The 71,313-nt window shown below is 43.9% G+C and overlaps 4 protein-coding genes across 6 annotated transcripts in view; 1 reads left to right on the forward strand and 3 right to left on the reverse strand.

Annotated features, from left to right (window-relative positions):
• Positions 1-386: 386 nt before the first annotated feature.
• On the forward strand, positions 387-25,003 carry LOC106602941 (serine/threonine-protein kinase 26). 2 transcript variants are annotated; one of them, XM_014195968.3, is made up of 11 exons: positions 387-855; positions 11,084-11,314; positions 21,481-21,537; positions 21,638-21,746; positions 21,912-22,069; positions 22,221-22,406; positions 22,534-22,682; positions 22,809-22,905; positions 23,043-23,105; positions 23,203-23,330; positions 23,479-25,003. In XM_014195968.3, exons 1-11 carry the CDS (start codon positions 805-807, stop codon positions 23,492-23,494), a joined length of 1,245 nt encoding a protein of 414 aa, XP_014051443.1. In that variant the 5' UTR covers positions 387-804; the 3' UTR covers positions 23,495-25,003. The 2 variants fall into 2 exon arrangements, with proteins under 2 accessions (XP_014051443.1, XP_014051444.1); XM_014195969.3 differs by lacking the exon at positions 23,479-25,003 and having other exon boundaries at positions 23,203-23,334.
• Positions 24,997-31,392, reverse strand: LOC145850515 (FERM domain-containing protein 7). Its single transcript, XM_082974409.1, has 2 exons — positions 30,490-31,392; positions 24,997-26,775 (listed from the first exon to the last, which is right to left on the reverse strand). The coding sequence occupies exon 2, from the start codon at positions 26,683-26,685 to the stop codon at positions 25,687-25,689; it is 999 nt and encodes a 332-aa protein (XP_082830535.1). The 5' UTR covers positions 26,686-26,775; positions 30,490-31,392; the 3' UTR covers positions 24,997-25,686.
• A 3,719-nt stretch (positions 31,393-35,111) lies between these two features.
• On the reverse strand, positions 35,112-41,569 carry LOC106602813 (FERM domain-containing protein 7). The gene is made up of 12 exons (XM_082973802.1): positions 41,418-41,569; positions 40,605-40,709; positions 39,423-39,465; positions 37,589-37,667; positions 37,325-37,422; positions 37,069-37,183; positions 36,687-36,834; positions 36,332-36,427; positions 35,989-36,152; positions 35,824-35,892; positions 35,566-35,641; positions 35,112-35,138 (listed from the first exon to the last, which is right to left on the reverse strand). Exons 1-12 carry the CDS (start codon positions 41,556-41,558, stop codon positions 35,112-35,114), a joined length of 1,161 nt encoding a protein of 386 aa, XP_082829928.1. The 5' UTR covers positions 41,559-41,569.
• Positions 41,570-43,640: 2,071 nt separating this feature from the next.
• chm (CHM Rab escort protein) overlaps positions 43,641-71,313 on the reverse strand; it is a 33,925-nt gene continuing 6,252 nt past the window's right edge. Inside the window, exons 2-15 of one of the 2 annotated variants that reach the window (XM_014195971.3) lie at positions 70,151-70,217; positions 69,817-69,889; positions 69,403-69,527; positions 68,751-69,114; positions 68,447-68,563; positions 67,937-68,057; positions 63,087-63,309; positions 58,746-58,823; positions 53,259-53,363; positions 52,581-52,644; positions 51,238-51,334; positions 49,149-49,262; positions 45,031-45,188; positions 43,641-44,822 (exon numbers count right to left, since the gene is read on the reverse strand). In XM_014195971.3, the coding sequence (XP_014051446.1) occupies positions 44,550-44,822; positions 45,031-45,188; positions 49,149-49,262; positions 51,238-51,334; positions 52,581-52,644; positions 53,259-53,363; positions 58,746-58,823; positions 63,087-63,309; positions 67,937-68,057; positions 68,447-68,563; positions 68,751-69,114; positions 69,403-69,527; positions 69,817-69,889; positions 70,151-70,217 (1,979 nt within the window). In that variant the 3' untranslated portion in view covers positions 43,641-44,549. Of the gene's footprint in view, positions 44,823-45,030; positions 45,189-49,148; positions 49,263-51,237; positions 51,335-52,580; positions 52,645-53,258; positions 53,364-58,745; positions 58,824-63,086; positions 63,310-67,936; positions 68,058-68,446; positions 68,564-68,750; positions 69,115-69,402; positions 69,531-69,816; positions 69,890-70,150; positions 70,218-71,313 lie in introns of both variants that reach the window. The other variant, XM_014195970.3, reaches the window with a different exon arrangement.

The following is a 71,313-nucleotide window of genomic DNA, read 5'->3' on the forward strand; positions in this document are numbered from 1 at the left end:
ATTTTGGAGCAAATTGGCAAAAGCAAAAGGGTGCAATTGCGGCCAGCAATTTGGGGCGTTCCTGCATGTGGGCATTCCTGCATATGCAGGAGCCCTTCTTTACTTTATACCAGTTTTAAACTAGAACTACAGCAGACGTAGGAATGCCCACACGCAGGAACGCCCCAAATTGGGGGCCGCAATCACACAATTGGAGAGAAAGCAGTGACGCAAATGTCTCTGTACAGTTTTCGGCTCCACCCAACTGCTGAGCGCTAATAACGTTTGCTGCGTTCAACTACTAGTCAGATCTAGGAAACTTTGAAATGTTCGACTTGCTGACTGATTGAACGCAGCACGTGTATAACGATAATCAGTTTGCAAGTTGAAAATTTCCGAGTTCCCACTTGCATATGAACGCGCCATAAAGCCAGCCAGCCACATCAACGTAGTTCTGACAACAAGTCGTCGACTGCTTGCACTTTTGGATTGTATTTTTTACTAGCTTAATACACAGATGAATAGCCTGTCGTAACATCAAAGACATTGTTTTACAACTATAAATTAATGTTGAAACATCAAGATCGATGTCATGGAATAGTCAGTCGCCTGTTGTTTTGAAGTAGCTAGCCTAGCGTTAAGGCTGGGTGTGTAATGTCAGCTAGCTACGACGACTTTAGCAGTTAGCTACGTTTTTCAAAGGAAAATAGGTTGCTACCGTTAACTAGCGAATAATAAACCGCAAACTGGGTTGCCTGACGTTAGTTCGCTAGGCTAGTTATCTAAAACAAACGTTAATCGGTTGGTTTTCTGTTATTCCTTTGGATGCGGAAGATGGCCCAGTCACCGGTTGCGGTGCAAGTGCCTGGGATGCAGGTAAGTGGAGGCCTCCCAACTTTTTCAACAACAACCATTTCACGTTAAATAGCTTTCTTGCATTTAGTTGAGTAACGTCAGTTAGCAAGATTGCAGGACGTTGTTAGTGTGTAACTTCATAACTAGCTAGTTTACTAACGTTAGCGGCTGTAGTTAAGTTACTTAGCTAACTTAGCTAGTTTTGTATCCAATTGGTGTATTGTTGCTAGACCGTTTTGCGGGCATGACACAAATCAGTTAGCTAACCAGCTTTATGAGCACTCAGGTATATGTCGGCAGTTCACAGGAAGGAATGACACGTCTGTCAACGTACGTTTAGCTACACGTACACTAATAATTTGATATTAAACTGATTATGGCAGTACAAGACCGAGTAACGTATGGAAATAGTCATGTACACACTTTACTCCGCTTATCTTAATCGGCGTAATGTCAAAATCAAAGTAAGCATACGCCGATTAAAACACCTGGTTTTCTGAACAATCTTTAGACTTATTAGGACACGTAACTAAACTCAACAGTTTAATCAGCGTTCCAGCGGTGTATTTGATCTGCACAAGACTTCGTAACCTATGCGTCCCAGTCGAAACAGTTCGCGCATATATTATCACGACGGTTTGGTGTTCGGCAGGGTTCAAGGACTTTTTTGTTGTTGTTGAGGCTTGCCGAAGTCAACTCCCCTTCGTCGGTGATTGGTTGACAGTAGGGATTCTTAAATGAAGTGTTTGTAGTTCAATGACAGATGACTCTTCCGTTCACGTTTGATCACGTGAGAAATACATAACCAAACGTCATAGTTAGACGTAAAATTGAACATGCGAAAATAAACTGATGACACTGACATGCCACCACTGCCAATGGCAGATCTGGGTTAATTGTGTGAATTATTAATTCGTTTCTCTGCCTTTTTTTGATATTTTTTTTAACGTTTGCAATGCATCAGTGCAGCAAGGTATGAATTTAGCCAATGTGATCATATCACACCAGAGCTAGGCTACATGTCACTCTCGCCATTCAAACTTCCCCTCCAGTTCATTGCCAATTTATAGTACAATATTTACATGTGTTGGGGGAAAGTGTATTCATCACCCCCATTGCTTCACTAAAATTGATCAATGGCTGATCATTAGGCTATGGACAGGTTGCGTGCATGTTTCTATTTTCTAATAGTTGTCAATTGTCTCTCTATCCTCGTCAGTGGCGTAAAGTCGTTTTTTTGGGGGTATCTGTACTTTACTTTACTATTTATATTTTTGCCAACTTTTTGTTCACTACATTCCTAAAGAAAATAATGTACTTTTTACTCCCTAAATTCTCATTGACACCCAAAAGTACTCGTTACATTTTGAATGCTTAGCAGGACAGGAAAATGGTCGAATTCACGCACTTATCAAGAAAATACGTGGTCATCCCTACTGCCGCTGATATGGTGGACTCACTAAACACAAATGCATCATTTGTAAATTGTCTGAGCTGTGCCTGTGGCAAGCCGTACATTTAAAATAAGAAAATGGTGCCGTCTGCTTTGCTTAATATAAGGAATTTGAAATGATTTTTACTTTTGATACTTAAGTATATTTAGAACCAAATACTTTTACTTGAGTAACTTTCTATTAAGGTATCTACAGTGCGTTCGGAAAGTATTCAGACCCCTTGACTTTTTCCACATTTTGTTATGTTACAGCCTTATTAAAAAATGTATTATTTTTTTTTAAATGCCCTCATCAATCTACACACTACCCCATAATGACAAAGAGAAAACAGGCTTTTAGAAATGTGTGTGTATGTGTGTATATAAGTATTCAGACACTTTACTATGAGACTTGAAATTGAGCTCTGGTGCATCCTGTTACCATAGATCATCCTTGATGTTTATATAAATTGGGAGTCCACCTGTGGTAAATTCAATTGATTGGACATGATTTAGAAAGGCACACACCTGTTTATATAAGGTCCCACAGTTGACAATGTAAAAACCAAGCCATGAGGTCGAAGGACTTGTCCGTAGAGCTCCGAGACAGGATTGTGTCAAGGAACAGATTTGAGAAGGGTACCATAACATTTCTGCAGCATTTGAAGGTCCCCAACAACACAGTGGCCTCCATCATTCTTAAATGGGAGAAGTTTGGAACCAAGACTCTTCCTAGAGCTGGCTGCCCGGCCAAACTGAGCAATCGGGGGAGAAGAGCCTTGGTCAGGGAGGTGACCAATAATCCGATGGTCACTCTGACAGAGCTCCCGAGTTCCTCTGTGGAGATGGGGGAACCTTCCAGAAGGACCACCATCTCCGCAGCACTCCACCAATCAGGCCTTTTATGTTAGAGTGGCCAGACGGAAGCCACTCCTCAGTAAAAGGCAGATGACAGCCCACTTGGAGTTTGCCAAAAGGCACCTAAATGATACTGACCATGCGAAACAAGATTCTCTGGTCTGATGAGACCAAGATTGAACTCTTTGGCCTGAATGCCAAATGTCACGTCTGGAGGAAACCTGGCACCATCCCTACAGTGAAGCATGGTGGTGGCAGCATCATGCTGTCGGGATGTTTTTCAGCGGCAGGGACTGGGAGATTAGTTAGCATCGGGAAAGATTAACGGAGCATAGTATCGAGAGATCCTTGATGAAAACCTGCTCCAGAGCGCTCAGGACCTCAGACTGGGGCGAAGGTTCACCTTCCAACAGGACAACGACCCTTATCACACAGCCAAGACAATGCAGGAGTGGCTTCGCGACAAGTCTCTGAATGTTCTTGAGTGGCCCAGCCAGAGCTCGGACTTGAACCTGGTCGAACATCTCTGGAGAGACCTGAAAAAAGCTGTGCAGCGACGCACCCCATCCAACTTGACAGAGTTTGAGAAGATCTGCAGAGAAGAACGGGAGAAACTCCCCAAATACAGATGTGCCAAGCTTGTAGCGTCATACCCAAGAAGACTCGAGGCTGTAATTGCTGCCAGAGGTGCTTCAACAAAGTACTGAGTAACAGGTCTGAATACTTATATAAATGTAATATTTCATTATTATTATTTTTTTTATGCAAATGTATTACAATCATTATGGTGTGTGTGTGTAGATTGAATCAATTTTAGAGTGAGGCTGCAACGTAACAAAATGTGGAAAAAGTCAAGGGGTCTAAATACTTTCTGAATGTACTGTATACTTTCACTGAAGTATGACAATTGGGTACTTTTTCCACCACTGGTCCTCGTCAATTTATATGATGGGCTACATTGATTTAGCATTAATTTTGATATTCTACAGAAAGGATTTGAAGGCCAGGTTTTTAATGTTTTTGGGAAAGGACAAACAGGATTTGCTTATGTGTTTGAGTTAGATGTGCTGCAGGCAGCTTGGTTGATGGGTCCTTTTAGGTGGGTGGTGTGCATGTATGAGTTCACTAATTCCTTATGTCCATTCATACAGTTTACTAAAATAGGCCTAGCCTGTCTGGACTTCATCTCTTTAATCAGATAGGTTGTTGTTTTCTATGTCTTGTTGCAGAGTCAGCATATGTGCGAGGAATGACGACAGGTGCCAGTTTTGCGTTTTTTCTCATATTAAATGTGGTGCAACTGAATGAAACGTAGCCTAGCTCTCTTCATGATTCATCCGATAGGATGCATAGCCTATATCATATTTTCAGTAGTGTATTATTTTTCCAGTAATATATTATTTTTCTCTCATTACTGCGTCCTCTAGCCACTTTGAACAACATATTTCCATAGAGAATGACCACAGTAGCATTGGTGACGTTATGCGACTCGATCGGGGAAGTGGAGGGGAAACGCATCGGACTTGGTGGGAATGGTTTAGTGCGTCAAAATTGGAATCTGCATTTTCCCAGAATTCCTCTCCAATCTGACATTATTTAATTTGTATACTAGACTAATATTTAGAGGTAAAAACTTGAATAATAATAATAATAAAGTACTACTGATAATAACAAAGTGTAATAGCGAAGTTGCAGAGAAGCCCCTCCATGGCTTTGCCCACAGGATGATAAAGCCCCCATCCACAGGGCACGAGCGGTCACTGAATGGTTTGATGAGCATGCAAATGATATAAACCATATGCCATGGCCATCTCAGTCACCAGATCTCAACCCAATGGAAGGAACACTTATGGGAGATTCTGGAGCGGTGCCTGAGACGGCGTTTTCCACCACCATCAACTAAACACCAAATGATGGAATTTCTCGTGGAAGAATGGTGTTGCATCCCAGCAATAGAGTTTCAGACACTTGTAGAATCTATGCCAAAGTGCATTGAAGCTGTTCTGGCTCAGCCTGTTAAAGAGATTCACAAAGTCGTATTAAAGAGCATCTGTACTTTTTGTATACTTTTTAGCCAGAAGTTCTGAAAGTAGCGCTCATAAGCCAAAAGTGGTCCCAGAAAGTTGCGTACTACGTCACATATGTGCACCATGTCATTGCTCTTGCTCTGCTGTGTGTATCTTGCTCGCTGTCACTCAGATGGCGAGGGCCGGAAGCTCATTGGCTAGTACTTGAATTGCTAGGGGGCTGGCCCACGTGGGGGAAATGGCACAGCTTCCAGAAAAACGGTCTCTTTCAAACAAGGTATTTCTGTTTTTATTTTTAATACATTTCCCAAAATGTCTAAACCTTTTTTCGCTTTGTCATTATGGGGTATTGTGTGTAGATTGACGAGGGGGAAAAAATAATTTAATACATTTAGGAAAAGGCTGTAATGTGGAAAAGACAAGGGGTCTGAATACTTTCCGTGTGTGTGTGTGTGTATATATATATATATATATATATACATACTGACCAAAGACAGGGAATTTTTACTAGGATTTAATCCTAGTAAAAATTCCCTGTCTTTGGTCAGTTAGGATCACCACTTTATTTTAAGAATGTGAAATGTCAGAATAATAGTAGAGAATTATTTATTTCAGCTTTTATTGCTTTCATCACATTCCCAGTGGGTCAGAAGTTTACATGCACTCAATTAGTATTTGGTAGCATTTAAATTGTTTAACTTGGGTCAAACGTTTCAGGTAGCCTTCCACAAGCTTCCCACAATAAGTTGGGTGAATTGTGGCCCATTCCTCCTGGCAGAGCTGGTGTAACTGAGTCAGACTTGTAGGCCTCCTTGCTCGCACATGGTTTTTCAGTTCTGCCCACAAATGTTCTATAGGATTGAGGTCAGGGCTTTGTGATGGCCACTCCAATACCTTGACTTTGTTGTCCTTAAGCCATTTTGCCACAATTTTGGAAGTATATTGGGGTCATTGTCCTTTTGGAAGACCCATTTGTGACCAAATTTAACTTCCTGACTGATGTCGCTTCAATATATCCACATAATTGTCCTTTCTCATGATGCCATCTATTTTGTGAAGTGCACCAGTCCCTCCTGCAGCAAAGCACCCCCACAACATGATGCTGCCACCCTCGTGCTTCACGATTGGGATGGTGTTCTTCCGCTTGCAAGCGTCCCCCTTTTTCCTCCAAACATATTGATGGTCATTATGGCCAAACAGTTCTATTTTTGTTTCATCAGACCAGAGGACGATCTTTGTCCCCTGTGCAGTTGCAAACCGTAGTCTGGCTTTTTTATGGCAGTTTTGGAGCAGTGGCTTCTTCCTTGCTTAGCGGCCTTTCAGGTTATGTCGATATAGGACTCGTTTTACTGTGGATGTAGATACTTTTGTACCCGTTTCCTCCAGCATCTTCACAAGGTCCTTTGCTGTTGTTCTGGGATTGATTTGCACCTTTCGCACCAAAGTACGTTCATCTCTAGGAGACAGAACGTGTCTCCTTCTTGAGCGGTATGACGGCTGCGTGGTCCCATGGCGTTTATACTTGCATACTATTGTTGCTCCTGATGTACGTGGTACCTTCGGGTGTTTGGAAATTGCTCCCAAGGATGAACCAGACTTGTGGAGGTCTACAATTTCTTTTCTGAGGTCTTGGCAGATTTTTTTGATTTTCCGGTTATGTCAAGCAAAGAGGCAGTAAGTTTGAAGGTAGGCCTTGAAAAACATCCACAGGTACACCTCCAATTGACTCAAATGATGTCAATTAGCCTATCAGAAGCTTCTAAAGCCATGACATCATTTTCTGGAATTTTCCAAGGCACAGTCAACTCAGTGTATGTAAACTTCTGACCCAGTGGAATTGTGATACAGTGAATTATAAATGAAATAATCTGTCTGTAAACAATTGTTGGAAACATTACTTGAGTCATGCATAAAGTAGATGTCCTAACCGACTTGCCAAAACTATAGTTTGTTAACAAGTCATTTGTGGAGTGGTTGATACGCTTAGGTTGGAGTCATTAAAACGAGTTTATGTAAACGTCCGACTTCAACTGTATATAGAAAGGCACAGGTGTTTGCCTCTGGTCTACTGAAAGCATCTTTTGTGTATCCCTTGCCTTGGCAAATTATACATTGTTTGGGCTGCCATATGGTCACCGTTCATTAGATTTGGGACTTGAAATAGGCCTAAGCCACTAGCTACAACTGCTGTTCTGCATTTACAGCCTGTAATCTGATATGGATGAGAACATTTCAGTGCAATAACGTTACATCATTAGGTCTAGTCTCTGTCGTTGATGATTTGAACATTAGAGGGAAGATTGCTCCATGAGAAGAACCCTTGTGGGCGGAACTATGACATTACTTTACCAAAGTGAGATGTTGAAAGATTCCATGCTTTTTCAGTTATATTTTGTATACCAATTTATTAAATTGGGGATTAGGCTTTAGGTGTTTTCTATTTCAGTTTAGCCACACTTATCTAACACGTCTGAAATGTAACATATTATAAGGCAAGGAAAGTCAATTGTGACAAATATGAACATTCTCTCATTGTCCTATCTGCAGATTATTCTCTCCCTGCGAAGTTCTACTATGGTCATTGCAAAACATAGGCATTAAGGCTACTTTGCAGAACTCCAGTACTCAAGCTGCCTTGTGCAACAGCAGGAAGGCTGCATTGATAAGAGGTGGTTGATATTAGTAATTTCCCTGGGGCTTTAGTAATGACGTTTGTTCACCATGCTTCATTGCTCTGGCAAATGAATTCCTAACTGCAGGATACCCACCTGTCTCTCTCCCTCCAGGGAGATCAGCAACTCCCTTGTGATTTCCTCTGTTTTCTCGTTTAGGCATTAGGCCTACCTGCAGTCCAAAGTCTGATGCTAAATCAGGTGGCAAGCCTTACTGTTTTGTGAGACTGGTATGATACTGGCAACAATGACCAGTAGCATTGGCCACATTGAAGTGTTCTGTCATCTTGAAGAGGGTGTAGCCTGAGAGGAAGTTTTCCTTACTCTTGTTTGCTGTGGGCAACACCCGAGTCTGCGCTAGGTTAGTTGTCAACACTGCATTGGAAACGGGTCCATGCACACGACGTGTGTATGTTAAATGTTGAGCATGCTGCCTGCATGTTCTTTCCAAAATATGCACAGGGGCCTATTCTCTTCAGCTTTTAGTTTTGAATCAGAATAGGCCTGTTGAATTTAGACAGCTAGCTTCCTCCCAACAAATTCTGTTGACTGAAGTTATTTCCAGCCAAACATGTTCTGCCATGTGGTGGTAACAAACTGATTAAGGTCCTGGCCTGGCCAGTCTCCAGATTAGTCTAGTGCTCACAGCTTTATCTGAGACAGAACGGTCTAGATGCATGAGACTTGGTGAAGGAGACCCTCTGTGAGACCTGGTGAAGGAGACCCTCTGTGAGACCCTCTGGCCCTCTGTGACGCCATGAGCCAGGCTCTGCCCAGACACTGACGCTGCTGCCATTCTAGGCAGTCCTGTCACACTGAAGCCCCACACACCCAAAGGTGACCAAAGACAAAGTCCTCTATTCCTGCCTCTGTGCCAACCTGCCAGACAGGGCTAGCGGAACGCCTCACCAATATCCAATGGTAGAGCGTGGCGCGAAATACAAATACCTTTTAAAAATGCTATAACTTCAATTTCTCAAACATATGACTATTTTACACCATTTTAAAGACAAGACTGTTGTTAATCTAACCACATTGTCCGATTTCAAAAATGCTTTACAGCGAAAGCAAAACATTAGATTGTCAGGAGAGTACCCTTCCAAAAATAATCACACAGCCATTTTCAAAGCAAGCATATATGTCACAAAAACCAAAACCACAGCTAAATGCAGCACTAACCTTTGATGATCTTCATCAGATGACACTCCTAGGACATTGTGTTATACAATACATGCATGTTTTGTTCAATCAAGTTCATATTTATATCAAAAAACAGCTTTTTACATTAGCATGTGATGTTCAGAACTAGCATACCCACCGCAAACTTCCGGTGAATTTACTAAATTACTCACGATAAACGTTTACAAAAAACATAATTATTTTAAGAATTATAGATTCAGAACTCCTTTATGCAATCGCGGTATCAGATTTTTAAATAGCTTTTCGGTGAAAGCACATTTTGCAATATTCTGAGTAGATAGCTCGGCCATCACAGGCTAGCTAATTTGACACTCACCAAGTTTGGTGCTCACTAAACTCAGATTTACTATAAGAAATTGGATTACCTTTGCTGTTCTTCGTCAGAATGCACTCCCAGGACTTCTACTTCAACAACAAATGTTGTTTTGGTTCGAAATAATCCATAATTATATTGAAATAGCTCTGTTTTGTTCGTGCGTTGAGGTCACTATCCGAAGGGTGCATTTCGTGACAAAAAATTTCAAAATATTCAATTACCGTACTTCGCAACATGTGAAACGCTGTTTAAAATCAATTTTTATGCTATTTTTCTCGTAAAATAGCGATAATATTCCAACCGGGCGACGTTATATTCATTCAAAGACTGAAAGAAAAACATGGAGTCGTCTCGTGGACGTGCATCTCCAGTGTCATTGTTCCCTGCCTGACCACTCACAAAAACTCCTGCTGTTTTTTGCCCAGAGACTGCAGAGACGTCATTCCACTTTCTGGCGCCTTCTGAGAGCCAATGGAAGCCTTAAATGTCACGTTACAGCAGAGATGCTGTATTTTTGATAGAGATGTCCCAGAAGGAGAATAAATTGTCAGACAGGGCACTTCCTGTCTGGAATCTTCTCAGGTTTTGGCCTGCCATATGAGTTCTGTTACACTCACAGACACCATTCAAACAGTTTTAGAAACTTTAGAGTGTTTTCTATCCAAATCTACTAATTATATGCATTTTCTAGTTTCTGGGCAGGAGTAGTAACCAGATTAAATCGGGTACGTTTTTTATCCGTCCGTGAAAATACTGCCCCCTATCCCAAACAGGTTAATAGTCAGGGCAGGGAGAGATCAAGGCTGGTGCCACTGACTTCCACCACTCTCTGTGCAGATTAATAAATTGGTGTTTCCCCTAGTATTTTTTTTCAGCAGCGGTGGCTACCAGTTTGCTGTTTTTAAAGCAAATTTCTTGCAATTCTACACATTTTTCCATGGGGCTGAGAAAAATAGCAGTTTTAAAGCAAATTTCCTGTAATTCTACAAATTTATCCATGATGTTCTTATGCCATCTGAGTGACTCAAACATTATAACCATATCAACGGGGGCCCCATGCCATGACATTTTTTGAATTTTAGATTCTTCCTGACTGTCTAGTTTTTATTTAGTTGGTTGTTAGTTCTCAAAGTTGATCTTTTTTCAAAAATGTATAGCTCCATTATCTTTTCCACGTACTTAGTTTTTTGGAGTGGAGGACATGATTTAGCAGCGGCGGACCACCGCTGCTAAATTAAAATATCGGAAACACTGAGAAATGCACTAGGGCATAAGTCTGTCTGTTGAACCTCATTTTCAGGTCAAAACACGTCTGCTTCCAAGTGAACTCAATGCCACACCCTTTCACCTTTGCTGTATTTGAAATGTCCCACATTTCGAACGAGGTTTGGCAATAATCTTCTCTTAAGCTTATCATTTATTTGGATCCAACAGGCTCTCTTTGCAAACATGCTTGTGGTTATCTAGTGATAGGTTACATTGCAACAACAGTGCAGATTAGGCTATATGGATTTTTCAAATTGGGTAGGCTATTCTTTTATAAAACAGTTGATCATCGGTTTTATATAGCCGGCCTATCAATAAACTATGTAGCCACACCGTTCAACGTTAAAGAAATGGCAACTTCCTGTTTGACTCATTCAGCAGTACAAACTAGTATCGTCGCCTGTTGAGGTGTCCTGGGGTAAGGAATGTTTTATTTTTTTGCCACATAACTGCTATGTCTCTGTCTCTGAATCTTCAGAACAGCCGGACAGACCCTGAGGAGCTGTTCACCAAGCTGGAGCGTATTGGGAAGGGCTCCTTCGGTGAGGTGTTCAAGGGCATAGACAACCGCACTCAGAATGTGGTTGCCATCAAGACCATAGACCTGGAGGAGGCTGAGGATGAGATCGAGGACATCCAGCAGGAGATCACCGTGCTCAGCCAGTGTGACAGCCCCTACGTCACAAAGTACTACGGCTCCTACCTCAAGGTAACACACACGCACACTGCAGTCGTCCCACCTCAAAAAAGCACCAGAAAGAGGATTTGACACCCACCGTCTCGGATTGTTCTGAAGTCGTTAATTGTTAGAAACATCAAATGAATATTCCTGAAAGATTTGGTTGAAATATAATTTGATATCTGAGAAATTAAGATAATTGATTGCACCCAAATTGGCTTTTTATTTATTTATTGGTTTCATATAATCGTCCACAAATATAGAACCTTACATCCGATTTGGATCATAAGTTTTCCTAACAATGAGTAAGACATGAGGAATCCAATAAAAATGATCAAAAGCCCTCCATGGACCCCCCCACCCCCCCCCACCCCCCATCCCACCCCAACAACCAGTATACAGTATCAGTTCTCTGTCTGATAAGTAGTATGGAGCTGTGGCTTGGAGTATTGCTTTTTTATCCTATGTGTTTTCTGTAAGTATATGGCATAGCCAGCCAAGTAGAAAATGTAGCCAGCCAGGGAGTTCCGGGCTGGGGGGGCCATGCCCGTGCAACATTTTTTAAATAAAGATAATACATAAAAAAATTAATTAAAAAAAGTCTGATTGCGCTCTATTTTGGTGGCCTCTGGTAAATTCTAATGCCTTGATTCTGTCCGAAATACACAGCTAAATTATTGAATACTTTAGCGACTTTACATCCTAGATTGGTAAAATGAGTTGTGGTATTGAGTAGAAAACATGACTTTACAAAATTACTGAAAATGTATGAATTCAGTGTGTTAGTTGTTTTGGATATCATCCTATATGATCAGAACTATTTTCTCAAGTAAAATGACCTTTTTAACATTAAACCTGTCACCTCTTGAGGCTATGTGGGACGCTAGCGTGCCACCCGTGGTGCACCCTATCAACAGCAGGTGCATTTCAAGAGCGGCAAATTTGAAACCAAATAAATGTCAAAATTCACATTTTTCAAACATACAACTATCTTACACCCTTTGAAAGATAAACATCTCCTTAATCTAACCACGTTGTCCGATTTCAAAAAGGTTTTACGGCGAAAGCATAAAGTTAGATTATGTTAGGAGAGTACATTGACAATAGCTGTGTGTAATGTTTTGTCAATTCAAAGACAGGCGTCACCAAAACCATAAAACCAGCTAAAATGATGCACTAACCTTTGACAATCTCCATCAGATGACACTCCTAGGACATTATGTTAGACAATGCATGCATTTTTAGTTCTATCAAGTTCATATTTATATCCAAAAACAGCGTTTTACTATGGCGTTGATGTTCAGGAAATCGTTTCCCTTCAATAACCGGCAGTCAAGTCAGCACCACAAATTAAATAATTAAAATTAGAAAACATTGGTAAAATATTATATTGTCATTTAAAGAATTATAGATTTACATCTCTTGAACGCAATCGACTTGCCAGATTTAAAAATAACCTTACTGGGAAATCACACTTTGCAATAATCTGAGCACTGCGCCCAGAAAAATACGCTTTGCGATACAGACTAACCGCCATGTTGGAGAGATCTAAAATCGAAAATACTATGTAAATAATCCATTACCTTTGATTCTCTTCATCAGATGTCACTTCCAGGAATCCCAGGTCCATAACGAATGCAGTTTTGTTCAAAAAAGCTCATCATTTATGTCCAAAAAGCTCCGTGTTGTTAGCACATGATCTAAGCCCGCCGGACTTCACTTCATGAACGAGGGGAAAAAATATATTTACGTTCGTTCAAACATGTCAAACGTTGTATAGCATAAATCATTAGTGCCTTTTTAAACCAGAACATGAATAATATTCAAGGTGGACGAATGCATTCTCTTTTAAAACGTATTGGAACGAGGGTACCCAACATGACCTCGCGCGCCAGAGTCTAATCGGCCATCACCGTTCCAAGGCTCTTGTTCGGTCAGATCTCACAGTAGAAGACTCAAAACACTTTGTAAAGGCTGGTGACATCTAGTGGAAGCAATAGGAAGTGCCAAAACATTAATCAGCCCCTGTGTGTTTCAATGGCATAGGCTTAAAGGTAATTCAACACATCAGGTATCCACTTCCTGTCAGAATCTGTCTCAGGGTTTTGCCTGCCAAATGAGTTCTGTTATACTCACAGACACCATTCAAACAGTTTTAGAAACTTTAGGGTGTTTTCTATCCATATATAATAAGTATATGCATATTCTAGTTACTGGGTAGGATTAGTAACCAGATTAAATTGGGTACGTTTTTTTATCCAGCCGTGAAAATACTGCCCCCTAGCCCCAACAGGTTAATCATATTTACAGTTTTACCTTAAAATATGAATAAATTGCCACAATGATGTTTGTTCTTCAAATTATGTATTTTATATGCTCTGTTGCTGTGGACACTTAGGGTAAGGAAACAAATGTAATTTGGGTGAACTATCCCTTTAACAGTTCGGCCTATCAATCACTGTGGGTGGGATTGTCAGGGAGGGGGCAGGATGTTTGAGTCACAGTTGGTAGGGTTTTAGACCTGTCAATCAATCACTGTGGGTTTGACTTTGAGGGAAGGCAGTAGATTAGTAATCTACTCAGAAAAAGGAGTCTACTCTTTCAATTTGATTTGTGGCAAAAAGCTAAAAAAGGTTGTGTTCTGTCAAGTAAACATGGATTCCCTGTTGAGAAACAATATAGAATGGCATATTGTAGCACACAATTTCAGGGGGAGGAAGTAGGGCTGTGGTCGTGAAATTTTGTCAGCCGGTGATTGTCAAGCAAATAACTGCCAGTCTCACGGTAATTAACATAAACACATTTAGCATCTCCTGGTCTACAAGCCGCTGATGCAGACCTTTGGAACATCTCCATTTAAATCCATGTTGCCTACACCATCACAATAAATCCATTATTTTAGACCGGGCTAAAGAAACATGATATGATGAAAATGTAGTCTATTTCAGAACAGAATAGTATACTCTGAGTTGGCCTTATGTTAGGTCCTGATCTGGCTATGTCATATGGCTGATGGCTACAATAGATCATTTAGCTGACAAGATTAGCTTAGAATTCCGTGGCATTTTTTTGATATTATGAAGATTACAATTGAACATAGCTGAATAAAATATAAATAATATTTTCTCCAAGCGATTTGAGGGAGTGCGCACATGCAGCTATTCTGTGTTGAGCGGTTAACAAAGAAACAGGAACTCCTATATGCTTAATTTTAGAGTTATTTATGTTACTTTAGTTGTGATACAAACGTTGGGCTATATGTTTTGATTTTTAGTACATTCTATGGCTACATGATGCGACTAATGATGATTTGAAAAAAGTCACATGAAAGGCATGAGCTCTGCTTAGTTTTTTTGCTCAGGCTGTACACACTTCATCAGTCTCTCATTCACAATTAGACAAGCACTTGATAATGCCTCGAATTTCCCGGAGGCATCCCCTTTTTGTGGCCGTAATGCCCCCTAAAAGAATCCATGCCTTTTGCTGCCAGTGGCCGTTGTGCCCATGGGTTGAATACAATAATTAATTATAATTCCCTTCTCCCGGCTGCGTGCTCCAAAGCACCTCTCACTCACATGGCTCTCTGTCACGTGATCGGGTCTTTCTCACAGGCTACAAGTGAAGGATGCAACTGCGCGCGTCCTTATCCAAATCCGTGGCGCATATTTAAGATATGGAAAGAACTGTCTACATTTACTTTTCGTCAGCTAACAAGATGAGTATGCCTAATGAACAGCAAAAATCTACTATCCCCAATAGTCCAAAAGTTGACCTATTCTGTGCAAGGAATAAATATTCCAAACAGTTGTGGGATGCGATGCATTAGCATCAAAAACTTTTTTAAGCAATGAGACTGACACAACAGATGAGAACATTTAGCTTAAAACTTTGGTAAACTATTCTGGTATTTCTTCACATTATAAGCGCAGCAATGCACACACGGCAGTAGGCTATATGCGTGAGTATACCATTAGTGGGAAAACGGCATTCTCAAAGTGACCGCAAATGCGATTATACATGTAATGCAGTTATTATCAAGGTGCATTTTTCTGGTGAAAATAATCTTCTCCCAACTTGAAACTCGCGATGCGTATGTTTGCCAGTTAGGCTCTACACCCATTGTAAAGCGGATTAGGGTGCTTAATTTTAAGACGTTATTTGGCCTCTTCAGTTGTGATACAAACCTCATCAAAACATATAGCACTATGGGCTAGGCTACATGAGGTCACAAAAAAAGGCATGGACTGTTTTTTGCCTTAATCCACACAAGCTGGGCATCATTCACAAGTGGTAATAATACAGCGCGTTCGGAAAGTATTCAGACCCCTTGACTTTTTCCACATTTTGCTACGTTACAGCCTTATTCTTAATTTTTTACCTTGTCAATCTACACACAATACCACAATGACAAAGCAAAACGTTTTTTTTTTACACTTTTGCAAATTTATAATAAAAAAATAAAACTCAGTCAAAAGTTTGGACGCATAGTAGAATAATAGTGAAGACATCAGAACTATGAAATGACACACGTTTTATATTTGAGATTCTTCAAAGTAGTCCCCCTTTGCCTTGATGACAACTTTGCACACTCTTGGCATTCCCTCAACCAGCTTCATGAGGTAGTCACCTGGAATGCATTTCAATTAAGTCTATTACTTTAAGACATGAAGTCCAGTCACTTTGAAAGTTTCTTCAAGTGCAGTCACAAAAACCACCAAGCGCTATGAGGAAACTGGCTCTCATGAGGACCGCCACAGAAAAGGAAGCCCCAGAGTTACCTCTGCTGCCAGGGACGGACTGGGGATGAAAAAGTCAGAATAAAATAAACATTTTCTACCTCAAATTAGACATTTCTGCAGCTCACTTCTCTCAGCAATGCCATCTATAACCAGGTCACTGTCCAGGGCCATTTAAACATCTCGCTCGGTAACCACGAGCATAAAAGCCTCCAGGTGCTGTTGAGTGCTCCTGAGCATACTCTTGATGAATTTCAGAGTAGAGAAGCTCCGCTTGCAAGCTACCTGGGTTATTGACAGGGTAAGTAGGAACTTGTAAGCAAGGCCCAGAATGTGGTACGCGTCAGTCAATAGGTTGTACTGACAAAAAATACGGTAGCAACACACTGGACAGTCCTTGCAAGATGAACAGCTCTTGTTCACCATCTCCACCTCGTCTTAATTTCCTTCAGGTCCATGATCCTCCATAGTCCAGGTTGTGTATTCTTCAAATCCATATTGTTTAAACCTAGACTCATGAGCTCACTCTGTAAATTGGCCACCGTTGCTCTGCTGTCAAAATTTGATCAAACATTTGCTTAGTTCTTGAAGGGCTGTCTGTGGAAGGCCACTGGCACTGGATGTTATCTGACTAAAGTTTTTAGGGTCCAGAAGAGCCATGTCCGCATACAAAGTGCCATTACTCAGAAATCGCCGATGGATGCTATCTATAACTATATATCCAGAATTTGAGTATGGACACCAATCCTGTATGCGCACTCTGCCCCAGTAAAAGTCTCATCTTGTGCCATCTCTCCAGGAATGTTTTTCTTCTTTCGAGCCCTTTTCATTTAACTCCAGCTCTGTTTCCTCATCCTGTTCCTGCAACTTCCTGTTGGCCCACTGAACAAATGTGTCTGCAGTTGCCTTGACTTTTTCAAAATCTCCTGCCATTCCTTTCAGCTGCTCCTCTGTAGACACAACCATACGCAGACGGAATGTCCATTCCACTTGTTTGAAGATATTTTGGGACTGGTGAGGTGACCTGAAATATTCTGAGGAATATCTGAGCTGTAAGTATTGTTTCATACTTCAGCAACCCCTCAATGTATCCTTGTGCCTTGACCCGTGCAGTAGTGTTGATGTTTTTCTGAACTTGTATGGTTGAAAGAGTGAGAAGGACATCAACATACAGACCCTCATCTGGATTTCCAAAAGCTCCAAAGACCTTCTTTAAGGTACTGTCTTTATCCCACCAGCGTGTCTCTCCAATTGGAGCAAGACTTCTGTGTCTTGGGTCCTTGCTCTCCTTTTCCCAAATGTTCATCCTCTGGTAGGATTCACGGAAGAACAGAGCAATGTTGTTAATGAGAGAGAAAAAAGTGACCCACTTACCAAGACACGCTCTGTTGTCTGCCAAAACGAGGTTCAAAATGTGTTCATAGCACCACACATGCACTTAATTGTTGGCATTTGCAGAGAGCAGGGCAGAGAAGCCTTTATACTGGCCTTACTGGAGGCTGCATCAGTGGAATTGCCAATGCACTTGCTGATGTCAAGCATGTTTTCCAGCACTTCACACAGTACCTGGACAAAGTATTGTCCAGTGGATGCCTCGCATTTCACCACAGCCACAAGCCTCTCATGGATGATGTTCGACATATATCTGACTATGACAGAGCATTGATCTTGTTTTGTAATGTCCTGCGTAGTGTCAATCTGGATTGAAGACATACCAGCTTCCTGGATTTCACTTGCTATGGTGGCCTGTATTGTGTGTTGGATGGCGATAATGACGTTATTGATGGTAGTCTTTGATAAGAGTGATTAGAGAGCCTCCGCCCCCTCTTGACCCAGACTCATGCAGTTTTTTTGCTTTTCTCTATGCAGGCAGAGAGATGCTCTTTCATACACAGGTCGTACTTTCCCAGCAGAAAGTTGCCATGGTCAATGCTGCTGTCATTTAGCGTATAAGCTGCTTCAGACTGCATGCCTCTGTAGCTCAGACCCCTCTTGCCTATGACTTTAAAACAACGTCTATAATGCGCTCTAGCACTTGCCTTCTTCTGCGCACTTGCTCTCTATGAGCAGACATCTGACTGCCGATGAGCAGGCTCTCAATGTTACCGTCGGAGGACCTTAGAAAGTATGCCTCTGCATAACCTCTATGCATAACGCTCTTCTCATGTTCTCCCACTGTCTGATGGATCTGCTTCCAGTCTGCCATTCCATTCATGAAAGGGCTGTTCTCTGTGGGCTTTGCAAATGCCGTACAAAGGAAGCAGAATAAAGCATGGTTCTTTTCGCTGTATGACAGCCACTTCCTGTTGGTCCCATTTTTTTTACAAAAGAAAACCTTCTGCAACACAGACTTTTCACACTTTTGTTGGGGGTGGAAACTAAAAAAAAAACATCTAGGTCACCTGACTTCAGCCTCTTTAAAATAATCAAAATTTAGAGTGGCATTGGTATCCTGACTCCGGTCCAGTCCACATCTGTCCACTGCAGATGCACTATCCTCAACCTGGATGAGTAATTAGTATAATATTATAACATTAAATGAAAAGTATAATGTTAATATAATAGTATAATGTTAGTATATTCATATAATTTCATATAATATTAATTCCAATTGGATAATACAGCAGTTTAAGAAATGGACAACCAACATTTTATAATTTTTGTAGCTTTTGTTCCGTCCTTAAATCCTTGTCTCTAATTGGTTAATGCTAAGTACTAACAATGAGTTCAACATTTCCAAAGTTTGCTGTAGCACGTCAACCTTTTTTTAATGTCCCGCCCCATCCAGGCTGTGATTGGTTGGTTCACGAAAAGTGACATTGACGAGAGCTTGTTTCAACAAAAGGCACCCGATATAGCTGAATAACCAGCTAGCCAAACCCAAACATTGCTTGTTCTATCCCTATTGTCTTCTGTCTTACCGCTTCAGCTGCAAAACCTTGGCTAACAGTTGAACTGGTATCGCTGGGCTCAATGGGCTGCTCTCTCTCCTCTCTGCTGCCAGTGCCTTCGGGCTCATTAGGGTGAGTGACTGGTAACGGCGCCAAATTAATCATTTATTTTAAAACATTTGGCTGCATCAGCCTCAAGGGACGTCAACCTCTTCTCTCTCTACTTTTCAGCACCACCTTTACATTATTTCTCTTTTTGTTTGTCCGTCTTGCTCCACTCGACTATTAATCCAAATGTCACCACTTAACAGAGATGGGGAAAGGGGCGGGGCCCAGGTAAAGTTAGAATGGACTGGACCAAAAGTAATTGGCTGGGGGAGAGAGGCTGACAGATGTAATACCCAACCAGAGTGGCAGAGGGCTGGCAGCCCACTCGCCTGGGCCAGTCAGACATACAGCACTTGGTTATTTTTATTTAAGCGGGGGGTGGGGTTATTTATATTTTGCTTTGCTCAGGCCCAAATTGTCAAGCGGCCCACCGGGAAAACTCCCGGCGCGCCAGATGGCCAGTCCGTTATTGTCTGCTGCAGAGGATAAGTTCATTAGAGTAAATAAGAATTTGTTCTTAACTGACTTTCCTGGTTAAAATAAATATAAAACATTTTAAAAAGTAACACATCTCAGCATCAACTGTTCAGAGGAGACTGCGTGAATCAGGCCTTCATGGTCGAATTGCTGCAAAGAAACCACTACTAAAGGACACCAATAAGAGGAAGAGACTTGCTTGGGCCAAGAAACACGAGAAGCATGGTGGTGCTTTGCTGGTGACACTGAATTCAAGGCACACTTAACCAGCATGGCTACCACAGCATTCTGCAGTGATACGACATCCCATTTGGTTGCGCATAGTGGGACTCATTTGTTTTTCAACAGGACAATGACCCACCACACCTCCAGGCTGTGTAAGGGCTATTTGACCAAGGAGAGTGATGGAGTGCCGCATCACCCGACCTGAACCAAATTGAGATGGTTTGGGATGAGTTGGACCCAGAGTACAGGAAAAGCCACCAACAAGTGCTCAGCATATGTGGGAACTCCTTCAAGACTGTTGGACAAGCATTCCAGGTGAAGCTGATTGAGAGAATGCCAAGAAAGCTGTCATCAAGGCAAAGGGTGACTACTTTGAAGAACCTAAAATATATTTAGATTTAACTTTTTTTTTCTATTTTTTTTGGGGGTTACTACGTCTTCATTATCAATTATTGTTCTACAATGTAGAAAACAGTAAAAAATTAAGAAAAACCCTTGAATGAGCAGGTGTCCAAACCTTTGACTGATACTGTATTTATTGAATATTATGTGAACCCCAAAAATTCAAATGGCCAATTGAGTACAATTAATTTAATTTCTCAGCGATCAAATTACGTTATGTAAAGCTTTGTTTCACAGTTGCGAGTGTAATCGGCTACAATTCAAAAGGTGTTGATTGTCTGTTCCTTAAACGGTAACGACTCAATCCGTACCATTAGAAATACAGTGACGCTAAACAGAAGAACCCTCTTCTGCTATGTTACAATACCTGTATTTCTAGAAGAGAGGGTGAACGTGACCCACCCCTGAAATGTTTGCTGAGAGCGGTGTGGCGTGATGAATGCCAGATTTTCCACCTTTCACTCTAAGTATGCTCTTGTTCTACAGCCCACCTTCTCCCTCGTGCCTCAATCTGGAGCATCGCGTGATTTATATGCATCAGTTAAGGAGTCTTATTGGATGATCTCCCAATATGTTTGAAGTGGACAAATCCCAAGCCTCGCACATGTCGGGACTTGGGTTGAGGGCATTGGTGAGGATCCGCATACAGTAGGTTATTTCTATTTGCGCATAAGACATTCTGCATGGAAAACATGTTCACAGCCACGTGTGGCTCCCGCATGAGGTTGAAATGAAAATCATCGGAGTGGCTGGGGATCTGACTTTTCTGGACCCCTCTTCCCGGAAGTGAAAGGTCCCGAAGCGTCTGCGCATGTGCGGAAGTCTACTTATATACACAGTCTCTGCTTTCCTCGTAGAGGACAGGCTACTCTGGTGAATGGCGCTCGTTTTAATAAAGTTAAATCAAAGATAAAAAATGACTGCAAAGTCATATATAATGATAGTATTGTACATGAGAACCGACTATAATAGTATAGCGTTACTGTAAGACAAAACACCACGTGTATTATGAGATTTTAGAATGATTGTGCGAATGGTGGCATCTTTCTGAACAGCGTGCGCAACTAAGCAAAATATGGGCATAACCTAAAGATTTAAATGCATATTCCCATGAAACCGATCAGATGGAGATCAGATGGTCGGCAATGCAAATGCTGCATGGACGTTTTCACCGGTAAAACAGTGAGAAATGTGAAGGAAGGGTGACAACAGTAGCCTAGAGGTAAAGAAACGGGTACAGAACATGATACAAATCTTTCCCGGGGGGCGGAACTGGGGGGGGGTTTACCTACGACACCTCGGCCTAAAATCATGTCTAATGGTTCCCTCTTTTCTACCTCTCTCTCTCTCTGTACAGGGCAGTAAACTATGGATCATTATGGAGTACCTTGGTGGTGGCTCTGCTCTGGACCTGGTAAGAGTTACAATATGTCAGTGTTTTTTCACCCCCCCCCCCCCCCCCCTGTCTGTTGGTGGGTTTGCGTATGTGTGCTCACAGTATGTCTTGTGTCTAGCTGCGAGCAGGGGCATTTGATGAGTTTCAGATTGCGACCATGCTGAAGGAGATCTTGAAGGGCCTGGACTACCTCCACTCTGAGAGGAAGATTCACAGGGACATCAAAGGTGTGTCTGTGTGTGTGTGTGTGTGTGTGTGGGTGGAATATCTTCCGTAGAGACGAGCTGCAGTATTAGGGTTAATGTAGTCTAGCTCTTGTGCCAGTAGTGTGTCATGTATTGATTTCACTCATTGCTGTTGACATGATCATGGTTGTGTGTGGGGTTTGGCAGCGGCCAACGTGCTCCTGTCCGAGTTTGGCGAAGTGAAGCTGGCAGACTTTGGCGTGGCGGGCCAGCTGACAGACACCCAGATCAAACGGGAGACGTTCGTGGGCACGCCCTTCTGGATGGCCCCCGAGGTCATCCAACAGTCTGCCTACGACTCCAAGGTTAGCAGCTTTCTGTTCTCTTCTGTGTTTAGTGGAGGGTACTTGGAATTGAAGGCGTGTCCTCTTTTCATGACATAGACATGCTGTCAAATCCCGCAAACTTACTTTCACGGAATTCCAGTCCCTCGCTAACACATTCGCCCTCCTCCAGGCTGATATTTGGTCTCTGGGCATTACTGCCATCGAGCTGGCCAAGGGTGAGCCTCCCAACTCAGACATGCACCCAATGCGGGTCCTCTTCCTCATACCAAAGAACACCCCACCCACCCTCAGCGGAGACTTCTCCAAGACCTTCAAAGAGTTTATAGACTCCTGCCTCAACAAAGACCCTTCATTTGTAAGTACAAGGCCTGAGCACTTTGTCTTTTATTTCTCATAGTTCCATTACTTGACGATCTTGCGTTATTTAGGGGTAGTCCATGGTTGGCCTGCCTTTAATTGTGGGCCAATATTCCCCTTTATAGAGGCCAACAGCTAAGGAGCTTCTGAAGCACAAGTTCATAGTGAAGAATGCCAAGAAGACGTCCTACCTCACTGAGCTGATAGACCGGTTGAAACGCTGGAAAGCTGAGGGACACAGTGACGGAGACTCCAGCTCGGAAGACTCTGACTCGTGAGTAGTGAAGGCTCTAAACATTGTACCCTTGACTAAGAGTTGGTAAAGGTTTGATCTGAGACCCTGTCTGAATTACAGTAACATTAAACCTGTGGATAATCCTATCTGTTGTGTGTCTCCCAGGGAGTCCAGCAACAAGGAGAACGACTCCTCCCAGTCAGGCTGGTTCTTTACTACTGTTCGCAAGAAGAAAGACCCGAATAATGTGTCCAATGGAACGGTGAGTTGGCCTGAGTGGGAGGACAAGGAAGTGAATGTAATTACAATGTTAGTTGTGTGATTAGTGGGCTAATGCAAACAATTCGGGAGAGTATCATGGGTCTATATTGTTCTCCTCTGCTTCCCATTTGATGACAGGACCAAGACCTCCTGAAGAAGTCTGCCAGCTTGACCACACTGATCGCCCCGGTATTCACTGAGGTAGAGACTCTACATCGGCGCTCTTTTATAACAGTTGGAAAGATAAGTTGAGTAATCTGTTGTTTTGCCTTTGTCTCTCCATTTCCACCGCTCCTAGCTGCAGCGCAGAGATGGCCAGATGAAGGGAGGGATAGAGGAGCTGGAGAAAAACCTCCACCTGGCTGAGGACATCTGCCCTGGAGTCACAGACAAGATGATCAACCGGATCATCGACAAGTTCCAGAGGTGAGTTAGGGGACAGCAGGGGAGGGGGGACTATAGTTAGTGACGTAGACTAGACTATTGGCTAGATGGTTCTGCTGGAGATTACATGTTACAATTTGGAGCAGGTGGCCTTCAACTGTGTTTTTCTTTCTGTGGACTTTTCCATCAGATTTTCTGTGAGTTAGTGGCATGTGGAGGGCAGGTTTAGACGCTTGATGAGGACCACGCCTCCAGAGTGCATCATCAGCCTCTCTGCCTTTTCCCATCATTCCCCCATTCCTTTTCCCACCATCCTCCATGCCTCTCCTCTGATCAGCTCCCCCAGGACCATTGGATGCAGGGAAAGAGGGAGGACTCCTGCTGTGCACACTCACTGATCTTATAACCAAAAATGTCTTCTATTTTTTTTCTTTTTTTGTATATTTGTTGAAATATGTTTATGCTATTTTATTTAACCCCTGTTAAAAGTAGGCGCCCAAAGCAGAGCGTGTTACTGTTATATTAGTCAATAGTATTTTAGTCTTATAAAAGATTATGGACGTAACATCAATCTTCTGCTGAGCATAAGACGTCTACTTAAGTCGGATATTAAGGATAGTTTAGTTTTCAATTTTGAGTTCATTTTTTTTACTGCTACTAAAAATGTTTTAAGTAGCTATATTGTAGATGTTCAGTGTACTGCACTTGTTTCTGATATCTAGCTTACCATCTTCATGTCACTTGTAGCATTTAGAAACCTGCTGTTTGGAGAATTGCATATCTAGTCAAACCACAGGAGTTCAATACCTCTGCTGAGAGCAGTCCGTGGGTGGGGGAAAGGCTCAGACCAGTGGATGTCCATAAATGGAAACTTTTGTTCGGTGACAATTGGAAAGGGGGTCACTTGTTTGGGCATTAGGAAAGACTGTATAGGAAATGGGAAGACTTTGCTACACAAAAGATGTATCACGCTCTCTCATTCCAAAAGATACAAATCATATCTATCTTATGGGATCTTTGCTCTAGAAGGGCAATCCTATTGGAGGCTTTGGAGATCTACTTCTGAAGGAAATATGCACTGCACACACTTTGATTGGGAGGGTGCAGCATTTTCTAAATATGCTTGCTAGTTATTTCCCTACTTAGACTAGATCTCAAGGGAGACGGGGGGTACTTTTCTGTCTTAAAGACACTACGCTCTCTACCAAAAATACTTGACAAGTGAAATGGCAATGTCGGTATTGTAATGTTGGTCTGAGTCCTTGAGTACTCTACCGGGGAGTCTCGTCCTTTTTGAACAAATCCCAAATGAAGATTTTATCAGCCAAGCTCAGACGCATACAAAAGGGTGCCATCTTTGGTGTGGTGGTGACAGAGCCCCTTTTTGGAAGGGAGGAAGGATGCCAACTTAACATCCAATGGTGCCTAAAACTTAATTGTAGTCATGTATCATCGAATGCATTAAATAGTAATAATACGTTTGTGAAGGCAATAATGCATTTGATCATTGCATATTTTTGTATTTCCTCATCAATTACATGCAGATGGAAAACAAGTTTTTTTTTTTTTTTTTTATATTTCTGTATCTGAACTTTATAAAAGAAACTTGACTTAGCTTTACAGGAAGCTGTCAAATGTATATATTGGATAGTCTGCTTCAATCGTTGCAAAATTCATTTTGGTTTGGTCTTGAAAATAAATATTTAAATTATGAATTCCTGTGTTTTTTTTATTGATTGTGTCAGTATTCCATAAATACATTTAATTGCATCAGTATCTTTCAACGGCAGAAGGGTGGACAAGTCTACAGTATTCCCATTTTGTTTCTGTAGACGGTCCACTTTTCCTGTTATGTGCAGCTAAGTAGTTCATAGAAAAGTCTTATTCTTTCCACAATCCTTGCCGTCTTCGGAACCAGTGTCTATGTGCAGAAACCCCATTTTCAAAAGACTTGTTTCATTAGGAATATTCCAATAACAGTTGACAGTGAGGTGAGACCAGTACAGTAGCCTATAGGGCCCATCAAAATTCAGCTCTCAAATATTAAGACTCAGGGAAGCGGGGCTATTTGTCTTTCATCCAAGTACTCATCTTATGTGGTGCAAGTAATTACATTTGTTAATGTAAAGTCTAATTGTCTGACGGTTTCTTCAAGGCATACTTAAGTCAGGTCCATCAGTTTGGTGTGTCTCTCATGCCTTCATCTTCAAATATGACTAGTGACCGGAACCATCAGGGCCTGTGGGAATGACTCTGTGAAGACTGGGGGTATGGTCACAAAAACCCTTTTTTAGAGATTTATTGGGTCAGGAGGACTTCCCATTGTGACCAAAGAGAATAAGCTGTGATTGACTAGGGATAGCAAGGGGGTTGTCCCAGTACTAACGCTCTGATTGGCTCATGACCGCTTTGTTGCTGCACTGCCTTCAGGGTCACTTAAGTTAAAGGAGTCTTCCTCCCCCTCGTCCAGCTGCAGACTACCAGATGAAATGCGCATCCGAGCCAGGGGGCCAGAGCGCACCAGTTTCCCTAGCCCTGGGCAGTAGTATGGGAACATGACGTCTGAGTCACTGAGGCTGATCTCTCCACTCCCTGTCCTGCTCCCGGCCCCTAGCACGCACACAGAGGCGGGCCGTTCAGGCATGGGGGACAGGTTAAGAGGGAGGTGTGTTGGGCGTGCAGGCGAGTGTCGGCGTGATAGGTGAGGGTAGTGACCTAGAGGGCGGAACTCTGCTGCTGGGGCAGAGGGTCGGAGGACCTTCATATCAGACTGGCTCCAGGAGCGCTTGGGCAGGCCTGCCTGGTAGCTGGAGTCATCACTGAAGTGGCCTGCCGTCTCCTCTCTGCCAAATTCCCTTCGACCAGCCCCACAACCAGCCAGAGTGGCAGCATACAGCCCCGGAGCGATGGCCATTCCTGGAGGCACGTTGTAGCGATGACGCTGGCGCCGCAGACAGGGAGACAATGAGGAGGGGTTGGAGAAACTGGAGGAGCGGATGAAGTCGTCCAGGAGGGCGGCCTGGGGAGCGGGCCTGGGGCCGTAGTGGGACAGAGGCGCTGGAGCGTGGTCCAAGGAGAAAGAGGAGCAGCCGGACATGTAGGCCTGAGCAGAGAGAGGCAGAATGGGGTGCAGTTCCAGGCAGGGGTAGGGGTAAAGGTGGGAGTGAGGGCTGGGGTAGAGCAGGACCAGCTGCTGTGTATTGGCCAGCAGTCGGCCCCTCTGAGGCCCCTCAGCCACACTGCTGCTGCTACGGTTGAAGCTCTGGGTGGCCCTCTCACTGTGGCACCGCAGCCCCTGTAGCGCTGTGGTCCCTGGCTCAGCCCCAGCCCCAGAGAAGGAAGAGGAGCGGGACTGGCCGAAGGCAGAAGTGTGGGGCGGGGGGCCCTCCAGATCCATAGTGGTGAACAGCACCTCCACAGCAGATTGACTGCGCTTCCCACCCGGGGCACAGCCAGCATGGGGGAACCCACAGGTCTGCTCATACACCTGGACACACACACACACACACACACACACACACACACACACACACACACACCCTGATATCACTGACAGCAGGTGTGTAACTTTCACCATTGTACTTGTCCCCCCAAATTGTATTTATCACAGTGTGATACAGGACCATGCAGAAGCCTTAGAGCGTTGGGTAGGCTGTTTTCCGGCACAGCGAGATGAACAGAGGCAGCTGCTTTCTGTTACGCTTTTTCTCTGAGTTTTATAAGAAAGCAGAGCAGAAACTGTCTACTCCTTAGTTGATTGATCTAGCTGGCAAGGTCACTGCTGTTTGAAAACAATTATTTACTCTCAGTGCTGAGCTAGTAGTGTAACTGACATGTTAGCTAATGTTTAATACCCTCTCAACTGAAGTGAATGAACTACTAACAGCTAGTTAGCTTTCTAGTAGCTAGTGCTACCACAGCCAGTTCAGCTTTAGCCATCTGTCAGGTAGCAGTATTTAACAGCTGTTGTGTGTATGGAAATGTTTTGTAGCCTTTGTTTTGTCCCGTTTCAACAGAAGTCAGTTTGATGTTGTACCATTAGCTAGCCAAAAGTTGGCTAACTTTAGCTATTATTTTTGCCTCAATCACACTACACCTGAATCAAACAATGAAACCAGCAGCCAACCAATTGAAGACTAATATTCTGATGTTTTTATTAGTCACTATAGCAATGTAAGATTATTGAACTGTCAGTTGTCCTAGCTAATTCCTTACTTTTTACACTGACATGGTATAACCAGCTCTACAGGCATCATTGTCACAATGCACAGTCAGTACACAACACTATGCTCATCATGTCTTAGCAGAATCCGATGGTGTCCCTGCAGCTTACGTGAATTTTGAGCTATAGTGAATGGATGCAAAGTTCCATCTTGTGTTGATGGGTATACCGGCTACAGTCTGGGATCTGGGAGTAATGGTAATTTCAATGATTGTACTGTTGATTCTATTTTTGGATAATATAATGTAGAAATGTACACCAAGGTAATACTTTGTCATGCCTCATCTGAGCAGGATCAGATGGTGACAGGGGTTTCATCAGGGTCAAGCAGCCAGGGAAGACCAGTCTGTGACAGCGCAGAGGTGAACTTTTCAGATACAACACTTTATTCTCTCAGTGCAGTAAACACTGGACAAGCCAGAAGATTTAAACTATTTTAAGGCAGTCTGACAAACCTTTAAAGTTGATATCCAAACTGTATCAAGGGTTGCTAGAGGCTTTTCCCAATGACACAAAACATGTCAAACAAAAATGTGAGGAAGACGCTATTGATGATGATGAATGGATACAGATGTTAGAATGCCCAATCATGTTCATATAATCTCAGACATAAATTACTGCAGTTTAAGACCATCCATAGAACTAACTATATACCGGTTGAACTGAATATCATGCACTCAGAAATGTAATTATTCTGCTGGAGGTGTAAAACACAAAAGGGGACATATTTACGGTCTTGTGAAGGCTGGCTGAATTCTGACAAAGAGTAAATTCTTTAATCTCTGCATATTCTCACTGTTTTGGTTTCCTTGGAAATGTTGATACTGGAGGCTGTTATCAGATGAAACTGTGTAATATAGCATTTATAGCGGCTAAGAAATGCAAATACCATTAATTGGAAGGTTGGTTATCCTCCCACAATGGATGGAAGAAATGCCAAGTTATGTATCACTAGATTTTATTTATTACAAGATTAAGGGTACACTGTGCAACTTTCATAAGGTCTGGATGCCTTATATGGAATACTGTACAACAAAAGGAGTCTGTATTGAAAACATGTCCACGTCAGGGGAGATACCTATTTAGGAAATCCCAAGGTGCTGGGCTGCTCAGTCCTGGCCCTGGGGGTCTGCCCGTACTGTTGGTTGCCACTTTGGCCTTGGCCTAACACACCTAAAACCAGCATTGTGCTCGAGACCGATTCAAGACCAAGACCGGAGCAAATCGAGTCCGAGTCAAGACCAAGACCGGAGAGGGAGTGAGACCGAGTCAAGACTGGGATGGGGACAAGGGTTCCGAGACCAGAAAAATGTGAGTCCAATTCAAGACCATGATTGTAGTGAAGAGGCGACTCTGGGATGCTGGCCTTCTAGGCAGAGTTCCTCTGTCCAGTGTCTGTGTTCTTCTGTACATCTTAATTTTTATTGGCCAGTCTGAGATATGGCTTTTTCATTGCAACTCTGCCTAGAAGGCCAGCATCCTGGAGTTGCCTCTTCACTGTTGATGTTGAGACTGGTGTTTTGCGGGTACTATTTAATGAAGCTGCCAGTTGAGGACTTGTGAGGCATCTGTTTCTCAAACTAGACACTCTAATGTACTTGTCCTCTTGCTCAGTTGTGGACCGGGGCCTCCCACTCCTCTTTCTATTCCGGTTAGAGCCAGTTTGCGCTGTTCTGTTAATGGAGTAGTGCACAGCGTTGTACCAGATCTTCAGTTTCTTGGCAATTTGTCACATGGAATAGCCTTCATTTCTCAGAACAAGTATAGCCTGACGAGTTTCAGAAGAAAGTTATTTGTTTCTGGCCATTTTGAGCCTGTAATCGAACCCACAAATGCTGATGCTCCAGACACTCAACTAATCTAAAGGCCAGTTTTATTGCTTCTTTAATCAGGACAACAGTTTTCAGCTGTGCTAACATAATTGCAAAAGGTTTTCTAATTATCAATTATCCTTTTAAAATGATAAACTTGGATTAGCTAACACAATGTGCCATTGGAACACAGGAGTGATGGTTGCTGATAATGGGCCTCTGTACGCCTATGCAGATATTCCATTAAAAAATCAGCCGTTTCCATCTACAATAGTCATTTACAACATCTACACTGTATTTCTGACCAATTTGATGTTATTTTAAATGGACAAAATATGTGCTATTCTTTCAAAAACAAGGACATTTCTAAGTGGCCCCAAACTTTTGAACAGTAGTGTATGTCAATCTAGCAAACCAGGCAACTAAAAGCAACTTTATAAACAATGTTTTGGTTCGTTGTTAGCTGGCTAGCCAGTTCAAATAATGACCACATCATATAGCTGACAACGTCTTAACTTTAGCTAATTTGTATTTGTTATTACAGGAAGATAAACTCGCTATAAGATCATTATTTACAAGTTAATGGCGAGCTAATTACAGAAAATAGCTTACGGTTCTGAGTGTGGCAAAATAAAAGCAGGGCATTCTAACTGAGAATTTTTTAACTTGGACATTTTTTTAACTTGTCTCATTGGCCTAACGTTATATCCTAATTTGACTTTGGTGCAGGTCATACTGTTCTTCGCATTACCGTCTCTGGTAAACACACATTATATCAAATAAAATCTGTTTATTTGTCAAATGCACAGGATATAGAAGATGTAAACAGTACAGTGAAATGGTACCTTGCATAGTGGAGTCTTGTTTAGACATGTAACTAGCTAGCTAAACAATTAACCATAACTCATAACATTACTACCCTACATGAATCTGCAGGTAGTTAACCAACTAGATTCAATGTTAGCTAGATAGCTAACATTAGGCTATAACTAGCAATGCAAATGGCTCTGAGATACGAATAATATTTCTACACAGATCATACATGTAACGTTAGTTAGCGAGCCAGCCAGCTAATGTTAGCTAGCTAGCTAACAGTACGATTTAACTACTTTCTAACAAAATTTGAAATGTATAATATCTGAAAATGTAGCTAGGTAGACTCTCTTACCTGTATACATGGATGAATGCTTCTCCTTCTCTGCCACAGATGCCATGGTTGCCCTTAGTTTTGAAAATGTAATCTGGAGACAGGTGTTTTATAGAACAGCCTGTATGTTCTCTTTTTGACTCCCTCCGCATATTTGAACTTTCGACCTACTAAGCTATCATACTCTACTTCCACCGTGCATTCCACAGATTTCAAAGCTCTGACCTCCAGAAGGTGGAGGGCAACACTTTTGCAGTTATTTGTGCCATCTTTTTAAAAATCCACGTTAGAAAGCATTACCTACACATAATGAGCAGCCCTTTGTTATAGACAGAAGCGCGCTACATAGCAGACCAACCCAAACTCATCTCTCGGCATGTCCAGCGCAGCCATTATCTCAGCCCATCATGGCTAGCGGGAAGGTTCCTGACTTTTTTTGTGACTAAACCAACTAGGCTCCTAATTTAACAATTTGATTTGTTTTTACCGATAGCATACAAGTTTGTTATTAAGGCTCATGAAAGTTCACATTTTCCAGAAGACATTTTCTGTCCAAAAACTAATTTTGATTAAAAAAAAGAAAAAATACCAAAAATTGATGGTCTATGTCCAAAACAATGCTTACACCACATCAACCTGATTGGGTGGACCTGTCAAGGGCCTGGCCCCCCAGTGGGTGGACATCTGTCCAACCAGGGCCATCCCATGTCTACGCCCTGATGCAAACAGCGCATGATGACAATTCCACGTCGCAAAATGTGTATTGAATAGCGTGACCAACACTTCGGACTAAACATTTTCAGTACTTGGTTTACATACCCATTTTGTCTTAGTTAGCATTTACTGGTAGATATCAAACGTTGTAATGTCTTTCCTACCCTACCAGCTACCGATGTCATTCTTCTGTGAGCTGCTTCATGCCAAAATCAGTTGAGAGCTGCGCATGATAGTTGAGAGCTGCAGATGATATTCCGTTGAAACTAGGGTGTGTGTGCGGCGCGCATGTAAATATTTTGAACGTGCTTTGCGATTGTGTAGGCTACTTTGTGCATGTTTCTCTATAGTACTACATAATCAATAAGTCATATACCTCCACTACACTACTTTTGATATGCATCATTAGGGATTAAGAAGAGAGTATAAGCAATGCCCACTGGAAAAGTGGGTATACGGTTTATAGCTGCGTATACCATCCACTACACCACTGGCCCTTTTGTGTTTTACAAAACGTGCACACTTCTACATGTGACACTCAAGATGTGGTCTCAAATACTACAACACTGCCTGGAACAAATAATGAATGTTTCACTAAGCTGCTAAAGCTGAGTGGGGTGTGTTGAGTTGGGGAGCTACAGGGCTGTGGACCCCTAGGGGCAAGACGGGGTGACCCATCTATATTGTGTGCAAGTAAAAAGAGCTCTACGGTACTATTAGGCCTATGATATGAATTATATGGAGGATATACTGTTTGTGTGTGTTAATGTGTATGTGTGTTTATATTAAACGTTGCTTTTCCTTGAGACATAAAATAAAAACGATAGGAAGGAAGTTGTGTTATTGACTAGACTGGTGGGGGTCGGGGGTGCAGGCGGCTCCGGCTGGCTGATATTTGATGTAGAGGATGTGTTAAAAAAGACAATCAAAAGTCTTTGTACTTTATTTGTGAGGGTTGTTCATTCGTGAGACTATTGGAGAATAGACATTGTCGTGCCCTCTTCATGGCTGTCTTGGTGTGTTTGGACAGGATAGTTTGTTGGTGATGTGGGCACCAAGGAACTTGAAGCTCTCGACCCGCTCCACTACAGCCCTGTTGATGTGAATGGGGGCGTGCTCGGCCCTCCTTTTCCTGTAGTCCACGATCAGCTCACATTGAGGGAGAGGTTGTTGTCCTAGCACCACACTGCCAGGTCTCTGACCTCCTCCCTATAGGCTCTCATCGTTGTCGATGATCAGGCCTACCATCGTTTTCTCGTCGGCAAACTTAATGATGGTGTTATAGTTGTGCTTGGCCATGCAGTCCTGTGTGAACAGCGAGTACAGGAGGGGACTGAGAACCACCCCTGAGGGAACCTGTGTTGAGGATCAGCGTGGCAGATGTGTTACCACCTGGGGGTGGCCCGTCAGGAAGTCCAGGATCCAGTTGAAGAGGGAGGTGTTTAGTCTTAGGGTCCTTAGCTTAGTCATGAGCTTTGGGGGCACTATGGTGTTGAATGCTGAGCTGTAGTCAATGAACAGCATTCTTACGTAGGAGTTCCTTTTGTCCAGGTGGGAAAGGGCAGTGTGGAATGCAATAGAGATTGTGTCAACTGTGGATCTGTTGGGGCAGTATGCGAATTGGAGTGGGTTTCTGGGATGATGGTGTTGATGTGAGCCATGACCAGCCTTTCAAAGCACTTCATGGCTACAGACATGAGTGCTACGGGTCGGTAATCATTTAGGAAGGTTACCTTGGCATTCTTGGGCAAAGTGACTATGGTGGACTGCTTGAAATATGTAGGTATTACAGACACGTCACAGAGAGGTTGAAAATGTCAGGAAAGTCATTTACCAGTTGGTCAGTGCAATCCGTCTGGCCCTGCAGCCTGTGAATGTTGACCTGTGTAAAGGTCTTACTCACATCGGCTACGGAGAGTGTGATCACAGTCATCCGGAACAGCTGGTGCTCTTATGTATGCTTCAGTGTTGCTTGCCTCAAAGCGCACATAGAATTCATCTAACTCGTCTGGTAGGCTTGTGTCACTGGGCAGCTCACGGCTGGGCTTTCCTTTGTAATCCGTAATAGTTTGCATGCCCTGCCACATACGACGAGCTTCAGAGCTGTTGTAGTATGATTCAATCTTAGTCCTGTATTGACGCTTTGCTTGTTTGATGGTTCATCTGAGGGCATAGCGGGATTTCTTATTAACGTCCGGATTAGTGTCCCGCTCCTTGAAAGCGGCAGCTCTAGCCTTTAGCTCAGTGCGGATGTTGCCTGTAATCTGCGTCATCTGACCACTTCTGTATTGAGCGCATCACTGGTACTTCCGGCTTTAGTTTTTGCTTGTAAGCAGGAATCAGGAGGATATAATTATGGTCAGATTTGCCAAATGGAGGGCGAGGGAGAGCTTTGTATGCATCTCTGTGTGTGGAGTAAAGGTGGTGTAGAGTTTTTTTCCCCCTCTGGTCGCAGTTGTAAATGAGAACTTGTTCTCAACTAGCTTACCTGGTTAAATAAAGGTGAAATTAAAAAATATAAATAAATGTGACATGCTGGTAGAAATTAGGTAAAACAAATTTAAGCTTTCCTGCATTAAAGTCCCCGGCCACTAGCTGCGCCGCCTCTGGATGAGCATTTTCTTGTTTGCTTATGGCTTTATACAGCTCACTGAGTGCAGTCTTAGTGCCAGCATCGGTTTGTGGTGGTAGATAGACAGCTAAGAAAAATATAGACAAACTCTCTTGGTAAATAGTGTGGTCTACAGCTTATCATGAGGTGCAAAACCTCAAGACTTCCTTAATATTAGAGATTGCGCACCAGCTGTTATTGACAAATAGACACAAACCACCACCCCTTGTTTTACCGGAAGTAGCTGTTCTGTCCTGTCAATGCATGGAAAACCCAGCCAACTATATTTTATCCATGTCGTCGTTCAGCCACGACTCTGAAACATAAGATATTACAGTTTTTATGTCTCGTTGGTAGGATAGTCTCAAATGGAGCTCATCCAGTTTATTCTTCAATTATTGCCCGTTGGCCAATAGGAAGGATGCTAGAGGCAGGTTACCCACTCACCGACGAATTCTCACAAGGCACCCGGATCTGCGCCCCCTGTATCGACATCTCTTCTTCATGCGAATGACGGGGATTTGGGCCTGGTCCGGGAGCAGCAGTTTATCATTTGCATCAGACTCATTAAAGAAAATGTTTTTTGTCCAGTTCGAGGTGAGTAATCGCTGTTCTGATATTTAGAAGCTCTTTTTCGGTCATAAGAGACAGTGGCAGAAACATTATGTTCAAAAGAAGTTACAAACAACACAAAAAAAAACGATTGGTAAGGAGTAAAACGGCAGTCATCCCCTCCCGCGCCATTATTAATAATGATCTCATACCTAGCTTGATGACTGTGGGCATTTTTGCTTACTTTTTGTTATTCTAAATAGAACGGCTAGAAGTGCCATGGATCATATTAGATTGTGTAGAAATGCAGGAAATTAGCTTTAGATGCCCCCAAAAATGAGAGGACCCCCCGCCAAGTTATGTCCCCCCCACTTCTAAAACCAAAGTTGCGCCCATGACTGACAGAATAATATTTACAGAAGCAGGGATGAGGAGTCCTAGGTACACAGTAGGTGTCTGTATTCACTGCACATCAAACGATAGAGGACAGGATAGAATACACTATGTTCTGTACTAGCATTGCCGTTTAGCCTACGGTAGGCTGTGTCTGACAGTATCAACATCGATTTGGCTCACTTATACTTGGCAGAAAAAGATTGCATTGGCAAGATGGTGAAACCCATTCAGAAGTAGAGTACACAAAGTGCTGCTTGCTTGATGGCACATGTAATCATAAATGATTTATTTGGCCGTAGAGTACGAGGCATGCGGACCAATTTAAGGGAATGGAGGTGGCGTCTATAACACGTTCCAAGAAAATTCAGCTTCAGCAAGAACAGAAGTCCATTTGCACCTTGAGACACAGGAATGCATTTAGAACAGAGACTGGCACTGAGCCGGAGGTTTGAAACGCATACAGGAGAAACTGAACTGTGTGACACCTAGTTCTGTCATCTCAAAAGAGCATGCCTAAGGATATGTGGTCATACTACAACTTTACCTCACATTACAAACTTCAGTTGTCAAAACAAACTGCAAAAACAATGCAGAAGTGAGCCGTTGGAATTGACTCACAGGAAATCTCCTGTTGCACTTGTGCATCTACAAGTTTGGTTTAGAGCACATGCAATTCTGCTAATGGTTTATCTATCAAATCACAATTTATTTCAAGTGTATTTCACTAGGTCTCAACACCCTTTAAATTCTGTTTATAATAATAATAAATGAAACAAAGAAATCAACATGCAACAAAGAAATCCATATAACAGAAGGCACTGTACCTGTTTGGAGACATCAGTGAGGAGGTCAGGAGAGGACCTGCACTGCCTGTTGTCATAGTGGGCCTTGTAGAACTTCCTGGAACGTAGAGGTTTAGAAAGACAAGGGTTTATTGCTTTGCTTAACCATTTTCAAGCAATGCAAACCTTTCTTTCTGGACTTAAAAACATCTTCAATGAAGATTCTCCATTAAGATTGCTTTTCAGTCCAGAACTAGGCTTAATCTGTGTTCGGGAAACCTCCCCAATAAGTTTTGTAACCTTTCAAAAGGCAGGTTCTTCCTCCCACCTCTCCTGACACAGTCCAACAGTTGTTTCTGCGTCCTACCACTAGAGAGAGGGGTAGCACAGTGTTATCAAACTGAGTAAACGGTAAAGGCTTTTGACAAATGAATAAATTCCCCCTTACGTATCTAGTGGTCTGACCTGTATCTGAAGCAGGAGCCTTTACTGTAGAGGAAGGACTTGTGTCGGGACTTGGGCTCCTCAGAGAGACGGAAGAAGGCATGGTACTCTACACACGTCTTCCAGAAGGCCTTACACACATCACGGCTGGCCATGGCTAGCTCTACCGTGTCCTTACGAGAGGGCTGACCACACACACAAACACACACACAGATGTAATAGAGGTCATTTCTATGGAAATAAAGCAGCATGTTGTTTGAATAAAACCACATGTAACCAACAAACAAACAAACACCTGGTAACTAATGAAATCCTATTTGACCACTCAGTCACACTTAACGTCTCAAACTAAAAAAAAACTCACCACAATCTTAGCATGGAGTTTTATCAAAAAATGCTTTCTTTTAAAACTCAGTTTGCGGATTGAGGCCCAGCTGAAAGTGTTTATCTTAGTGTTGCCCTGGGAGAAGAGAGAAACATAGATCAAGAGTACAAACTGACAAACAGTCCAAATGTAAACCTCGGTAATAAAAACTTCTCTCTTGGTTCTGTTTACTTCTTGGCATATCTGTTTCCAGCGTCTGTCTCTCTAAAAGAGACATAGTCCATGCTGTACAATCCACTGTAATTGCATGAAATAACATAGTATATTACACATGCCCGATGTACAACTCCTGTACATCTCATTAAGTGGTCTTTGTGACGAGCCCAGCCATTACCTGGAAGACCAACACTCCAGAGTGTGTGATGGCCAGGTTGATCTTGGTGCCCTCTCCATCACTGGCAGCCTGTGGGCGGATCCCGTACATGTCCAGCTTCCGAGCCACCTCTAGCAGCTGGCTGTCTGCCTCACCTGGTGTCTGGCCCCTGGAACACACGCAGCACTAGCAAAATCCTAAATTCACCTAACCACCAAACCCCCTGTCACCTCAACACGATGCGACAGTCACCTCACCACCAGAAGGCCAGAACCATCACACCTTCACACCTGGTATGTCTGAGTCACTAACTACTTCAGTGAGCAGTGTAGGCCCTATTCTGGCCCCTCCCAGCTGCCAGAGAGCCTTTAGCCTCTGACCCTTGAACCCGGGAGGTATCTACCTGTGCCTCTTGTGGAAGCGCAGGATCTTCTTGTGGAGGCACTCCTGGTTGGGTACGTACTTCTTGCTCTCTAGATGTTGCAAGTCAAGTTCCTCCTCGTAGTCACCTAGCTCTGCTACAAGTGTAAGGAAACAGTGGAGACGTCACCACAAACACATGCCACTATTATGATAAAACTGTAGTTCAATTGTAATCATGATCATATTATGTGGCTTTACTCTTCAACGACAAACCCCAGGGTACCCAGGGTACTTACACTGCAATAAATGTGAGACGAGGAGAGCAGCGCTGTTATCATTGCACGTAAGACTCCCATTGGACAAATCCTGTTTAATCTGCAATGCAAACAGGTACCTGCAAGAGGGAACTTGAATAAGCTTGAATGTGTCTTGAATAAGCATCATGTCTCTCTGTACCAAATAAGTTCCCTTAGTCAAGAGGTCCAAACCATTTGTATAGCTGGGGCGTATGTCAATTGGCACAACCTTTTTCAACAGAAGAACAAGAGAGAGCGACCTACCTGGTCAGTTCTTTCTGCAGCTGCCCTGGGTCTGGGGGGAAGAACTTCACTATGAAGCGGAACGTTGGATCACTGGTGTCTGTAGGAGAGAGGAGCAATATCCTTGATGCTCATTCCCCATTGTCTTAGTACGACAGATAGCATGATTCAGTCCACATAGCAGAATTCACAAGACTTTGCATGAATTACAGTTGAAGTCGGGAGTTTACATACACTTAGGTTGGAGTCATTAAAACTTGTTTTTCAACCACTCCACAAATTTATTGTTAACAAACTATAGTTTTGGCAAGTCGGTTAGGACATCTACTTTCTGCATGACACAAGTAATTTTTCCAATAATTGTTTACAGACAGATTATTTCACTTATAAGTCACAGTATCACAATTCCAGTGGGTCAGAAGTTTACATACACTAAGATGACAGTGACTTGAAACAGCTTGGAAAGTTCCAGAAAATGATGTCATGGCTGTAGAAGCTTCTGATAGGCTAATTGACATCATTTGAGTCAATTGGAGGTGTACCTGTGGATGTATTTCAAGGCCTACCTTCAAGCTCAGTGCCTCTTTGCTTGACATCATGGGAAAATCAAAAGAAATCAGCCAAGACCTCAGAAAAAAATTGTAGACCACAAGTCTGGATCACCCTTGGGAGCAATTTCCAAACGCCTGAAGGTACCACGTTCATCTGTACAAACAATAGTATGCAAGTATAGATAAACACCATGGGACTACGCAGCCATCATACCGCTCAGGAAAGAGACGCATTCTGTCTCCTAGAGATGAACGTATTTTGGTGCGAAAAGTGCAAATCAATCCCAGAACAACAGTAAAGGACCTTGTGAAGATGCTGGAGGAAACAGGTACAAAAGTATCTATATCCACAGTAAAACAAGTCCTATATCGACCTAACCTGAAAGGTCGCTCAGCAAGGAAGAAGCCACTGCTCCAAAACCGCCATAAAAAGACAGACTACGGTTTGCAACTGCACATGGGGACAAAGATCGTACTTTTTGGAGAAATGTCCTCTGGTCTGATGAAACAAAAATAGAACTGTTTGGCCATAATGACCAGACCATCATTATGCTTGGAGGAAAAAGGGAGAGGCTTGCAAGCCGAAGAACACCATCCCAATCGTGAAGCATGGGGGTGGCAGCATCATGTTGTAGGGATGCTTGCTGCAGGAGGGACTGGTGCACTTCACAAAATAGATGGCATCATGAGGAAGGACAATTATGTGGATATATTGAAGCAACATCTCAAGACATCAGTCAGGAAGTTAAAGCTTGGTCGCAAATGGGTCTTCCAAATGGACAATGACCCCAAGCATACTTCCAAAATTGTGGCAAAATGGCTTAAGGACAACAAAGTCAAGGTATTGGAGTGGCCATCACAAAGCCCTGACCTCAATCCTATAGAACATTTGTGGGCAGAACTGAAAAAGTACGTGCGAGCAAGGAGGCCTACAAACCTGACTCAGTTACACACAGGAGGAATGGGCCAAAATTCACCCAACTTATTGTGGGAAACTTGTGGAAGGCTACCCGAAACGTTTGACCCAAGTTAAACAATTTAAAGGTAATGCTACCAAATACTAATTGAGTGTATGTAAACTTCTGACCCACTGGGAATGTGATGAAAGAAAGAAAAGCTTAAATAAAATCACTCTACTATTATTCTCACGTTTCACATTCTTAAAATAAAGTGGTGATCCTAACCGACCTAAAAAAAGGGCATTTTTACTTGGATTAAATGTCAGGAATTGTGACAAAATGAGTTTAAATGTATTTGGCTAAGGTGTATGTAAACTTCTGACTTCAACTGTACCTGCAACTTACTTTTTACTTGCTTGGCCAGGGGCTTTAGCAGTTCCAACCACATCTGGGATTAGAAATACAGATCAGATTAGCATCCAAAGCTTGGAGTGACATAATTTAGTGTACCTTCTTTGTTCACACTTTATTTGGATGTTCCATCTGTAGATGCTCAACAGATGGTCATAATGTCAACAAACTATCTGTTGATAAGCAACTGCTTGCTAGCGTTAGCGCAGTGACTGAAAGTCTATGGATATCTGCTAGCATGTTAGTTAGCTAGCTAGTTAGCCAATGCTAACTAGCTTGCAAAACTTCCTCGAACTTCCTTCATACTGGACAGAGAGACATAAGAATGTTATCCACAAGTTCATCTGACTCTGGGGAAGTACATCAAGGGCCTCATTGCCAAAATTCCGAAGTATCTCTTTAAGTTTAGGGTTAGGATATGGTTTAAGGTTAGGGCCAGTGGTGGAAAAAGTACTCAATTGTCATGCTTGAGTAAAAGTTAAGATGTGTTAATAGAAAATTACTCAAGTAAAAGTGAAAGTCACCCAGTAAAATACTACTTGAGTTAGTCTAAAAATATTTGTTTTTTTAAATATACTTAAGTATCAAAAGTAAATGGAATTGCTAAAATGTACTTAAGTATCAAAAAGTAAAAGTATAAACCATTTCAAATTCCTTATATTAAGCAAACCATTTTTTTTTTAAATTGATGATGGACAGCCAGGGGCACAATCCAATACTCAGAGATATTTACAAATGAAGCATTTGTGTTTGAGTCCATCAGATCAGAGGCAGTAGGGATGACCAGGGATGTTCTCTTGATAAGTGTGTGAATTTGACAATTTTTCTGTCAAAATGTAATGAGTACTTTTGGGTGTCAGGGAAAATGTATGGAGTAAAAAGCACATTATTTTCTTTAGGAATGTAGTGAAGTAAAAGTAGGCAAAAATATAAATAGTAAAGTAAAGTACAGATACCTCAAAAAGTGAGTTAAGTAGTACTTTAAAGTATTTTTACTTAGGTACTTTACACAACTGGTTAGGGCTAGGGTTAGTATAGTTAGTTGAAATGTTAGTGATAGTCTAAAGCATCTACAGATGGAGTATCCAAATAATGTCTTACTCACTCTTCTTTTCATCCCTTAGTCAAACCTATATTTGAGTTACAGTACAGTATGTGTTCTACTGAACGACTTACATAACTGCCACACTGGTGACGGAATTCAAGGCCAAAATACTCTTTTTCCAACAGCTTCAGGTGCCCACATACTTTGTTGTAGAAATCATTTCCAAGGATCCTTTGCTGTAAACAGTAAATATTAAAGTTATACTTTGAAGTGTTTATTTGGCATTTCCTTTACATAAATAACAACGTAGAGTAATTCAGCTTACACAGATCACAACCAGATCTTAAATCATTATTTATTTCCCCAACTAAGCTGTGTGAAGTTGTGGAGTTTCGACATGACTTGACCATGCATTTCACTGCAGAATAAAGAAAGAGTCCAATGATGAGAGGTAGGCTGGAACAAATGAAAGCGCTTTATGTTCAATATCCAAAGGGGGGTGAAGAAATCGGGCCACCTTAGACACTTTAAAACCCTGCTAACTCAAAGCTGCCCTGCAGTCATTCGCATCCGTCTGTACCGAACCACTCAGCAACCTCTTCTTTTATTCACTTATTATCCCTTCACTCATGACATAGATGCACAAAATGCCCCATGGCTTGGATGGAAAAATACTGCATGCGGTCAACAGGGATAATGGGGTCTTAAAAGGAAGTGAAATGCATTGCCTACAGAGTACAATTGGAAGAAAAATCATATTAACTGTAATAATAAAAATGATAACATCTGAATATACTTCTGTTTACAATAAGCAGAGGTATTTGCATTTACAAACACATAAGGCAGTGACTGTCTTTTGGCCTGTGTGTAAATAAATGTATGAATACATGTAACTTCTGGTCACAAGTTGACTGGAATATAGTTATGAAAAATACACTTCTCACCTCAACCTCAAATATGCTCTCACTGTCATCCAAGAAGATGACCCGCAGTTTGAATGTGCTTTCTCTTTGTTTCTTGCGAACAACGACAGCTCTCAACTCTTGAGTTCGGTTCGGCTCGTGTCCACCTTGGCTCTCGGTCATCCTCACCCACTCGTCACGAGCAAAACACACTGACACAAAACAGCAGAACTGATGACATTTTGTCAGGCCCATCTTACGAACACTTTCTCAAGGAGTATAGATGCTCAAAGCGTTTTTTTTGTTTGTTGTTCTGTCAAAATATGACTGAATAACTCAAATGTATGTTTGATGGAATCATGGAAACTATTTGGACTCCACTAAAAAGGTATTTCAACAAAATATTTTACATACCCTTTTCTCTTCTGTGGGTTTCATCATCCCCTCAATGATCCATCCTCACCAAATTCCAAGCAACATCGCTCAAAACCCACTATGAAGAGGGGAACCATCCTCTCCTCACTAACATCTCCAGGCACAGCTCCAAATAGATGGCTGCACTTTGGAAAAGGTCACGCACGCATTAAATGTGTGTGTGTGTGTGGTGAGAGAGAGATTACTGCAGCGATGCAAGGTCAGGTGGTCACTGGTAGCATCATCAGGATCTCTCTGGAAAAAGGTACAGTACCGTAGAACGCCACTAGATGTCAGTGAGTGCATGCAACATGAACGCCATGTTCACTCAGGACAGTGAACTAGCTGACTGAAGGTCTATCATCTATTCTACATAATATTTCACTGGCGAGTAACATTCTAAAGAACCTGTTGTGTTTTCCATAGGCAGAATGGCTAATGATCGTTTAATAGTACAAATGAGATCATTCACTCGATCGGACCATGTAGGTAGGGACAATGCAAATAAACAAGTTAAGAATATGAAAAATGCGCTCTTGCAAGCCATTGAGGCATAACTAATTACTGTACAGGGTTTGTATAGTAATTTCACTGATTTGCGTGTTTACCAATTATCATGTTTGAATTCCTAAGGAACTCTTCTGCAGCATTCCACAGAAAAGGACGTCTGATGTAAATTATCTTTGAAGAAATCTACAGAAAGCATTTCCTGTAACAAAAAATCTACTGTGCATAAGAGCACATTCTCTGCCGTCTCTATGAGTCTGCCCCCCCACAGAGTGAGTGAAATCTGCCCCGCTAGGTGTCTAGCCTGTGGCTCTCTTTACCCTTTTGCATTTTAATGTCACGACTCTCCATGCAGAAAATTGATTCCCAATGATACCATTGAGAGGCTGGGTCACTAAGTGGAGAAAAACAAGAACAATGAGTCTACAAACACTAAATGGTGACACTAAATTAGGAAAATATCCTGGAAATACAAGCGATATTAAATGGGAAGTATGTTTGAATGAGGATATGTCAGTTTGATTTGATGCCCTGTTCTAAAAGGTCTTTGACTGCCGTAACAGATGAGGGTGACATTGCAGTGTTTGTTGATGTTACTGAGGAGACAGTGAGGCCGGCTCCTCTCTATAGTTTTCAGGCCCAGATATCAAGCACAAAAGCCATACATTGTCTCCAAGAATAGTCAGATATGTGACACTAAACTAAGCAAACAGAACATATACCGTAAGAAAAACACTACTACTATATTCCTACTCTACATGTAGCTTGATAATCCTTTTTAGTTTTATCCTCTCCTCCAATAAGAGCATATTTGCCAGCTCTTAATGACCCAGCCATGTGTTTTACAGTAATTCATCTCCCTTGAATCTGTAAATACTCTCAACAGAGCGGAGATCAAATTACGGCAAAACAAAGCCCCGTGAGCGGAGCGGAGAGACTGTGCATTCACAGGCGTAATGAGCCATCTGTTCTGTCACGCCACCGCAAAACAAATGTCATCAAACCCTTCGCTCTCTACCTTCCCTTTTCGCTCCTCTCTCACCTCCCTTTTTTTCCAGGTAAACTGTGGAGCTTTGTTTGTTCTGGAAGCAGGAACACCTTGCTAATGTGAGAGTGTGTCGTGCTCCGTCGACAGCTGCAGCCACATCACACATTGTTACAGTTGTATCAGATTTTCCGAACGGAAATTGGCTCACACCTGTCAAAGCCACAGAGCTGGGGCGTGTCATTGGAGCGCTCCTTCTGCTGTTGTTGCCTCTGTTCTGTTACCTCTCCTCTTCCAATTCAGTTGGAAACTGATCTCCAACTTCACTGTAAATGACATTGTAAAACGAGATACAGGAGCAGTTTTTCAGTAGCACTTTAATGTTGTCAACCTTTTAAAAATGATAGTGACAGCGACAATACATATGAGAGAACAGAGTTTAAATACTTAAGCACATTAAAAGAGACATGGGGTTCCAGTACAATTGGATGGCACAGCAGAGTGTGTGAAAACATGCAAGTTCAGTTGCGAGGCTATCCCCTGCCCAGTGTTTTGGGAGGGGTTCTTATTGAGGAGTCTCATATTTCCTGTAAGCAAGTACTGTAGTCCTTAAAAACACCCAGAAACCCATTCCAGACATACACAAGAGGCGGGAAACAAAACTGCATCAGGCCCTCTGGCTGAGCAAAACTCGAACATGAGTACAAAAAGGAAAAAGGCAACCATTTCTTTGGGCTCTACACCGGAGACCCTGATTAAGAACACATCACAATGGAACGGCAAGTAGAAAGAACAGGCTGCTGCAAAATATTTCAGTAGCAGCAGACGGGAAAAAAAAAAGGACAAATATAAATAAATGAAGAAAATGGGGGTAACCCATTAAAACCAATCACATCCCCAAAGCAGACCTGAAACAGCCCCCCCCCCCCACCCACTCGGAAGAACCTTTACATCAACCTCAGGTGAGAGGAAAAATACAGTGAGTAGAGCGTTATATAGTGCCCAGTAAAGAAATGACTCCATTAATATACTGTGCATATCAATGTAAATACTGTATATATATATATATGTATAATGTCTCTGCAGGTGACCACATCAAAGATGGTGAAGATGATCCCTCTAAGGCTTTCTGGGGATGAGAACGCTATCTGGTTACCAAGACCACAGAGTCCAGCCATGCCTTCGAGGAGTGCTGACTGACTGCTGTACATGCCAGGACTCTGAGGCAGAAGGCAGCAGTCTGTTTGTACACGGAAGGGTGTGTGGGGTTATTCCTCACTGGTGGGGCTCGGCTCATCCCCAGCCCCAGTTTCCTGTGTTACTGCATCTCCCGCCCCCTCCGCTTCTTCCACTGCTTCCTTTCCCTCCTGTCTCTCAGCGCTCTCTCCTCCTTGGACACCAGCACCCTCTGCTGGTACAGCCTCCTCAAAGCCTGGGCCCTCCCCCTGGGGCCCCTCCCCATCGTAGATGATGTCCTCGGGGTTTGGGGCCGGGGGGCAGAACTCCTCGTCAGGGAGAAGCTGGCGGAACACTGCCTCGGCCTGGAGAGAGAGATGACAACACAAACACACAAACACAAAGACGGGTGAGGACAACTCAATCTTCACCATCAGCCCCATTGGACAGTACACTTCCAGGCTAGTGACGCAAGTCATCGTTAGCCAATTATTTGCTCGATTTTTAACAATGATATAAACGTTAGCGTGACAGTAAAAAAAAAAAAAATATCCCCGGGACATTGTCACTTACCAGTTTGATGGAGTGGTCACTGCCCAGGGCGGTATCAGGGCTGGCACACACATGTACGTTACTGGGCAGGTCATAGCTGCTCCTGTCCACAGCAGAGGTGTCCCTCATGTTGAAGTACAGGGCCCACAGCACCGTCGGTCCCCTGCTCTCCTCCTCTCCTGGATGGGGAAGGACCGGCGTCATGAATGTAATGTAGTGTTCTGATTTCTACGGAGAGCCGTGCACGGACAGAAGTCGCACTGAAGATCAATGGAGGAATCATTTGATATAGTTGAAATGTTTCGGGAACATATGATATATGTGTTACTGCTATACGGATGCAGCTCATGTCTGCCGTTGAGACAAACTCCCGGAGTACTAGATAACAGGGTATTAGTAACAGTAAGCTACCGAACAATTGAATCATTAATGCAATTCATTTTTTCGGGTAGAAATGCTCAGCCATAATGGTGCCAATTTAGTCTTGTAGGAATATTTCCTTCAGTGTTTGAGAAGAGACAGGAACTTAACAGGCTCCTTTCAACACAGCTTATCTGTGGGAAGCATGATTTCTGTTAATGGGGTGACATTTGGTTTGCCGACAAGGCACATGGAAAGTGTTTCTTGACACTCTTTGATCGGTCCGTGAGTGAGACTTGAAGCGGTCAAACAAAAACGAGAGAGGATGATTTGGAGCTGCGAGAAGGCTCCTGGTTTTCAAAGCGTAAAACCGTCATTCTGTATCATTACCCTTTAAAATGTAAGGGACCAAAAAAAGGTACCCAAAGAAAGAGAGAGAAAAAGGTGTCAGTCTGAAATGTCAGTGTGGTCATTACCAAAATGTCACACAATTATAATATGTGTTACTTTTCCTGCCTTGGGTAGCAGAGTGATTTAGTTAATTTGGAGAGCAGCAGAGGTGTGGCACCATCAACGTGACGACACTTCAAAAGGCCACCCAACCTCAAAATACACCCCTGTCCATCCACACATCTTCTCCATACACCCCACACACACACACACCTGTCCATCCACACATCTTCTCCATACACCCACACACACACACCTGTCCATCCACACATCTTCTCCATACACCCACACACACACACCCCTGTCCATCCACACATCTTCTCCATACACCCACACACACACCTGTCCATCCACACATCTTCTCCATACACCTACACACACACACACACACACACCTGTCCATCCACACATCTTCTCCATACACCCACACACACACACACACACACACCTGTCCATCCACACATCTTCTCCATACACCCACACACACACACACACCCCTGTCCATCCACACATCTTCTCCATACACCCACACACACACCCCTGTCCATCCACACATCTTCTCCATACACCCACACACACACACACACACACACCTGTCCATCCACACATCTTCTCCATACACCTACACACACACACACACACCTGTCCATCCACACATCTTCTCCATACACCTACACACACACACACACACACCTGACCACATACACTCCTGTCCATCCACACATCTTCTCCATACACCTACACACACACACACACACCTGACCACATACACACCTGTCCATCCACACATCTTCTCCATACAGCTACACACATACACCCCCTGTCCATCCACACATCTTCTCCATACACCTACACACACACACCCCAACACACACACACACCTGAGCAAATACACACCAACAACGACACCTACACACACACACACACACACACACACACACACACACACACACACACCGCACCACCACATACACACACCTACACACACCTGACCAAATACACACCAACAACGACACCTACACACGCCTGACCAAATACATACCTACACACACACACACCTGACCAAATACACACCTACACACACCTGACCAAATACACACCTACACACACCTGACCAAATACACACCAACGACACCTTATTAGACATCATTGTTTAGTTTTTCCACACAGCCCCGTCACAGATGTGAGAAATGTCAGATTAGCATAGAGCTGTGCTCCTGACGGGGCCCTCCACACGCCTGGAGCTTAACACCCCCAAATATCAGCCACCTCTAACACCCACTGGCTCTCTGCCTGGGCGGCCTGCCACCACACATCAACACACAGTCTCTTCTGGAATGCATTCGTTCTTAAAAACACCAGATTTCACAACGCTGCATTGGTTCAAACTGTCATTTTCCAATGAAGTGGCTAGAGCAGGATCATCTAGAGTAGGGGGCCAGTGGGATCATCTAGAGTAGGGGGCCAGTGGGATCATCTAGAGTAGGGGCCAGTGGGATCATCTAGAGTAGGGGCCAGTGGGATCATCTAGAGTAGGGGCCAGTGGGATCATCTAGAGTAGGGGCCAGTGGGATCATCTAGAGTAGGAGCCAGCCCAATCCAACCTGTCCTCATCCTGCTCATAGATGTGCACCTGCCCCCGACTGCTCCAGCCCTACCCCTAACCTTCTGCAACCCCCCCCCCCCCCCCCCCCCCCAGAGCCTCTGCTGTGCACCCCTCCACGTCCCCACGTCCCCCCCCCCCGCACCACCACACCTCCTACCCAGTGGATGAATGAGGAGCCGCCAGCCAGCCAGGTGACTTTGTCTCTTTGACCTGTTCTGGCCCACTGCTCCCCTTATCTAGTGATTCATCCTCAATAACTCTCACAGTATTTGTTCTGACATTTTAATTAAAATACTACTACCTCATTCCTGTGATAAAAAGGGTGGCGTCACAGAGCACAGCCCCACACTGCACGGCGATGGCCTACCACCTGAGAGACTCGTGTACACACACAGGCAGGGAGAAAGCAAAATGAAGGAACAGAGACAGAGATGGGCTGAAAGGGAGAGAGATTTTTTTTGAAAAAGGGGGAGCAGAATAAGAGAGAGATGAGTCAGAAAAGAGATGTGGTGGAGAAAAGGGAATGAGGATGTCAGAGAAAGAGGAGAAAAGGAGAGGGATCTCAATCACGCCTGTCACTTTCATGATGACCTTGTCTCACAGCCGTAGAGAAACAGCAATAAAACAACAAATGGCTTCAAGAGGCGATTGTGGATCTCTGTTGGTTTCGGTCAGAATGGAGCTGCTATTTTAACTGACCTCAACGAGGTTTGAGAAAAGCCATAACCTACCACGGACAGAGCAGATCCCTGCCTCAGTAAAAACAACTGACTACTCCAATATATTAGATTGATCTGCATTAAGTAGCAATAAAGGGATTCAAATCCAAAATGGCAAACGTTATTGGTTCTAGAGGCAAATTCGTTCCCCATGAGGAGACAGACTCATAAATTATGAGTCCAGGCCAAATGGGATGCTGGAGCTAATTAAACATTACATTTCCATTGCATTCCTTGCTAAGTAAATACTGTGCCCAATTCTGTTCTGTAGGTAGAAAGCCAGCATGAGGGTTTGCGCTCAGGCTAGAATGAATGGTGGCCGGTGTGTGAGAGAAAAAGATTAATCTGTTGAGTTCCAAAAAGGTAGGCTACTCACAATCAAACCATACAAAAAGGAAGCACCCAACGAGGCCAAGATGATCAACTGATATGCTTAATTTAATCCATGCTCAAAAAGATCCATGTTCTGTATGTTAAATGTTGTTTTTTTTGTTGTTGACAAAAACAACTCAGCTTCATGACAAGTAAGAACCCTAAGGATATAAGCTAGGTCTAGGCAAACATCTCTAGAGAAACATGTTGAAACAGAACATCTATAATTCGGCGTAATAAAGGAGGTTCCGTCCGAGGTCATGTGCTAATTCGCCATCAAGGAACCAAGCCGAGCCTGACAGAAGGTAATGGGAATCAATGGGACAACGGTCTAACGCCAGTTCGGCACGCAGCCATCAATATCAATCATCTGTATTACTGATAACGTCTCCAAGCAAGCCCGACAAAATGTCAGCGCATTCTCACCCAACTACAAACTAGCCTGATCTTTCTTCTTTAGGAATGGATATCACGAGGTACTTAGAACATCTGAGCACATTATTCTGAATCAAGTAGTGACAGTGATGTGTGAAGGTGATGGTATGTAAATCAAGCCAGGAGAGAGGTTAGATGGATATTTGACGGTATAAAAAAAATTAAAAACGGGGTCAAGTGAGCGTTTCCTACTGTACCTTCTGCGGGTTCCTCTCCAGGACTAGCTGGTGTGTAGAAGAGCCTGGACACCACAGGAGCCAGGTCTTCTTGGGCAGAGCCAGAGGCAGAGGAACATGTCAGGTGCACCAGATCTGTATTAGGAAGGTAGACGAAGAGCACACATACAACCCGGTGTTATTAGCCAAGCAGAATATCATTGTTGCTTCATTAGCAGATGTTGTCCTCCAAGTCCACATCAGCCCGTCTATCCTGTAGCGTGTGAGAGGGACCTTCCCTAAAGAGATGGAACATTGTCTAATTACTCTCCACAGTCAGTTCCCTAACAACCTGTTCCTTAACACACTGCACAGCTAGGCCATATCAGTATCTCCTCCGCAGCGTGGCTGGGACTGTTCCATGAAAAGTGCCCAGAGAGGATGGGGTTGGAGGGAGCTGGGCTTTGGATGCATGGTGTTGGACCTCAGAGGGGGAAGAGGTGGTTTCATCTTCAAAGCGTTCAGCCCCAGTCCTGCAGGGCGGTATTGTGAACACCATGTTAACGGTGGCAGCACTGGGATCCAGAGAGTAGGATCCTGGGCAATCCCAAGAGCTCAAGACAACTGTAGGGCTCCTTCTCTCCTTTTTGTTCTTTCTCGCAGGTTGACAGGTTTTGGGGGGGGGGGGTTCAAAAGGAGCAACTACAGCAATGGGAACCGGATAGCTCCTGACTGTGCCGTGCTGGCTGGGGGGGGGGAGGGGGGGTGTGTAGAGGGTGGATGGAGGATACAGGCCTCCCCAGTGGGATGAGAGGTGCATCATTGGCCAGAGGGTCCATGGCGATACCGCTCAGAGGACGTATGTGACACTCCACTCACACTGGGACTCTGGAGGCCCTCCACTCTGTCAGCTCAGGGCCCAAACAAAAAAGACCAGGAGAGTTGGGAGGATAGACATTACCCTGTTGTACAGCAGGGCTGTCCACTGAGACACTTGATGCTCGTTCTGTGGGACACTAACCTAGCGGATGGAGAATCGGGTGCATATCTGCTGTCTTCATGCCTTTAAGTTTTAAAGTAGCCAGAGAGAGAAGACTTTACTGTTAAGACAGCTCATTTCATGGCCAAATTTCCATTTGAAAATGGCAAAACACCCTTGTTCCCATTGGGTTGCTAGTTCAAACCCCAGGAAGCCATGTTGCCCTTGAGGAAGACACTCTGATCAGATTGGCCTGGTACATATTCATCAGTATAAATAGGTATTCTGTAGACTGTAAACTCTGCAAGTATCATTCAATGCAGATGAATGGTTTACCTTTTGTGTGTGTGTGTGTGTGTGTGTCGCAGGCCTGTCAAGCTCATCATCATCTTATGATTGCAACTGATCCACTCAGGTAGAACTACATTACTTAAGGGATGCTACAGCTATCCATCTCCATCCTCTCACACACACACACAGTAGGAGCAATGGCTCCACTTCACAATTCCATCATTCCAGACTCTATTCCTAGAGTGAGGGAGTGGACTTCCGCTGATTACTCCTCTCTCGCCCACAACCAGCTCCCCTATGGAGATGGTCAATGGGCAGCTGTCACCATTGCTCATCTATCTAAGTGTGATGACTGACTGGGAAATAATACCAGGATTGCTAAAAACAATAACACTCATAAATAACACTACGGTTAACGATGGAATCATCATCATCATCATCATCGTCGTCGTCGTTGCTACTGGAGCCACAATTCAAAGGGAAAACCGGGTCATATTTCCAGCTGTCTGAGCGACTGATTCAGTGACCCGGTAAAGCAGCAGCAGTTTGACCCAAAGCTCTATACACACACAGGAGATGGAATGTTCAGAGACGCCATCATTCACTCACCCCAGTTCTCTCAGTCTTGGTTTTCAGTCTCATTTCCTCCATTAATTCTAGTCTGCCTTTACAACCCTGATGTCAGCGCTAGTCCGCCAGAACAACTGCCTCCTCTAAGCATCGTCGGAATTAGCTTTCTAAAACAACAGCCCTCTATGTAGATGGCGCTGCCTAATACGACCCCCCCCCCCCCCCCCCATCCCCTGTCCCGGGCAGTGGGTGGGTGAGAGGGGAGAGTGGCCGGGGTGCAGCTGGACTCACAGGTGTCTAGCATGCAGGTCATGGTGGAAGAGCAGAGCTCTATGATACGGACCAGGGGACCACCAGGCTCCACGGGAGGCACAGTGACCAGGGAGATCTACAGTGCATATAGAGACAAGACAGGTACGTTAGACAGACAGGTATGTTAGACAGACCGACAGAGAGTTGAACCACACAAAGTGCAGTGCTTCCGTAAGGCACTCACACACACAGCCCTAATGAAGTGTGCAAGACAATCCTAAAGCCTATTACCAAACTGCAGTTCTAAGTAATGGGATCCCTGTAATCCTTTTATATGAATCCCCTGGATGTTATTATAATGTCCTTCCTGGCTGGAGCAGAAGTGAAATCACTCCTTTTTAATCAAGTGGACAAATTTAAGGAAGGAAAGTCAGTTTCTCCCATGAGGGGGAAAGCAGGGGACAGAGACAGCCAGGGCCAATCTCCCCCTTGTATCTGCCTCGGTCCACACTGTCATTCCACAGGACCATCCAACAGCTAATTACAAAGAGACCATATTTAATTACGTTTTGTCACACAGTCATGTAATATTCCATTTCCACACTGTGTCAAGACACAGAAATTAATTTCATATTCTCCCTCCTACCTAATGAGCAGAAATTACACACGGTTTTCCCTCTGTCCTTTGTGAGTGATATTCAAAGCCGGATTTCAGCCGGGGAAGAAAAAAATAAATAACAAACTTGTGCCATGAAAGAAGGGATGAAAATTCAATGGATATATTCTCTTTATGCAGACACATTAGGGAATTGGATTGATCAGATTTCATTCAACGTGTTCTATGCCATTATTCCATGTTTTTCATATCCATATCGAAGACTGGCACTCAAATTAGCGTACCTAATGCTAGCATGTCAATTCCCATTCTCCAGCCGGTAGGATTATTTTATCAAATTCCAAACCAGTCACAACAAACAGCATTAGGGGGGGGCTTTCATTGAACTGGTTACTTTTTCCGCAATTTATTTGGAGATCTTAAATGGTAGACAGCCGCACGTCAGAACCATTGTAATGATCTCCCAAATTAGCTTTGATGTTTTGCTGTTTCTTCGCTGAGAACTTGGACGCGGACCAAGAATCTATACAAATGTGATAGAGCATAAAATATAATGTAATGCAAAACAACAGGAGTAGCAAAAATGCAGGCTCGGCAGGAATACCGCTAAGCCACACTGGATATCTGAATAGCATTTAAATGTATTTTGTGCTTGTAAAAGGGGGGGGGGGGGGGGGATGTGTGTTCCCTTTGAATATGTCAAAACATCTCTTTGTGTGGGACACAGGATAGGGGATGAGCCATATGGAGAACAACAGTATACTACCTGCTGTTCAGAATCAGATGGCAGAATTGACCGGTCTGTGATGAGAACAGCTCTGGATATCTGCCTGTGAAAAGAGAGAGGATGGATGAAAGAGAGGAAGGGGGGGGACAACAGTAGAGAAAGAGAAAAAAAAAACAGCAGCACCAATATTATTAGATTATTACTGCACTGTTTTCCTTTCTTTTTTTTGCAGTAGATTTTGGCTGTGAGACAGTCCAGTCTGGGCCATGCTACAACAGAACAGTGGCTGGGTTGGTTCTGGCCGGGCCGGCCCAGTCATTCTGCGCTGCCGTCTTTAAGAGCATTAGTCATGCTCTAATTGGGGTCAGTGGTGTAAATGTCAAGGTCTCCATTGACGGAGGCAGGCAGCGGTGTGGCGAGCAGAGCAGAGCAGAGCCCAGTCACCTGCAGCCAGGTCTGTGGAGTGTGTCTGGGATAATCAGCCCTTTCACCATGACACCACTGAAAGTGTCCTACCGCACAAAGACCTGAGGAAAGATCCTCCGTTATCGGCACAGAGACCCCTCCTCCCAAGTTGACTTCACAAGAAATGTCACCTCTATGTAGGCTATGCACTGTTCTCACTAAATGAATGTGCTGCCTGAAACTGTAGGCGAGACCAGTATCAATGGCTAGGTAGAGAAGGTGCTGAGGAGGAGTATTGGGAGCCACTCTCACCTGGAATCCGTGTTCTTCCTCTGGTCTGCCCCGATGTAACCATCCTCCACCACAAAGTGACTGCAGCTGATTCTCTGACCATGAGTGTCAATCACAGCTTTGCACCTTGAACAAGAGAAAAAAAAAAAGGAAAAAAGATTAAAGTAACTGTCCAGTGTTTCCAGATTTTTATAAAATATGACCAAAAATTAAGTGAAAGTTTTACTTATAATTTTTTATTAATTACCTTTTTAAATTATGTTATATTAAGTATGTCACCCGCACCCACCCGCAATTGCTAATAACCCATCTGCAACTGCCCGACTATAAACTCTTTCCATGAAAGCTGTGATCCTTTATTGATGTCACATGTTAAATCCACTTCAAATCAGTGTAGATGAAGGGGAGGAGACTAGTTAAAGAAGGATTTTTAAGCCTTGAGACAATTGAGACATGGATTGTGAATGTGTGCCATTCAGAGGAGGAATGAGCAAGACAAAATATTTAAGTGCCTTTGAACGGGGTATGGTAACAAGTGCCAGGCACACCGGTTTGAGTGTGTCAAGAACTGCAACGATGCTGGGTTTTTCAGGTTCAACAGTTTCCCGTGTGAATCAAGAATGGTCCACCACCCAAAGACATCCAGCCATCTAGACACAACTGCGGGAAGCATTGGAGTCAACATGGGCCAGCATCCCTGAGGAACCCTTTCGACACCTTGTAGAGTCCATGCCCTGACAAATTGAGGCTGTTCTGAGGGTTAAACGGGGTGCAACTCAATATTAGGAAGGTGTTCCTAATGTTTTGTACACTCAGTTGTATGCGAGTGAAAATCGGAGGCCTGCACCCGATTCTAACCCGCAAATAGAGAAAATGTACAGTTCCAAATGTATCCCATTTGCCTCAGTGGGACGACTTTAACTTTTTCTGCCTCAGTCCCAAAAGCATTTGGTGATTGGCGTGTATTTGGCACTCATACAGTTAGGCCCTAAAGCTTAGGCTTACACACAAATGCCAGATACAAATAATGAAAGAAAAACCTCAATGTAGCCTATAGATATGAATTGCACTAAAACTACACATTTCTGGATTTTTTTTATGCATCGTTTTCTCTTTATTCAACCCGCCCTTCATCCACACAATATTTCATGACCCTAAACCCGCCCCACGGATTTAACAGCGGGGACTGTGGCTTATGAGTCAACCCGTGAACAGAATGGTGTGGGCGTATACTCGTCCTCAGGAGTATGCCATAAATATGTTGCTTAAGTCTACAGATGCGGTTTTGATTTGCATCCGTTGAGTGGCTACGAACACGACTTGTCCCTGACCCTTTTTTTCCCTGGATTAAAAAGGTCCCAAAGCTTCTGCACATGTTCGGATCAAGTTCTGTGCATGTGTTTCTTTACCTATACATTACGGACACATTTCTTTGGTCTCCTTCCCTTCACATTTCTCACAGTCAATCATGAATGATAATTCTTCCAAGTTTTACCAGTGAAACGTCCATGCAGCATCTACATACCATCCATTAAATCTCAATCGGTTTCATGGGGATATGCATTTAGATTTGGAGTTCTACAGTGTTGTTCCGAAGTAGCGTACAGTGCTGTTTTGAATGATGTACAGTGAGCACGTTTTAGCATATCGTGTTAAAGGGACATTTCTCAAAATTTCTACTTCATATTCATCACCTCCAGCATCAACATATGTGAAAAGGACGCGTTTCTATGTTTTGTGGGGGAGAAAAAAAAGACAGAAACGCTAAATGATGTCATCAATGTGCGTCATGATTTTAACTAATTACGAGTAGGCATTGCCTGCTAATTGGTTGATGGTGTCATTGGAAACACCCATTTTCCTCTATTTTTTTTTACTACAAAACATAGAAAAGCCATTTTCACATATGTTGATGTTGGGGTGGTGCCGTTTGAAAAATGGTGAAATTTCCCTTGAAGAAACTAACATAGCCTCCCTGTGTATTTTGCCTAGTGGTGCGCGCTGTTGAGTTTTGGCCACATGAAAGAAAAATGTAGTGGTGTTTTTGTATTACAGTAACATTATATTCTGTCATTGTGTGATCTTGCAGACATTGATTCAGCTTTGATCTAACTTTATTATTTATTATTAATTGAGAACCATTCCCCAGAGTGTTCTCTACGAGTATTTATTTTTAATTTAAATTGAACCTTTATTTAACTACGCAAGTCAGTTAAAAACGAATTCTTATTTACAGGGAACAGTACCCTGTAAATACACAGTACCCTGTAAATACAGGGGCAGAATGACAGATTTTTACCTTGTCAGCTCGTAGATTTGATCCAGCAACCTTTCGTTTACTGGCCCAACGCTCTAACCACTAGGCTACCTGCCACCCCAGTAGAGCAGAGACTGTGCGTAAAGTAGAGAATAAACAAATAAACACATGCGCAGAACATGATCTGAAGCGTCGGGACCTTTAGTCCGGGGGGGAAAAAAGAAGATCTGTGGCCACGTCATTTTTTTGTTTGTTGACAACACAAAAATAAATACTCCATTGTTATACCAAACACCTTTACCGACCTGAGCTGTATGCTTCATGAGATGGTATTAATTAATGACCTTTGTCAAGAAAGGGAATACAGTTGGCATCTGTGCCTCAGAACATTACAGCCTATAGTCCAGCACAAAAGAGAAGGATTGTTTTGGCAGCTTCTCAATGCACCACCGTCGAAACAAATACAAATGGCCTGGGCTGATTCATTAATCTTTGTAAGAAAAGCCAGAGTTGAATACGTTCTCTTTTTTTGTCCAAACAATGCAAGCACAAAACAGAACCCAAAACATTGGCCAGATTGGCACAATCTGTGAGTTAGCCAGTGTGAGCGAGGTGAGGCTAGGAGAGGCAGGACAAGGGGAGGCGAGGCTCTCTGAGCCCCCTGTCCTGGGCAGCAGCAGTGTGACCTTCCTGCGTTGCTCCTCTCCGACAGAGGGGGAACGGTGGGGAATCTGTCTGCTTGTTATGTCAAGAGTTATAAATGTGCTTTATAGGGCTCATTATCCAAACTAATGGGCTTGGGGTGACATCCTTGAAATGGACTTTCACAACACAATAAAGGAGAAGGCAAGCGGCACTCCAAAACGCTCGCTCCCACCCCCCTCCAAACCCGCACCCCTCCGAATAATCCTCACCTAGGAGAGATTGACTGCAGGACGGACTGTTTATGTAAATGAAGATTTATTTACTAGGAGGGGGCTTGGCAGTGGGAGCTGGCAGTTCAAATCAATCCTAAACCAATGGAGTGGGATATGGGCTATAGGAGACGGGATACAGGCCACAACCTTCACATCCCTGAGAGAACACCCACTGTTTCTTGAAGCAAAAAATACTGCACATCCTGGAAACTACCTTCATGAGTGCTATATATCTAAATAAACATAACTACTATTTTCATCTTAAATAGGAGGATGAAGTAAATGTGCTTCAACACTAAATGTATATCCACTGTCATCTGCAGGCATAACCTGAGCCGAGACATAAAAAGAAGGTAAGGTCCAGCTTGGAAGTAACCACTAATAGTATGATTACCGTCCCCCTACCCACAAGGCCACGGCAGGCTTTATTGATCAGAACTGTAGTTGATAAACAGTGTTCATAAAGCACGCAGGTCATACACATAGCAATCATGGTCACAGCCTTATACACAGTCATGCACAGTTACGACTTTGATAAACATCTCAACTGGAAGCAACTCTTTACTTCGGCCAAGTGAAACAAACTAACTCTCCCCCACATGACTTACTGGACATTACTGTCACAGTCAAGTTCTCCTCTGTTGGAAGTGACTAGGATCAAAGCGCATTAAGACTAAGGGATGGATAGTGACAGGAGTGAAGCGGCTGGTCAGTGGAGTCAGGAGAGAGACAGACAGGCAGGCAGACAGACAAGCGGTGCAGGTGTCTGCTGTAGTAGTATGGAGGAGCAGGTCCAGGACAGGATAGGACAGACGAGTGGCAGCTGGGATGTTAGGTCACATCATCCACTGCTGGTGCTGCATTATTAATCTCCCTCTACCCTTTTCAGCTTTATGTATGTAATAAGAGGAGACATAAGGAGGTAATTTATGACGCCGGGGAAATTAAAATCATTGTTCAGCCTGGCAGACACCTTGCCATTTTTTTGTATTTTTTTTTTCACCTTCGCAAAACTTTTTCCCCCACTGATGATGTATTAGGCTTGCCTTGGAACAAGGAGCAGAGTGGACACCTGTGCGGCGCACGTGGAGAACAGCGCGGCCCTCTCGGCCACGCCTCACCGCTCGTTTATGGACTTCTCTCTAGTGCTGACTGACATGGCATTGGATCAGCTCCAACCTGAAACGCCGTTCACACAGAAAACTAGGAGAGACCGCGGCTGGTTCTGACTCGGGTCTGTGCTTTAGCGCTTGCCATTGACTTTGCACGTATCAATGTGTTAAATGGCACTTCTGACTAGAGGGGACGAGTCAGTGTGTGGCGCGCATTAGGCTTCGCAGAGCGCTGGGTAGTAAGTAGATAAAAACCATGAACCACGAGCACTCTAGGAAATCCCAACCGGCCGCACGTGGATACGTCAAATGAAAAAGAGAGCCGTAACCAAAGACTTGAGTACCATTAGCATTTTGCACAAAGAGGGACACATTATCAAAGGAACTGCACTTTCCAGTCTGAGGTCCCAGAAGGCAGTATTTCCCCAATGGCCAACATCAGAGACTGGCTGTAGAGACAGGGGCTGGGAGTTTCAGTCTTTGGGCCGAGTATTAGAGAGAGAGAGAGCACATACAGTATTACTCCTCACGACGCTGCTCCACCACAAGATTCCTAGCCCCCAGGGTCACCCACCACCAAGATGAAAGAATCTCAATATCGAGCCTTCCAAAAAAAAAAACTAATCTAACCTAGTTTATGACAACAATCTACCTTTGAAACTCATTAAAAGGGCTTTCTAGTAGGGCCTGACGCACATTATCAGCACAGATTAATCAAGGGAGACTGGAGATGAACTCTCATTTTTTAAGAGGCAGTAACAGAGGGCTTTTTTGTCTTCAGATGAAAATCAATTAGTGGAGGTAAGGCCACGAGGAAAAACCAGCATCACTCATCGCCAGCCCAAGTGGCAGGGCCTGTGATTTGTCTTCCGAGCTTGGCTGCTTCAGGTGGGGGCGGGGGGGGGGGGGGGGGGTTGGTTCTCCCGTCTCCCAGAGAATTAATTTCGTATCTATATTCCGGACCCCCTCTTCTTTCCTTGTTTTGGAGGACCACATACACAAATTACTTCTAATCGAGGTTGCTCCCTGATTGGAGGGCTGGAACAAAGGGGCTTGACGAGAACAGGGCTGCTTTTTTGTTATCTCAGCCCAGAACACAAATCCAGCTCTCTGTTACTGCTTTGTTCTCACTTTTTTTTTGTTCTCACACTTCTTTATTGTGGCGGGGGGAAGGGAGGGGACTGGTGTGTGTGTTGTGGTGAATTGGCGATGGAATACTCACTTGCCGGACTCCTTGTCCAGAACCAGACACTGAACTGAGTGGCGAAGACAATAGATCCCTCCAAAGACAGCACACATCCTGAGAAAAATACACAAAAGAGTCCTTTAAGACAGTGGCCAGTCAGTGAATAAACATATAGGATATTCACTGCAATGCACTATAAAATACTCCAAAATGTGTATGACAAATAAATGTGACTTTTTTCCAAATCACCTCAAACAACTTAATGTGGTGACAATTACATATAAAAACTGTGGATGATCCTTGCTTTGGCAAAACTTTGCAAAAATCAAGTATACTTGGGTTGAATTACTTTGAAGTAAAACAGTGGCGAACACAGTGCAGACTGTGTGCTTTGGCCAGGTTAATGTGTGCTCCACCCACAGAGACGCAGCTGCATACAGACAGCACAGGTCTATGAGCCTGGCACTGGCTCTTTCAACACAGTGGGAATAACGGAGAGAGATGGCTGGGGTTTAAGGGAGCTCTGCCAGCTGTGACGGACTGGGGAGAGCAGGTCGAGAGAAAACAGAGGGAGGAATGGAGAGGAGGGACCAAGACACGCCTACCCCACAGACAACCATCACCGTTGCTCCTAAAAAGGTTTGTACCTGCCCCATAGATGAATTACCAGACATGGCATCTTAATAAAACATCAAGAGAATAAAACTCACAGGCAATCATCCAGGCCCATCGCATGGCCTCTACAGAACCCCATTCAGACGCCAGGGAACCCCTTTTGATGTCATTAACCCTAACTGACAGACGTTTAAGCTGATATTACTCTAATTAACTGGCCGCTGTCTGTCCCAATGATGCCATCCCCCGGCTGAAAAGGCGCCGCTGCAGCGCGGCCGGCCCTGACTCACCCCCCCCCCCCCCCCCCCCTTGGCATCTGCGACATCACTCTGCATCGCTGCTAAATTAACAGTTGTGAAAATCTGGGACCCCTCTGAGCCCCCGGTCTTTATAGCCTCTAAATGGCATTTCAGTTCCTATCAAGGCGGGAATCAGGGGACGTGATTTTTTAATACGGTGGCAAAACAATAGGGGCCATTAATAGCCGAACTCCGTGACAGTGCGCTCGGCGATGATTTATGAGTTTGTGTATAATTTGATTACGCTATTAATTCCACTGATTACAGCTGTAGCTAGTGTGGAGAAGGTCACATCCAAAATAAATCTTCGACAACCCTCCTCTCCCCTCTCATACAAAACAACTGCCTCCAACTAGTTATTTCTGTAATTAAAAGGTAATGTAACAAGAGCAGAAATAAGCTCGAGGCTCTAGCGGCAGTATCTCAAGCAAGGCAGAAATAAATAGAACAGCCTTAAAAAAGGCTGGCAGTCCTCATTTTCTTGACAACTCAATCCCATACCTTAGATGATGGCAGAGAATGCATTTACAAGTTTACACTGGACGTGTCCACCTCTAGGTCTTGAATCGCTGCAGTGTTCGCTAGACTTCTCATCTCTCAGTCATGACATTGACGTCCGGGGGTGTTTCTCTCAACGTTCGACAAACCTGTAGGGCCAGCAAGTGCTGTGCATACCTCCTCCTCCTCAGATGGAGAAATGCTCGAAAAATGATCCATTCGGTTCCTTTACAGTTCAGAGATAAATCTAAAGTGTATGACAGAGTGGGTGTATTGAGTAGCACTGCTTAGCAATACCGTGTGCTTCAAGTTCACTTTGGGTCTCCTGAAACTCACTTTGGGTCTCCTGTAGATGTTCCAGTGCTGAACTAAGCCCCCCGACTCAACCCTTAGAAGACCAGGTGGAAGAGAAGCTGCAGGTTCTGTAGATGCATGCATTCATCCACCACGGCCAAGCAGGAGAAAAGGGTGGGAGGTTTTAAAGGGTCCTGGGAGGATTTCAGATGGTTTTCAGAGGGTTTAACCGGCAGTCACGGACGTGGACAATAAATCCTCACCATGTCCAGGACACGCTAAACAAACAAAATTACAGTGCGTACACAGAGCACTTACCTGTCAAAAATCATTGCTGGAAGATTCTGCTGTAATCTGGGGAGCTGGGAGGCAGAGTGGGGGGCTAATGGTTGGCCAATAATTAAAAGAAAACAAAGCACCATGGCGCCTGGCGAGGCCTTCTGCACAAAATTAAATCCTGTTGGATCCGAATAAATTAGATGTTTATTGCTCCATGAGTGGGAAAAAAAAAGATGAGGAAATATGATCTGTGACTGAATGCTCAACAGACAATCATCTGCACTAATTAATGCATTTCCCCCATCCTCTCAATCTGTTTCATTCTGACTGCTGTCTGATTGGAGCGTGGCAACACGGCATGCAAATCAAAGCGTGTCACGGCCAAATTCTTTTTCAGGGTAAATGAATGGAGGTCTACCCCCCACCCCCACCCCACCACCGCGGTCACACGCCATAGAACGGTGCGAGGGACAGAGGCAGAAGACGGACTACTGCAGTCAAAGCGCCAAAGGTTATTTAGAAATTAAAAAGAGTCTTCCCTGTCAAAACTTGAGGAATAATCCAGGCAAGGACACAAAAGCATTTCATCACTTTATTAGCAGTGCTGCTCGCTGATCTGTGAATAACCTGAGAGAGTGAGCATTATTGAGTTTGCACGGCCATCTATCCATCCATCACCTGCAAGGCAGGTATCACATTGATGGATGATCCCGCCTCACTACCACCCCTCACTCACACCGCTCTCAAATACTTTTTCTCCCTATACCTCGTACTCCCTACCTCCGCTTCTTTTGTTCATCACTTTCAGACTCCACCTTACCCATCAGACATTTTCTACTGCTTCTTCTTGTTCTCTCCACCCACTTCTTCACCGTTCTAACGTTCCAAAAACACAAACATTGGAACCGTAGCTACCTAAAATGTTTGGGAGGAGACACTGAGAATAAAACTACCTCGCCTACAGACCAACAGAGTCAGGGTTTGAACTCAAGGTGAGGCGTGACGTTTTCATTCAAACAATATAAAACTAGGGAGGTTAAAGTAACAGCTCAATTCCAACTATTATCACCTGTAGAACAAAAATAAAGACATGGCAATCCAGTATGCATGAACAACAGATATTCACTGCCACTAAGAGGGAGGGAGGGAGGGAGAGAGAGAGAGAGAGAGAGAGAGAGTTGTGCAGCGACAGACAGGTGTGATCATGTGTCGGCTCTTTACCTTGCTTATCTGAACGTCGGAGGAGTAGATTAGGGGGGAAGGAGTGGGAATCAAATATGCAAATGACTGAGCCTCGAGCAGAGGACCTTTATTAAAATTCTAAAAGTCAGGTGGAAGATGAATCCAACCTCCATCTCCTACATGTTGGAGTTATGTCTCTACATGTACTCTGACAGATAAAAGCCCGACGAGCAAGACATGGCTCCATTCGGTTGCTCTAACTATGTATTCATAATTGTCTATGAATTACTAGAACAATATAGCAAGAGAAAAAAAAGTGTATCATAATAAAGCAACAATTCTGCTATAATTGCTTCAACCAAAACCAGTTTCTCAGGGAATAAATGCATTACACAGCTCAAGCACATATTGCCCTCATTTCCAACATGATTCATTTAAGGTTAAAACCTGGTCTGTGTTATTACACCTCTGTACCGTGAGGTGTGCAGCCAATCTCCATGATGGATTTAGTTGGATGCAAATTGATTGCGTCGCAGATAGATCGGCGGCATGGCACTGACTTTGACAGCACTGCAGCTGCAAAAGAACATTACCTTCCATCTCCAGGGTCAAGGCTGCTCTGTCGTATGTGCAGCTCCGCTCGGGATGTTGGCACCCATGCATTCAGCTCAACACACCTCCATGGTGTGGATATCTCCCATTCAGAGGATGGAAACACATGCAGGCAAGCAGGCAGAGTCATATGCCTAACCCCGGGACAAGTGTTCGAGGCTAGGCTATATCCAGCTGCATCCACGGCCTTTGGGGAGCTGTTCTCCCATTGCCTGGCTGTGAGCCGCCATGGCCCCTGCAGCAGTATGAGCAGCAGCCGTGGGGGACACATCCTGAAGCTCACTCGGCTCTAAGTGCTACAGTTTCACAGGAGAGCTCCCTGAAGACCTGCAGTGCTAAAAGCTGCCATCCAGAGCCCAGCGGAGCAGAGAGCCTCGGAGTCAGAGCACAAACCCAGGTCTCATCCCCATTCCCCTAATCACAAAGATCACCTCCCATCTCTAGTACCCTGTCAATATAGGTCTGGCCCCCAATCCAAACACATAGTTGGAATTCAGTGACTTTATAGTCGTGTGTACATTTTGTTATGTACAGTAGGATAGACTCATCATCATGTACCAGTGGGGTGAGGTAAACCCAGACATGAGGAACCACTGACCTGCAGAAGCACTGAGGGATCTCCCCTAGGCCGTAGAGGGGGAACAGAAAGGGCGTGTTGCCGTAGCGCCCCAGACAACGCAGGAAGTGCTGCGTGGCTCTCAGGCCTTCCACCGTGCACACCTCTGGGATCACCATGGCAATGGAGTGAAGGATGAAATGCTGCAGGTTGTCCGTCAGCTTCTTGGTCTGCAGGAAGTCCCAGAAGGAATGCTCCGAGAAGTCTGGAGAGGAGAGAAGGTAGGAGTGAGGGAGAGGCCTAAGATGGAGAGAGATCAAATCATCAAACCAAATGTTATTTGTCACATGCTTCATTAGCAACAGGTTTAGAGTTACGTAAGTGAAATGCTTACTTACAGGCCCTTCTCACCAATGCAGAGAGAAAGGAAATATATAAAAATTATACACTGAACAAAAATATAAAACGCAACATGTAAAGTCTTGGTCCCATGTTTCATGAGCTGAAATAAAAGATCGCAGTGATTGTCCATACATTAAAAAGAAAATGCTTATTTCTCTCAAATTTTGGGCACAAATGTGTTTAGGTCGCTGTTCGTGAGCACTTCTCCTTTGCCAAGATAATACATCCACCTGACAAGTGTGGCATATCAAGAAGCTGATTAAACGGCATGATCATTACACAGGTGCACCTCGTGCTGCGAACAATAAAAGGCTATTCTAAAATGTGCAGTTTTGTCACATAACGCCACAGATGTCTCAAGATGAGGGAGCATGCAATTGGCATACTAACTGAAGGAATGTCCACCAGAGCTGTTGCCAGATAATTGAATGTTCATTTCTCTAGCACAAGCCACCTCCAATGTCATTTTCAAAAATTTGGCAGTACGTCCAACCGGCCATAGACCACGTGTAATCGCGGCAGCCCAGGACCTCCACATCCGGCTTTTTCACCTGCGGGATCGTCTGAGACCAGCCACCCAGACAGCTGATGGGTTTGCACAACCAAAGAATTTCTGCACAAACTGTCAGAACGTGTTCCAGGGAAGCTCATCTGCATGCTCGTTGTCCTCACCAGGGTCTTGACTTGACTGCAGTTCGGAGACGTAACCGACTTCAGTGGGTAAATGTTTACTTCCGATGGCCACTGGCACCATGGAGAAGTGTGCTCTTCACATATTAATCCCGGGTTCAACTGTACCGGGCAGATGGCAGACTGCATGTATGGCGTTATGTGGACGAGCGATTTGCTGATGTCAACGTTTTGAACAGAGTGCCCCATGGTGGCGGTGGGGTTATGGTATGGGGCAGGCATAAGCTACAGACAACGAACCCAATTGCATTTTATCGATGGCAATTTGAATGCACAGAGATACCCTGACAAGATCCTGAGGCCCATTGTCGTGCCGTTCATCCACCGCCATCAACTCATGTTTCAGCATGATAATACACAGCCCCACGTCGCAAGGATATCTACACAATTCTTGGAATCACTAGACATGTCACTCATTGAGCATGTTTGGGATTCTCTGGATTGGATCGACATGTACGACAGTGTGTTCCAGTTCCCACCAATATCCAGAAACTTCGCACAGCCATTGAAGAGGAGTGGGACAACATTCCACAATCAACAGCCTGATCAACTCTATGAGAAGATGTGTCACGCTGCATGAGGCAAATGGTGATCACACCTGATATTGACTGTTTTTCTGATTAATGCCCCCTATTTTTTTTTTCTTTTAAGTATCTGTGACCAACATCTCCATATCTGTATTCCCAGTCATGTGGAATCCATAGATTAGGGCCTAATGAATTTCTTTAAATTGACTGATTTCCTCATATGAACTGTAACTCTGTAAAATCGTTGAAATTGTTGCGTTGATATTTTTGTTCAGTATAAAGTTAAAACACGTAATAATAAAAGTAATAAACACACAATGAGTAACACACAATGAGTAATGACTATATACACGGGGTACCAGTACAGAGTTGATTTGCAGGGGATACGAGGTAATTGAGGTAGATACTGTATGTACACATAACTAGGAATAAAGTAGCAGATAAACAGTAGCAGCAGCGTATGTGATGGGTAAAAAAAGGGTGCAAAAAGGGTGAAGGCAGATAGTTAAATAGCTAACCAAAAAGCTACCCGGACTAACTATTTAGCAGTCTTATGGCTTGGAGGTAGAAGCTGTTCAGGGTCCTGTTGGTTCCAGACTTGGTGCATCGGCACTGCTTGCCATGCGGTAGCAGAGAGAACAGTCTATGAATTGGGTGGCTGGAGTCTGAATTTCTAAGGCCTTCCTCTGACACCACGTGGTATAGAGGTGCTGAATTGCAGGGAGCTTGGCCTCAGTGATGTACTGGGCCATACGCACTACCCTCTGTAGTTTTTGCAATCGGATGACAAGCAGTTACCATACCAAGGAGTGATGCAGCCTGTCAAGATGCTCTCAATGGTGCAGCTGTAGATGTTTTTGAGGATCTGAAGACCCATGCCAAATCTTTTCAGCCTCCTGGAGAAGAGGCGTTGTTGTGCCCTCTTAACGACTTTGTTGGTGTGTGGACCATGATAGATCCTTAGTGATGTGGACACCGAGGAACTTGAACCTCTCGACCCACTCCACTACAGCCTCGAGGTGAATGCGCATGCTAAGCCCTCCGTTTCCTGTAGTCCACGATCAGCTCCTTTGTCTTGCTGATGTTGAGGCAGAGGTTGTTGTCCTGGCATCACAATGCCAGGTCTCATCATCATCGGTGGTCAGGCCTACCACCATTGTGTCGCCGGTAAACTTAATAATGTTGGAGTCGTGCGCAGCCTCTCAGTCATGGGTAAACAGGGATTACAGGAGGGGACTAACCACGCACCCCGGAGGATCCCCCGTGTGGAGGGTCAGCGTGGCGGATGTGTTTGTCTACCCTCACGATCTGGGGGAGCCCGTCAGGAAGTCCAGGATCCAGTTGCAGAGGGAGGTGTTCAGTCCCAGGGAACTTACCTTAGCTTTAGTCAATGGGAAAGGACAGTATGGAGTGAAAGAGATTGCGTCATCTGTTGGGGTAGTATGCAAATTGGAGTGGGTCCTTGGTGTCTGGGATGATGGTGTTGAGACCAGCCTTTCAAAGCATTTCATGGCTACAGATGTGAGTGCCAAGGTGGCGATAGTCATTTAGACAGGTTACCTTGGCGTCCTTGGGCACAGGGACTATGGTAGTCTGCTTAAAACATGTTGGTATTACTGACTGGGTCAGGGAGAGGTTGAAAATGTCAGTGAAGACAGTTGCCAGCTGGTCAGCTCATGCTCAGAGAACACAGCCTGGTAATCCGTCTGGCCCTGTGGCCTTGTGAATGTTAATCTGTTTAAAGATCTTACTCACATCGGCTACGGAGAGCATGATCACACAGTTGTCCGGAACAGCTGGTGCTCTCATGCATGGTTCATTGTTTCTTGCCTAGAAGCGAGCATGGAAGGCATTTAGCTCCCCTGGTAGGCTTGCGTCTCTGGGAAACTTGTGGCTGGATTTCCCTTTGTAATCAGTGATAGTTTGCAAGCCCTGCCACATCCAATGAGCGTCAGAGCCAGTGTAGTAGGATTCGATCCTAGTTCTGTATTGATGCATTGCCTGTTTGATGGTTCGTTGGAGGACGTAACAGGATATCTTATAAACTCCGGATTAGTGTCCTGCTCCTTGTAAGCGGCAGCTCTACCCTTTAGCTCAGTTCGGATGTTGCCTGTAATCCATGGCTTTTGGTTGGGATATGTACATACGGTCACCGTGGGGATGACATCGTCGATGCACTTATTAATGAAGTCGACGACTGATGTGGTAAACTACTCAATGCCATCGGATGAATCCTGGAACATATTCCAGTCTGTGCTAGTGAAACAGTCCTGTAGCTGAGCATCAGATTCATCGGACCACTTCCGTATTGAGCGCGTCACTGGTACTTCCTGTTTGAATTTTTGCTTGTAAGCAGGAATCAGAAGGATAGCATTATGGTCAGATTTGTCAAATGGAGGCCGAGAGAGAGCTTTATATGCGTTTCTATGCGTGGAGTAAAGGCAATCTAGTTTTTTTTTTCGCCTCAGGTGACATGTTGGTAGAAATTAGGTATGACGGATTTAAAACTTTTTGGGTAAATAATATCGCCTACAGCTTATCATGAGATATTCAGAACCTCAAAACATCCTCCAAAGAGAGACACACCTCTCCCCTTGAGCTTACCCGATGATGCCGTTCTGTCCTGCAGATGAAATGAAAAATCTGCTAGATGCATATTATCCATGTCCTTGCTCAGTCACCACTCCGAGAAACATTGGATATTAAGGTTCTTCAGGTCACGTTGATATGATAATCTCCAACGGCGCTCGTCCAGTTTGTTCTCCAGTGATTGTACGTTCGCCAATAGAACGGAGGGTAGAGGCGGTTTATGTACTCGCCGACTTAGTTTCGTCAGGGTGCCCCCGCACGTCAGCCTCTCTTACACTGCCTTTTTAGAGTCTCGATGATTGTGGCCTGGGGTGAGCAGTAAGTCCTGCGCCTCTGACTCTTTGAAGTAGAAATCTTCATCCAAATCGAAGTTAGTGACTGGTGTTCTGATGTCCAGAAGCTTTTTCCGGTCATAGGAAACAATGGCGGAAACATTATGTACAAAAAAAAAGTTCAGATCAACACAAACACCCCCACAAAGTAGCAGAATTGGACCAGAGCCTGTAAAACGGCTGCTATCCATTGTAGCGCCATTCTGAGAAAGTAGAGGAGTGAGGGATAGAGGACTGAGATAGGGAGAGAGAGCACTGAAAGAGAGTACCAGGGGTAAAGGACTGGGATAGGGAGAGAGAACATTGGGGGTAGAAGACTGGAGAAAAATCACCAGGGGTGGGGGGTTCCTACCCTGGTACTCCTCTGGGTGCTGCTCAAAGTCCAGGCAAAAGGTGAGGAACTTCATCAGCATCCTTTTCTCCACCACAGTCAGCTGCTTGCTGCCAAAAACATCAGCCCTGGAGCAGGGCACCTGGAGACAGCCAGGGAGGGAGGGAGAGAGAAAGAGAGGGAGAGAGAAAGGGCGAGAGAAAGTAATTGTGAGGTTGTGTGAGGGAGGTGTAAAAATAAAAAGGCAGGGGGGAGGGGAGAAGTGAGAGTGTGTGGGGTCAAACATGGGACAGCTATCTTGAGCAGAGTGATTGAAGTACTCAAATTAAAAACCGATGGTCATAACCACCACTCAGTAAATCAAACGTAAACACATTGAAGATCATATAAAATTTTCATTCAGCAGAGATTAAAAAGCTGTTTGTGCCACAGCATTAATCTGACATTAATCGGAAAGTCACTTAAATCTGACAGATCTTACATCACAGTTCTGCATTTGTGTGTGTGTGTGTGTGTGTGTGTGTTCTCTACCTGTTCCACCTTCCCGTTACGGTAGGTAAGGATGCGGGTGACGTTTTTAAACTCTGCGTATCTGCTGACGTTGGACTTGATGAGGAGGTCCACCAGTGAGCCACGAGAGAACATGAGCTGGGGACGGTCACAATTTAACGAATAAGCAACAGAATGCATTTAGCTGCATCATTTCAAATGGTCTAGCCTTAAAGTCAATTAAACATTAGGTTACAGGGGGAAAAAAAATACACTTACACAGAACAATGTGTTAATTTGCAGCATTGCCCCTCAATGTTTTAGCACCTCAATATACTGTACCAACCTTAGACACAAGGTCAATGTTGAACCTCCGTCCCTCCTTAACAATCTTGGTATAGGTGATCTTTTTCTTGGGCTCTGGTTGGCTCTCAGCTGGAGAGGGGCTGGCCTGCTGCTCCTCCCCCTGGGTCTCCTCTGCCTGGCTGGGCACCTCTCCCTCCTGCCCCTCCTGTTGGGTGTGCTCTGCCCCAGCATCAGGTCCAGAGGCTGGAGACGCCTCATCACTGGCCACCACTGGCTCTTCCTCCTCCACAGAACTGCTCTCGAGCAGACACCTCTCTACCTCCCCCTCTGAGTCTGGTGTTTGAGGGACGGACCAGGCTGCAGCCGCAGCCTCAGCCTCATTCACCTCCTCCTCAGGCTCCTCACTGCCAACAACACAAAGCAGGTTAGGAGGACATTAAAACAGGTTTGTAGGTGTGGAAACAAAACTAGAAATGGCCATTGGCAGTGCCGTGTAAGCTAATTCCTGTAGGAAGAGTTTTCTGTGGTCCTTTATTCTGAATGAAGCCCTCGTCAAGGAGACTGTTTGAAAATGAGAATAATGGAGAGGTTTGTCCCCTCTGTGTGTGTGTGTGTGTGTGTGTGTGTGTGTGTGTGTGTGTGTGTGTGTGTGTGTGTGTGTGTGTGTGTGGACCTGCTGTCTTCAGTGGTACCTGGCGTAGCAGAATACTTCCAGGTTGGAGATGGACGTGTCCATCGAGCTGAGCGCCAGGGCCTCCTCTCCCTCCTCCAGCTTCTCCTTCCAGTCCTCCTGTACAGCCTCCTCACTCTGGCCAGCCTGCTGACACAGGAGACAGGCTACAGAAAACGTGTGACATCCAAATGGGAACACAATATATTGCACGCGCCCACAAACGCGCACAGCCTGTAGGACAACGTGAAGCCATTACCCAGGCCTCTCACAAGAACGATCGCAGTTAACACATTATTTTCTAAAAAAGGTCAAAGCAGGCGCACCATTTAATATTCACACCTCCAGTTAGTCACATTAACTGATTCAACCAATGTCATGCTTTGTGATGATGTGCTACATTTATAAAGATAATAGCAAACACAGCTAAACTCACTTTGTACTCCTCAATCCAGGACAGCAGTCCATTGAATGTGAAACTGGCCCAGTTTCCAGCATAGTAGTTTCTCCTGTAGGATTGAGCATACAGTGCAAGTAAGAATTGGGGTCATGTCTTGGTTCATGTCTTATACACAATCATGCACCAGTAACTTTAAAATGAATCAATTTTATAAAATATTCACCCCAGAATGTACTTTTAAAATAGGCTATTTGGAATTTGTATCTAAAATAATCACACAGAATGAACGCCTAACCAGAGCACCATCTCACCACAGTGCAATCCAACATACCATTACCCACCCACCCACCTCACCCCCCCTCAGACTCACCTGTCAACATGCAAGACCCTCTGTCCAACACGGGAGCATGCCGCTGCAATAACAGACTCAGACAGGCCTGAAAATGAACAGAGACAGGAGACACATTGTCAAGCCCAAGACGAAGCCATTCAACCCATTATTTCCACGTGGCTTTTGTCTGAATGGAATAGTTTCCCCCCCAACCTGAACCAATTGGCAAGCAATTCACTGCATTGGCAGTGCCTGCTGAGTCGGGAAGTGATGAGTATTTCTTTTAGTGTATTGCTTATTCTATTGTCAAATGGGAAAGAAATGTCTAGAATGAGACTCTTAGGGCATTTGAAGTCCTAGTGGAGTAGGCAGTTGAACAAGGTTCATGAACAATAGGCATCAAATAAAATGAAGAGTTCCATTTGAATAGCACTACATTTTCCACGGCACAAATGGCTCCTGCCCCGAGGGGAAAGAAAGCGTTATCCTCTGACGTGAAGAGCACATCAAGGAAAAATCCACCTGGTATTCATTTAGCCAAGAGAAAGATCCTAATTCATTCCGGAGGTTTCCGTTTCCTGGAGAAGACAAAAGGTAAAATGGCCAGGCAGAGGAGTCACACCACAGAGATAGGGGTTAGGGTAAGCGAGATTGAGAGGCAGTGCCACAGAGAGAGCCCAGAAAACAACTCCATTAAGCCACCAAGGCATCCTGGTCTCTCCATCGCTCTTCTTTCTCATCTGGCCTTGCACTGTCCCATCTCGCACACACAATGGGAAAGTGATTTATTCTCATGTACATGCCGCCACTTCCAAACCTCTCCCTGTGTCATTTAACAGAGAGCATCTCTCAGTCACAACGGAAAGCCAGAGGCTTACACCGTTTCACCTTGGCACTGTACGCTCTCATTCCACATATGCTACTCTTGTCCATTTGTGTCCTCACCATTTCAACATTAGGCATATAGGCTACCAAAGATTTACACAGCTGTAAGCATCACCAAGGATTATGCAAGAACATGAAGTATAAGTATCCAGTTTCCACTCGTATCAATGTTGGGACAGCACAAAGAAAGATTTAAGTGGACACTTAAGTATAAAATACACTCCCTCAATGAACTGCACCGCGTAAAAAAAAACAACATAGTTGTATCTCTAACCATCAGGCCATTCTTGAGATGTTTTTAAAAACTGTAAATAACC

Source organism: Salmo salar, chromosome 04 (assembly GCF_965601325.2).
Source record: "Salmo salar chromosome 04, fSalSal1, whole genome shotgun sequence".
In the NCBI taxonomy this organism is placed as follows: Eukaryota; Metazoa; Chordata; class Actinopteri; order Salmoniformes; family Salmonidae; genus Salmo; species Salmo salar.

Excerpts from the sequence above, each read along its gene's own strand:
- LOC106602941 (XM_014195968.3), top strand. The coding sequence starts at position 805 with ATGCGGAAGATGGCCCAGTCACCGGTTGCGGTGCAAGTGCCTGGGATG. Across the intron at positions 856-11,083 it reads TGCAAGTGCCTGGGATGCAG|AACAGCCGGACAGACCCTGA; the intron begins GTAAGTGGAGGC and ends CTGAATCTTCAG. Across the intron at positions 11,315-21,480 it reads ACTACGGCTCCTACCTCAAG|GGCAGTAAACTATGGATCAT; the intron begins GTAACACACACG and ends CTCTCTGTACAG.
- LOC145850515 (XM_082974409.1), bottom strand. The coding sequence starts at position 26,685 with ATGGATCTGGAGGGCCCCCCGCCCCACACTTCTGCCTTCGGCCAGTCC.
- LOC106602813 (XM_082973802.1), bottom strand. The coding sequence starts at position 41,558 with ATGACCGAGAGCCAAGGTGGACACGAGCCGAACCGAACTCAAGAGTTG. Across the intron at positions 39,466-40,604 it reads GTCACCAGTGTGGCAGTTAT|ATGTGGTTGGAACTGCTAAA; the intron begins GTAAGTCGTTCA and ends TTCTAATCCCAG. Across the intron at positions 36,153-36,331 it reads AACTCCATGCTAAGATTGTG|CCCTCTCGTAAGGACACGGT; the intron begins GTGAGTTTTTTT and ends GTGTGTGGTCAG.